Source organism: Ovis canadensis, chromosome 6 (assembly GCF_042477335.2).
Source record: "Ovis canadensis isolate MfBH-ARS-UI-01 breed Bighorn chromosome 6, ARS-UI_OviCan_v2, whole genome shotgun sequence".
Taxonomy (NCBI): domain Eukaryota; kingdom Metazoa; phylum Chordata; class Mammalia; order Artiodactyla; family Bovidae; genus Ovis; species Ovis canadensis.
The window spans coordinates 123,152,630-123,224,718 of NC_091250.1; the positions used below are offsets into that span (position 1 = coordinate 123,152,630).

General features: G+C 41.9%; 1 non-coding gene across 1 annotated transcript; it reads left to right on the top strand.

Moving 5' to 3' along the window:
- Nucleotides 1–26,570: 26,570 nt before the first annotated feature.
- Nucleotides 26,571–26,642, top strand: TRNAC-GCA (transfer RNA cysteine (anticodon GCA)). The gene has a single exon. It is a non-coding gene; the product is annotated as a tRNA-Cys (tRNA).
- Nucleotides 26,643–72,089: the final 45,447 nt, after the last annotated feature.

A 72,089-nucleotide genomic window follows, 5' to 3' on the forward strand; every position in this document is an offset into this window, starting at 1 on the left:
GGAAATGGCTACCCACTTCAGTATTCTTGCCTGGAAAATCCAATGAACAGAGAGGCCTGGTGGGTCATAGTCTATGAGGTCATGGAGTTGAACATGACTTAGTGACTAAACAAGAATAAATCCTGAACTACATAGTCTCTTAAGGAGAAGTAGTGGCACACTGAGGTAAGCCAAGAGCCTCTGAAGTCACATGACCTGGATTTGATATGAGGCTCCACTGAGTGCTTGCCTTGTGTCTTCCACCAGCATCCTTGGCTTTTCTGTGCCCTATTTCCTTAATCAGTAGAGGTCAATGTTATTAGTACCTGCTAATTGGGGCTGGGGTGTATTAAAGGAGTTGTTTCATGAAAGGCTGTTTGAACAGTGCATCAGGCATTTGCAAAACATTCCAATAATAGGTTATCCAAGATGGTGCTAGTGGTAAAGAAGTTGCCTGACAATGCAGGAGATGCAAGAGACGCAGGTTGGATCCCTGGATCAGGAAGATCCCTTGGAATAGGGAATGGCAAGCCACTCTAGTATTCTTGCCTGGAAAATTCCATGGACAAAGGAGACTGACAGGCTATAGTCCATGGGGCCACAAAGAATCGGACACAACTGAATGAATTCCCATCCATCCAACAGTAGACCATATGCACTGGGTTCTATAGTCTGACTCTATGCCTAGTGGCATCCCACCAGAGCATGACAGAGCAAACTGGATGCTCCAGCCTGGCTTTGTCAACTCTCCCCAGTTGTCCCTTCCCTCCCAGAATGACCTCCCCTACTGTCAGCTGTCCTCTTCCTGACACTAGGGATGTGTCCCAAGGCCCAGGTGTCCTTGTCTCAGTTTCCTTGTTTTGACTCTGCCTTGGATTTCCCAAGGCTGGACTGTAGAAACATCAACCACTGTATAGGCATCCATGTCCCAACAACCTACTTTATTCAATTTAAAGAGGGTTTGGATTTGCGTTGCATCTCTGAGTCTATGCGATGACCACACTAGGGATTCTAGATCTTATTGTCTGATACATTATGATGGAGGGAGAATCTTGGCCTCTAGTGCCTCAGGGTATGTAATTCTTGGCTGAGAATCTCCTGTCTTTTTCTACCAGTTTATTGATTGGGTGAGGGATTTCCTTTGGTGATATAAGTGAGTGATAATTACCATGATAATTACTTCAATGTGAATACCTATGGAGTTCTGGGTCAGTCGTTCTCAAAATGTGGTCCAAGGTCAGCAGCTTCAGCTTCACCTAAGAATGTCACGAATACAAATTTTAAGACCCCAACCAAGATCTTCTGAGTAAGATACTCTGAGAGTGGGACCAGTGGTCTCTTTTGTCACAGGTCCCCCAGGAGACTCCAGGAGATGCTGGCGTGTATCAAGAACCACTAGTCTCACCCGTGAAACCACCTTAATCTGTGATGATACCACAGATGACCAAGGAAATCCCTGCTAGGAATCTACTTCATACCTTTACCAGGTAAGAGACGTTAAAATGGTGTTTCACAAACTTCCATGATAACAAGCGTCATAAGGCATAACGTGGTAAAAATCAGTCTCAACTTTCACCTCTACTCTCTGATTCATGCCCTCTGGGGGCAGAGTTAGGGAAGCTGGGTTTTTAACCAGAGTTTCATGTTAAAATCTTAGCTGTGAAGTTTAGGAAACTATTCTTTTTTTAATTTATTTTTTTATTGAAGAATAATTGCTTTACAGAATTTTGTTGTTTTCTGTCAAACCTCAACATGAATCAGCCATAAATATATATGTTTGAACCTCCCTCCCATTTTCCTCTCCATCCTACCCCTCTAGGTTGAAACAGAGCCCCTATTTGAGTTAAGAAACTATTCTTGAAGGTGGAGGTGGGGGCTGTAGGCTGGGTGAAATTTTCCCACCTGACATGTTGGAGATGAGCATTGAGGAGTCAGGAGCTGTTAGAAGAACCAATAATTATCCATTTTTCATTCTTTTTGGCTCAATGAAGTGGAAAAATCACAGCTCCAGAGTCTACACAGGAGCCTTATGGAATGCCTCTACTGGCATCTTCATTTATCCCTGGAAGTCTCAGACAGGTGCAGTCACAGCCTCTGTGTCTCGTGTCTTCATTTCCCTGATGTCCTGAGCCTTTGCATGGTGGGAAAATGAGAAGGTCCTTGCTCCCAGGGTGTCAGCCACTCTGAGCAGCCTTCTTTCGGCTCCTTACAATCTGGGGGCATTCACTCCTGTGTGTCCTTTTGTTCTGACTGCCACTCTTTTTCAAGGAGGTCTCCAGCCTCCCTGGATAATAGTCCTGTGATGAAATAGCTTTTATCCGCTAGAAGCTTTCCATCACTCTAACGTCCAAAATCCTAATGCAGCCTGGTCTTGCCCACTGGGCTCAGGTAGAGACCTCTTTACAAACACTAAAGACTGAATTCAGAAAACTAAGATAATGGCATCCAGTCCCATCACTTCATAGCAAATAGATGGGGAAACAGTGGAAACAGTGAGAGGTTTTAATTTTGGGGGCTCCAAAATCACTGCATGTGGTGATTGCAGCCATGAAATTGAAAGACGCTTACTCCTTGGAAGGAATGTTATGGCCAACCTAGACAGCATATTGAAAAGCAGAGATGTTACTTTGAGAACAAAGGTCCATCTAGTCAAAACTATGGTTTTTCCAGTAGTCATGTATGGATGTGAGAGTTGGACTATAAAGAAAGCTGAGTGCCGAAGAATTGATGCTTTTGAACTGTGGTGTTGGAGAAGACTCTTGAGAGTCCCTTGGACTGAAAGGAGATCTAACCAGTCCATCCTAAAGATCAGTCCTGGGTGTTCATTGGAAGGACTGATGTTGAAGCTGAAACTCCAATACTTTGGCCACCTGGTGGGAAGAACTGACTCATTTGAAAAGACCCTGATGCTGGGAAAGATTGAAGGCGGGAGGAGAAGGGGATGACAGAGGATGAGAGGGTTGAATGGCATCACTGACTCAATGGACATGAGTTTGAGTAAACTCCAGGAATTGGTGATGGACAGGGAGGCCTAGTGTGCTGCGGTCCATGGGATCACAAAGAATTCGACATGACTGAGTGGCTGAGCTGAACTAAACTGTGGCAACTTGGGTGCAAAGGGTGATTATTGAAGGGTTTTCAGGGTTCATAGAAATTACAAGAGGAGGAAGAGCAGATGTAGAAACAAGTGATAGCCAGGGACAGATGACCACCAAAGACTGCAGCACAAGGTACTATAGACGTGTGTGGGCTGGCTTGCTCAGGCTGCAACAGTGATGACTATGACCTCTATTCCCACATAAGTGCATCATTCTCCCAAGATCCAAATTGATTGCTGAAATTGATTACCAACTTGCAGAGCCCAGTCCATGTGTCAGTGTCCTACTGACAGAACAAGAACTGTTTTGTTTCTCCTTGCCTAGTGAAGGATGGGTATTTCTCCCCAGGACTGCACTCAATAGGAGTTTCTCAAATACCAGACTGAGGGTGACAGGAAAAGGAGGCTGGTTGTCCCAGAAGCAGAAACAGTGTCTACTATGTGGATGCTCCTGCTTTGGACAACACAAATATTTGGGGGGAAAAAAAAGTTTAAAGGCTTTCTTGAAATCAATGGTAGCAAATGGTCTTCCCTTCTCTTTCCTTTCCTTCTTTTCCTATCCTGTTTTTCTCTCTCCTCTGACCCATTTGTGTCTTCTTGTACTGATAGCAATATTCTATTGCTCAGTATTAGACAAGTTCTAAATCCTTGGAGGTAAAGATAAGGTAAGGTGAAGTCGCTCAGTCCTGTCCGACTCTTTGCAACTCCACGGACTGTAGCCTACCAGGCTCTTCTATCCATGGGATTTTCCAGGCAAGAGTACTGGAGTTGGTTGCCGTTTCCTTCTCCAGAGCATTTTCCTGACCCAGGGATCAAACCCAGATCTCTCGCATTGTAGGCAGAAACTTTACTGTCTGAGCCACCAGGGAAGGTAAAGGTAGAAAAGTAATATTCTGAATGGTGAGAAAGGAAATTAGAAATTACGTTCATGGAAGTTGCTGAATTAAAACTAGCAAGAGTTTATTATCTTGTTTATGGATCAATTTGTGGTCCTTTTTGCCATTCCACAGCATACAAATATTCATTTTAAAAATAAGTCCTTAGCAAACACACTGTATAATACAATACTAACAGTAGAGTCTAGGTTTGCGTGTATGGGTGCTTACTGTAACATTCAAATTTGTTGTGTGTTTGAAATTTTCATTAAAAAGTTACAGATAACCAACAAGGACCTACTGTTTAGCACAGACTGTGTGTGTTCAGTTGCTCAGTTGTGTCTGACTCTTTATGACCCTATGGACTGTAGCCCACCAGGCTCCCCTGCTGGGTCAGCTGGTAAAGAACTTGCCTGCCAATGCAAAAGACGTGGGTTCAATCCCTGGGTCACTATAGAGCTGGGTCACTGAAACTAACGCAGTGTTGTAAGTCAGCTATACAAATACAATGCAAACACAAAAGTCGCTCAGTCATGTCCAACTCTTTGCAACCCCATGGACTGTAGAGTCCATGGAATTCTCCAGGCCAGAATACTGGAGAGAGTAGCCTTTCCCTTCTCCAGGGGATCTTCCCACCCTAGGGATCAAACCCAGGTCTCCCACATGGCAGGCAGATTCTTTACCAGCTGAGCCACCAGGGAAGCCCAAATCAGCTATATTTCCATTTAACCTAAAATTTTCCCTATGAATATTTCTGTTTTTTATTTAATCCAGAATAATTGTGGAGAAGGCTTATTTAGAAATACATTCGTTTCAGCTCTATTTGTAATAGCTTTCAAATTAGAAGCAATCTAAATGGGATGAATATATGATGTGCACACTTTGCGGTATACTATGCTTACAAAGCATTTAAAGTTTGTTTGTTAAAAACTGAAGTGAAAAAAGAACAGTGCATAAAATCTAATCATAATTACATGGAGTAAATTAAAGGAACAGAATCTACCAACAGAAAACAGAGGAATTGGACACACAACATTCTTCCAGGGCTTTATTTTAGGCGAGGATTATTGATGATTAAATTTAAAACACATTTTTGTTGGTCTTCTCATGCGTTTCTTTAATTCCCTTAATTTTCAGTCAGAACGTGCATATATTTCTCTATACCAAAATAAAATATGCTTCTGTTAACAATAACAAGAAAATGCCCTTCCTGGGACATGGGCTTTGTATGCTTCACTTTGCATCGGAGTCTTCTGAAATGGCCACCTTCTTGCTGAGATCACCATGAGGTCACCAAACATCCTGGGAGTCAAATCCAATAGGCATGTCCCTCTAATCTTACTAAACCCTCCAGCAAAATGTAATATGGTTCATCAGTCTTTCTTGACGCCCTTGTCTACCATTTTCTGAAACACCACTCTCTCCTGGGAACAAGCTTGCTACTCTGCACACTCTTTACACTTGCCTTCTCTGTTTTCTTCAATTGCTTTGCCTCTCCTGCTGAAGCTCTAAATCTTAGCATGCATACATGCTCAGATGCCAAGGCCTGTCTGACCCTTTGTGATGCTGTGGACGGTAGCCCACGAGGCTCCTCTGTCCATGGATTCTCCAGGCAAGAATACTGGAGTGAGTTACCAATTCCTCCTCCAGGGGATCTTCCCAACGGAGGAGACTGAACCCATGTTGCCTGTGTCTCCTGTCATGGCAGGCAGATTCTTTACCACAGAACCACCTGGGACGCCCAAATGCCAGCATTCCCTTCTATTTAAAAGCTTGTTACTAAAGGACCCCATCAACTCCCCTCTCTGTCCTGACACCTTGTTGGTTTATGGCTCCAGCTCACCTTTTCTTGTGATTGCTAGTCTAACTGTATACTTGACAGCTCCATTCAAATCTCTCTCAGATATTAGAAACTTATGTCCAAAATGGAATTCTTTATTTGTCATTCTAACATGGAAATGAAGATCAATATGCCGACTGATATAGTCATGCATGTGTGCATGCTAAGTCACTTCAGTCCTGTCTGACTCTTTGAGACCCTGTGGACAATAGCCCTCCAGGCTCCTCTGTCCGTGGGATTCTCCAAGCAAGAATACTGGGGTGGGTTGCCGTGCTCTCCTCCAGGGGATCTTCCTGACTCCGGGATCAAACCCAGGTCTCCTGCCTTGCAGGAAACTAGCACAACCTGTAAATCAACTATACTTCGATAATAAAAGAGTATACTTTAGAGTCTGTATATTAAAAACAAATTTACACAAGTGACAGGTTGTTTACAATGCATGCGCCTCACTTTTCAGCCAAGCTGAAGGGACATGGTTTAACCAAAGTCATCTCACAAGTTAAGCATATTGAATGGTGTCACATGATGGGAATTGGGAGAGCAAGTTTGTGACCCTTTATCCCTCACCATCCTCACAAACACATTGTTCCGGAGGAGGGCAGATTGCTTCCTTTTTTTTTTTCCTTTTTAAAACTTTTCTGATCATCCCCACCACTTCTCTGAGCTGCATTCTCTTCTGTAAATAAGGCACAACTGGTAACACACATGAGAGAAATGGAAGCATAGTGATTTGCATTCTCTAATTAAACTGCTGTATCAAGAGCCTGCTTTCTTAGGTTACACTGGGATGGAAACAAAAGTGTGCCTCTCATTCAGAGTTTGGAACACTATCCCTGGGATCTGGAATGAATAAAGTAGGCCAGGAAGGCTTGTGTGCCTTGCAATCTTGATGCAGCTGGTGTGCTATGGGGCTCAAGGGCAGGGCACCCGCGTCACGGTCCTTAGTGGACTGGCCTTTATCTCAGGTAAGTGGGGCCTTTCCGGTTGGCTCTCTTCCCAACAGGTGTGCAGAGAAAGATGAGAGCTTGGCCCATGGGTGAATGATTGCTTTTCATCCATGGAGTTCATTTTCATATTTGAAGTGCTACATGACCTGGTGGATGGAGCCCTGAATTGGAAATCCAGGGTCCGTGGACTTTGGAAGATCTTTGCTGCTGACACCGAGGTGAGGGCTTTAACAGCTTAATGCCTGTGTTAACTCAGTCATTATTGTGATTGCTAATTCATAATAAAAGTGCATAAAATTTACCCAGGGTTTAAGCTTAGAAAGTGCTTTTACACACAGGTTAACCCTTTTCATCTTCGGGTTCGCATCGGCAAAGAATGGCTGAGTGGCTTTCAGGGTCTGGTTTTATAGGAACTGGGAGAGCTCTTAGATGTTTTGTTCTTCCTTCCCTCCATATTCATTCTGTAAAGATACTTTAGTTAATGAAGCAGATTTGATCCTGGACAGGATGCCTTCCTGAATCAAAGAACTTGAGACCTGGCCTTTTCTTTTCCTTCTTTTCTTTTTTCAGCTGAAAAGAAAAAAAAAAAGTATAAATGAGTTAGTGAGGTCCAAAGAGGGGAAGAGAGTAGGTAAAGGTCACTCAGCCTGTAAATTACATCCTTAGAAAATGAGGCCTGAAGCCCCTGAAATATCGCCTTCTGGGACCTAAATGCGACCACATGTGTGAAAGGGGCTGGATTACTTTGCATCTGTCCCAAGAGTGAGGGAGGAGATATAGAGGCAGCTTTCGATTCTTTGGGGTCAGTAAAGTGATTGCTAAATGGTGGCTGATGAGACATAAAAAGAAAGTAAAAATAGAGACATGATTACAATTGGGGTGATAGGTTAAAATTTAAGTTAAGCACATTGAAATGGAAATAAATTAAAATAAAGTATTGATCTTTTTAAAATAACTTCCCAGGTGGTGCAAGTGGTGAAAGAATGCTTTCCTTTAGTGTATCTGACTCACTGCTACCCCATGGACTGTAGCCCACCAGGCTCCTCTGTCCATGGGTTTCTCCAGGCAGGCATACTGGAGAGGGGTGCCACGCTTTACTCCAGAGGGTCTTCTAGATGCAGGGATCCAACCCACATCTTTCGCTGTCTCCAGCATTGGCAAATGGGTTCTTTTCCAATAGCTGCTGCTGCTACTGCTACTGCTGCTAAGTCACTTCAGTCGAGTCCGATTTTGTGCGACCCCATAGATGGCAGCCCACGAGGCTCCCCTGTCCCTGGGATTCTCCAGGCAAGAACACTGGAGTAGGTTGCCATTTCCTTCTCCAATGCATGAAAGTGAAAAGTGAAAGTGAAGTCACGCAGTCGTGTCTGACTCTTAGCAACCCCATGGACTGCAGCCTACCAGGCTCCTCCGTCCATGGGATTTTCCAGGCAAGAGAACTGGAGTGGGGGTGTCATTTCCACTAGCACCACATGGTAAAGAATCCACCAGCAAGGCAGGAGATGCAGGAGACTTGAGGTTGATTCCTGGGTTGGGAAGACTCCCTGGACAAGGGTGTGGCAACTCACTCCAGGATTCTTGCCTGAAGTATCCCATGGTCAGAGGGGTCTGACGGGCTATAGTCTATAGGGTCACAAAGAGTCAAACATGATTGAAGTGACTTAACACATGCTAATCTTACAACTAAATTAGAGCTTGTGAGCCTCATGACCTTGATGACAAATATATGTTTTCGGTTTTATCCCCAGGTTGGTCTAACACTGGTGTCTTCCTATCCCCCATCAGTCAGTTGGAAAACATAGCTATGAATACCAAGAGGCCACATCTCATCTTCCAATACTAGGTAAGAGAGAACCAAGACTCCAGAGAGATCAACTGACTCCATGGGATGGAGAAAAATTAGGATGGAATTTGAGCTACAGTGAGTGCCAGAAGATAAGGAAACTTTTTAAAAATGCAAGGATCATACTGCAAGGACAAAGGAGATAGTTTTAAGAAACTCCTACTTGTCAAGTTATAACAGTTTAAGCATCAAACAAGAATATTAACTTAGCTAATTGGAATGAATTGAGTCTATAAGAAAGCTATGACATTCAAAGATGAAATAAGTTCATTAAAATGTATAAGATGATAATTATAATACAAAAGAAAGGGTGAATGAAATTTTTAAATGAGCTAAAATTGGTAAGGAACTATTGCTATAGATGACATTCTGCTTTTGCAAGTAAATATAAGTTTTACATTTTGTCTTTTTGTTTCTTTACCTAAGAAATAGAAATTACACCCAGAGGAGCACAGATCTGTGAGCACAAGCGACCACAGGCAAAAATGAGAGTAGAAAGCATGCCAGTTGGTTTCTATGAAAAGAAAGTGAAAGTGAAGTCTCTCAGTTGTATCCCACTCTTTGCGACCCCATGGGCTGTAGCCTACCAGTCTCCTCCATCCATCGGATTTTCCAGGCAAGAGTACTGGAGTGGGTTGCTATTTCCTTCTTCAGAGGATCTTCCTGACCCAGCGATTGAGCCCAGGTCTCCCAAACTGCAGGCAGATGCTTTACCATCTGAGCCACCAGGGAAGCCCTATGGTTTCCATATAATGGGTCAAATTCAAGATAGGTTAACTCAGCCTCTTATCTCCTAGAGAATGAAATGTCTGCATGACTCCATCAATTTTCCTGAGATGCAAAACATGTAGGTTGTGTTAAATTGTAAGCTGGAGTTAACTGTCTTATATTAGTTTGCTAGGACTGTTGGAACAAAATCCCACAGATTGAGTGGCTTAAATAGAAACTTACTTTCTCATAGTTCTGGAGGCTAGAAGTTCGAGATCAAGGTATCAGCAGGCTTGGTTCCTTCTCAGAGTCATGAGGGAGGAATCTGTCCTAGGCAACTTTATTTGACTTATGGTGGTGGTGAAGTCGCTCAGTCACGTCTGACTGTTTGGGACCCCATGGACTGTAGCCTACCAGGCCTCTCCGTCCATGGGATTCTCCAGGCAGGGATACTGGAGTGGGTTGCCATTTCCTTCTCCAGGGGATCTTCCTGACCCAGGGATCAAACCCTGGTCTCCCGCATTGGAGGCAGACGCTTTAACCTCTGAGCCACCAGGGAAGCCCCAATTGACTTATAGGTGGCTGTTTTGCTCTGTTTTTATATTGTCTTCCTTCTGCATACACCTATGTCCCAATTTACTTTCCTTATAAGGACATCGGTCATGTTGGATTAGAGTCTACCCATAAGACCTCAGTTTAATTAAATTATCTCTTTAAAGATGCCATATCCAATTATGGTTTCATTCTGAGATACTGGGGGTTAGGACTTCATAAAAGGAATTTGGGGAGGACATAAGTCAGCTCAATGCCTCCATGACACAGAAATAATGAAGGGAGAGAGCAGAGACAACAAGTTGCAGGAAAAGCCGTGACTGTGGACATTCTGATTGACAAAATGAAACAACCTTGATAAGAAATACCTGCTAGGGTTTCGCTTACTTTAGAAGTTCAAACTGTGGCCTTTGGTGTGACTACTAGTGAATTCACTGATAACTCAACGATCTCGGCTGATCAACCATAATCTCTTTGCTTTATGTTCAATACATCTCTGTAACCTGGAAAGATGCAGTAAAATATATTAAAGTATGTGAGTAATGGAGAAATTAGCTAAACCTGTATGATCTCTAATTTTCTGCTAGGCTGAGTATGAATATAACAATATATTTTATAAGCATTTGGATACTTTGTGAATATCACGTATTTGTGAATACGTTTCTAAGGTGTTTGAAGTATCAAAGGAATGTTATACATTAGGTTTATGCTTTTGCTGAGATAGAGAATTTGACTAAGGTTTGCAATCAACCTTTCAAGGTGTAAGAAGATTTACAGTTTACATTTTGATTTACGAATAGAGTAAGTCTGTTTGAATATTTAGAGAAAATTTACCTGGTATACTTCTAAGCATAATTACATCGAACATTAAAGAAATAGCAAGTAGTAAATTTGATTGTTTGTACACACAAAAACTCCTTCAAAGTCAACTCCCAAGAAGGTTTCCAAAGTTGGTTGGAGTTGGGAACAGGTGTGATGTGTGGCATGAACTAACGGCACTCACATTCAGCCCTCCACTTCCTACGTCCCAGGACTCTTGACTATTAGTTCCAGTATAAATGAGGGAGGCTGACTTTCACTCAAAAATTTTTTTGAGTGATATTGTATTTATATCACTAACTCTATATCATTAACATTTATATTTGTATTACTAACTTTATTTATTTATTTATATCACTAACTTTAAAGTTATATTTATATTTATCTCACTAACTTTAAATATTTATAAATATTTATATCACTAAGTTTGAAGTTAATGATATAATGATTAATAAAATTAAATTACTAACTTTATCCTTTTGCAAGATTACGATCCCTGGTGGCAAATAACAATGATTTTGCCTCATTGGAAAATGCTATGGCTGTTGTATTTCTTAAAGAGATGGGGATTGTGGAAGATATCTGTCATCAAAGAAATTTGCATCAAAAGAGTTCCTATAAACACTCACTAACCTTCACTTTCCCTACTTGTGTTCCAGATTTCCCCACCACCTTATCTTTGCCTGTTGATACCCTCTCTTCAATTTCTCAGAGATGAGCAAAGAATGGGTCTATTCTCCATGAAGAACTTTATAGTCAGGACATGTCACTGGCCAGAGTCTGCTGTTAATAAGAAAATTGATTTGATAAATTGAATTCATTAAACATGTGTGTGATTCAAGATATTACTAAAGTATCACATTATAATTTACATTTAAAAATAGGGTTATAGGGGAGGCCAGTGCTTAATTTGAAGAAATTATCTGAGTACTAGGCATGAATTTAAATCTGCTTTATTAAATAACTCCATGTCCCCATGACTGCTACATACCAGGTCCCTGATTTTAGTCACAGCATCACTGTTCATGGGAAACTTACTCTATAGAAATTAATACCAGTAGTTATCAGTTTCAGGGTACCTCTTTCAGTACAAGTTTTTATTTTGCATTCATCAATTATGAAATATTCCCTCTGCCCTGTGGTCTGTGTGTTATTTGCCACAAGGTGATAATCAGAGACTAAAAAATGTTAAGGTATTTCTGGTAGTAATATCTGTGTAGAGCTTAAATTAAAAATTTAGCCTTATTGGTATGCATATAGCAGCTTCCCTAGTAGCTTAGTTGGTAAAGAATCCACCTTTAATGTGGGAAGCCTGGGTTCAATCCCTGAGTTGGAAAGATCCTCTGAAGAAGGGAAAGGCTACCCACTCCAATATTCTGGCCTAAAGAATTCCATGGACTGTATAGTTCATGGGGTCGCAAAGAGTCAGACATGGCTGAGTGCCTTTCACTCACAGGGTGTACATCTAGTTCACTTCTGACTAAGATTCAATGTTGCTTTACTCCTTGACTTTTAGTTTCCCATTTGTGAAATATGCATAACGATGCTTGTCTGTGAGAGCTTTGTGAGGTCCAATAATATTGATAAAAAATTGATATAAAGAGAAGGCCTCCTTCCTTGGTGAGGTCCAGGGTGGTTGGGTACTTTCAACCTTCCATTGCACTCTTCCCCAGAAACTTCAGTTTTGAAGATACTTCTGTTTAAAGTTGTATTTGTATTGTATTAATATTTATGCATTCATGAATACTAGAGGTGAGGTCTTTCCTGTCTCTCAGTCTAGACGGGGCACAGTGTGGATGGATGATTATATGGGTACCCTCTTCCCCTTCAACTTGGTTTTGGATCAGAATCTAGGTTTGCCATTGTTCAGAGTAGGGTTACCAGATTAAGGATATGGACTGTCCTGTTACATTTAAATTTCAGGTAGACAATAATTCATTTTGTTTTAAGTATATCCTATTATTTGTATGTAACATTTGGGATTTTATACTTTTACAAGAACTAATTTGTTATTTATTTGAAATTCAAATGTGACTGGGCATCCTGTATTTTATCTACCAGCCTTAATCATAAATTCAGCTTTTACCAAAGTCAGGCCCTTCCCAGGCAGAGAACTGACACGTCAGCAATTAACAGGCTGATAGAATTTGGGGCAGGCACTGAGGGTGAGTCTCAAAGGTAAAGAGAAAGAAAAGGCAGGCACAAAGGATGAGGTCAGACATCCCCATGCCCCCCGGAGGACTTGGCCCTCTTACAGGAGGACACTTTCTTCCCCCACATGATACTGACCTGTTTTCCTTCTTTCATTTCTCTAAAACAAACAGTTTTGGTTTTGTGCTCACCTTACATTTGGGGAACTTCTAGATTGATCTCAATTTTTTCCTCTTATGTTGTCACACATATTCATAGTACACTGAAAGGCCTTCCCTGGTGGCTCAGTGGTAAGGAATCTGCCTGCAATGCAGGAGATGGGGGCTTTGATCCCTGGGTTGGGAAGATCCCTTGAAGAAGGGAATGGCTACCCACTCCAGTGTTCTTGCCTGGAAAATCCCATGGACAGAGGAGCCTGGCAGGTTACAGTCCATGGGGTCACAAAAGAGTCAGATACAACTTAGAGACCAAACCCTCAAAGTGTGCAAAGAAATGTTCCTATTTCTTATTTAGTCTTTCTATTCTACTGGGTTGTGGAAGATAATCTAAATTTAGATTACCTGGAAAATTAAATCTTATCCAATAATTTAGATTATTTGGAGTCCTCCCTCTTGGGGATAATGGATTTCCATGGAGTTAAATGTGCATTCTTCTGTATTATTTCCCTCTTTCCCCTGTGTGCTTAGGACATAGTGGGTATTCACTAGTATCTGCAGAAAAAATGGAAAGTACCTCATTTATCCACACCCTCATCCATAAATGATACATCAACTGTAATAATAAGCGTATTTGTAGCTGCTATGAATGGTGCATTGTTATATTATTTCTAACTTTTGAAGTGTCCTGTTACAATTCATAAATAGAGAAACCAGGGTTCAGATGAGTTAATTTTGCCTGAGGTCATACAGATTAAATGTTAATAATAGCAGAGCTGAGAATAGACCCAGTTATGTCAAACCTTAAAGTTTTCTATTCTATTCTGCTGCCTTTCAAACAACAAAAATAGTGCGTGAGTTTCACAAGGTGCTTTGATGTACTTTGGGAAATGTAACGCGAATTGAAAAGAACTCTTGATCTGGTGTCAAAATACATGGATCTAAGCCAGGGTTTCTTAACCTTGGCACTACTAACATTTTAGTCTGGACAGTTCTTTTCTGTAGGGGGTTGTATTTGTGTATGGCAGGATGTTTAATAGCATCCCTGGCCTCTGCCCACTAGATTCCAAGAGCATAATCCCTCTAATGTGACAATTCCCAGTCTCTGAATATCACTAAATGTCCCCTGGAGGCAAAATTACCCTTGGTTGAGAACTAGTGGTTTAAAGTGATAGTTAACCACTTGTGAGATTCTGGTCAGTTCATTTTATTTCTCTGAGCTCAGTTGCCTCCATGTGGGACACAAATTATATTTTTCACCTGCACCATCAACCTCATCAGGTCAGTGCGTAGCTCCAGTGAAATTAGAGGAAACTACATTGACGAAGGATCTATTATATGTGGGACATCCCACTAAGCTTCGTCTTTACTTGCTTAGTCTAGCCACAACCTGTGAATACTGGTCTTGTCTCCATTTTACATATGCAGAAAGAGACTTGAAAAGAAGTATGGTAACATGTTCAACTTTACAGATTCAGCAAATGTGAGAGAGTAGAATTAAATGCAGGTTAATCCTTTTTTTAAAAAAAAAAAAGTGTATTGAAAAACTTTGAAGCCGTTTGGTCAACTCTAACCTATGGGACATGTGGAAAATTTGACAGGTTGATTTACTTGTTTATTGGTCAATATTATTGCTTTGTAATACAGCAAACAACCACAAAATGATTTCTCTTTTGCTTAGCCAGGCAATAAGAGTGGGGAGGAAACTGGTAATATTAGTGCATGCCCCAGTCTGTAAAAGTTGAATAGACATTCCTTAATTTCCTTTGGGACTATGGAAATGAAAGTTCTTTCTTCACAGAGAGGAAACAACGCAGACATCATAAAAGAAATACTGATATAATCGCTTCTTTTAAGATGAAAAGATAACATTTTATTCACATGACAGAAGTAGGCAAGGTTCAACCCTTGAATCTATCAAATCAGTATAATTTCATGGAGGGTCAGCACTTTCAAGCTTTTAGGATTTAACTGCTTTTAATGGTTTTTGGTAATTATACTGTTATCATCATTTTACAACAAGTGTAATTGGTATACTCTTCAGGGGTTGAACAGGAAAACATGGTACTGTTTTGCCAGAGAGAGAGAGAGAGAGAGAGAGAGAGAGAGAGAGATTGATTACTAGAGGAAGGAAGAAAGGAATGAAGGAAAAAAGGAAGAAAGAGGCAGTATAAAAACCACTGGAAGAAAGTACAGGTAAGGAAGCTATAAACCGACATAGTTTTCTTTGCAGAAGGAAAAAGTGTGCAGAAAGTGATGAAAATTTGTAAATAACTGTCCTTTGGCCCCCCTGGAGATACTAATTCAGCTGCAGCCACTGCCTTGGTCTCCCGTACTTTCCCAGAGCCTTTGGGGGACAAAGTGTGGCTGTGTCCCCAAGGATCATCTCCAGGGCTGCCATTCACTCACAGGAAGAGGCTAAAATAGATCTGAGTGTGCCTTCTCAAAGGAACTTCATGCAGCTTGGGGACCTTCTCCCTTCTGTGGTTTTTGAAAGCTATGGTGGAGGCTTGATTCCCTTGTTGTTTAGTCGCTGAGTTGTGTCTCTTTTGAGGCCCCATGGATTGTAGCCTCTGTCCATGGGATTTCCTAGGCAAGAATACTGGAGTCAGTCTTCTTCTAGGGGACCTTCCTGACCCAGGGATGGAACCCTTATCTCCTGCATTGGCAGGGTGATTCTTTTCTGCTGAACCACCAGTGAAGTCCTTGATTTTGTGGAGTGAGTGCGTGAGGGAAGTTGCTCAGTCATGTCTGACTCTTTGCGATCACATGGACGATAGCCTACCAGGCTCTTCCATCCATGGAATTTTCCAGTGAAGAGTACTGGAGTGGGTTGCCATTTCCTTCTTCAGGGGATCTTCCCAACCCAGGATCGAACCCAGGTCTCCCTCATTGCAGTCAGATGCTTTACCATCTGAGCCACCAGGGAAGCTCAGGTGATTCCATTACCTAAAGCTGATTGCCTTTCTCTGCTGCTGCAAGGCAGCTTGAACATGATAAAGTCCTATTGTTTTACATTAGAAAGAAAGTTTCCCCTTCCATTATTTCATTCAAGCCTCTAATCCAGTCTTTTACTTCATCAGGATGGGGGTGAGTTATTTCTTACCTGGAAGAACATTCTGGAGCCAGAAGAGATGGTGGTGAGTTTCTGGATGGAATGTATGGCTCCTAGTGGGAGAGGTGGCTTCACCTGGCCTTTTGGAACCTCTCAAGAGTCGGAGAATCAGACCTACCAGGGACACAGAAACTTCAGTTTTCAAGATCTTTTTAAAAAATTATTGTGTTTCTTTCCCTTCTTGGTCCAGATCACTTGTGCTTTTCATTCACTGTGATTGGTTTAGCCAGATGCGGCAGTCACGTGTTCTGTAGTAGAAATCAGAATGATACCGAGGATGAGGACTTAGTTTCTGCTCCCTCACTAATTAACTTTGTGATTTTTGGTGAACAGTTTCCCTTTCTGGGCCTATATTTCTTTACAAACACTATGAAGAAGATATTGTAACTTTGCCACTGATTACTAGTCTCCAACTGATTTTTTTTTTCTTCCCCTGCTATGAGATCTATGTATTAAATGAAATGTATGTTACCTAGAACTGGTGGTGGTGGTTTAGTTGCTAAGTCATGTCCGACTCTTGCAATCCCATGCACTGTAGCCCCGCCAGGCTCCTCTGTCCATGGGATTCTCCAGGCAAGAGTACTGGAATGGATTGCCATTGAGGACTTCAATATATGGAACATGTATAGATCTTCCCTGCAGCTCAGATGATAAAGAATCTGCCTAAAATGCCTGGGTTGGATCCCTAGGTCAGGAAGATCCTCTGGAGAAGAGAATGGCAACCCATTCCAGTATTCTTGCCTGGAGAATCCCATGGACAGAGGAGCCTGGCGGGCTACAGTTTGTGGGGTAGCAAAGAGTCAGACACAACTGAGCGACTAACGCTGCTAGTGCTACTGCAGGAGCAAGCAGCTGAGTTGGCTGGTGTGGTTGGCTGAGCAAAGGGCAGAGAAATAAGTGAGCTCTGCCCTAAGGGGGCCCTTTCCCACCAAGAGCAGGCCCCCGAGGCTTCCAAATAGGTTTTTGCAGCACAATCAAAAGGAATGTGGAAATCCCTAAGCAGTATATCCACACATGTTGTACGCATACTTTAAAAGTAATCTGTACATGAAAAAAGATACGGAAAAGCCCCCTAGCAAAGCTGGAAGAATGTAGTTGTGTTACTGTGATGGTTATGGTCTTTGGATGGCGCGAAAGGACCCTTGTTTCTCACCTACAAAGGACTGTGGGCTGCTGGCTTTGCCCAACATTGACTAAGACAAAACCAGAGGTAGAGCTTCAGAAAGGTGGCTTGTTTTTCTTTGGTGAAAATAAGAGTTTGAAAAAGTATTGAGCAACTCAAGGAAAGAGAGGAGAAGGCAATGGCAACCCACTCCAGTACTCTTGCCTGGAAAATCCAATGGATGGAAGAGCCTGATGGGCTACAGTCCATGGGGTCACGAAGAGCTGAACAGGACTGAGCGACTTCACTTTCACTTTCCTGCATTGGAGAAGGAAATAGCAGCCCACTCCAGTATTCTTGCCTGGAGAATCCCAGGGACAGAGGAGCCTGGTGGGTTGCCGTCTATGGGGTCGCACAGAGTCGGACACGATTGACGTGGCTTAGCAGCACCAGAAGCAAGGAAAGAGACTGTGAGAGAAAGAGAGATCTGAATGGCTTTTCTTAGTAAAGCATTTCCTCCAATTGAAAGGAAAACACAGAAGCCAGGGTAACCAGGAACCACCCTGACGGGTTAATCATCAGCTGCCTCCCCCCAAATTCCTCTAAATGCTAGACCAGTGCCGGAAAGACTTGCTGACCCTGGTGGCGTGGAAGGATGACAGAGAAGCTTGCCTGATGGCAGAGCTCGTCTCACTATGCTCCTTGCAGGTGAGAATTTATTCACTTGCTCATGCATTCACTCATTCACTCAATTAGGAATACTGCCGTCTGTACACAAGATGTATGTGTGTATGTGTGTGTGTTAGTTGCTCAGTCGCGTCCAACTCTTTGCAACCCCATCGACTGTAGCCCACCAGGCCCCTCTGTCCATGGGCCTCTCCAGGCAAGAACACTGGAGTGGGTTGCTATTTCCTTCTCCAAAAGGAACTATAGAAAGAAAGAAAGTCGCTCAGTCGTGTCCGACTCTTTGTGACTCCATGGACTGTAGTCTACCAGGCTCTTCCATCCATGGAATTTTCCAGGCAAGATTACTAGAGTGGGTTGCCATTGTCTTCTCCAGGTACACAAGATAGAACACCTCTATTTTCAAGTTCACCAGTTAGTGAGTTCCCTACATGCTAGGCTTGAGAACAATAGAGGTGAGCCAGATTTTACAGGTTCATCCAACTCTAGGAATCTGAAGGCAGCAGGCGTGTCCTCTCTGAGAAGCCCCCAGTCTGGATGAGATGCCCGTCCAACATAGGTGCTCTTGAGGTACTTTGCCCTCAAGCCTCACCACACATACTGCAATGGGAGCTCTGGGCTCTGCTTCCCACAGCCCTGGTCCCGGAGAGCTTAGCATAACACCCGGCACCTAGTAGGTGCACAATGAATAATGGTTGGAAGGCTATAACACTACTTCTCACAGCACTTCTCACAGCTATGCCATCCAGTTACTTTTCTTCCTTTTTTCTAGTTTAATTTTTTAAATCTTTATTTATGTGTGTTTTTTTTTAATTGAAGTATAGTTGATTTAAAATGTGTTAGATTCAGGTGTACAGCCAAACGATTCAATTATACATATACATACATCTGTTCTTTTTCAGATTCTTTTCCTTTGTAGGTCATTATAAAATATCGAGTGTAGCTTCTTGTGCTATAAGTGGATACTTAGAATCTATGTATTTTATATTCAGTATTGCTTGCCTGTGCTCTGTTGCTCAGTCACGTTGGACTCTTTGCGAATAGCTGAGCAGAGTCCTCTGTGCATGGAATTCTCCAGGCAAGAATACTGGAATGGGTTGCCATTTCCTCCTCTAGGGGATCTTCCTGACCCAGGGATCAACCTCCCGTCTGCTGAGGCTGCTGCGTTGGTAGGCTTATTCTTTACCGCAGAGTGACCTGGGAAGCCCCTATACAGCAGTGTGTATATGGTAATCCTGGTTTCCTAATTCATCCCTCTCCCTCAACCAGGAGCTTGTTTACTATGTCTGTAGGACTATTTCTGTTTTGCAAATAAGGTATTTTATATTTTTAAATAGATTTCACATGTAAGGGTTATCATATGGTATTTGTCTTTTCTATCTATATTCCTTCTCTAGCCTCGCAAGGCCTGTGAGCTCTGGAAAGGCAAAGCCCCACCTCTTTCTGCCTGAACACAAATGAATGATCCCTTCTAGTGATATACAATGACCCCGGCCTGAGCTCAGATCCAGGACCCTGCCACATCTGGCAGTGAGTGTATCCTGTTTCAATTTCCTCATATCAAAATATGAAAATGATTTCCACATCTAGAGCTACTGAAAAAAATTAGAAAGAATGCCTGTGACCTGCCTAGGACACACCATAGCAAATGATGGGCACACAGTAATTACTCACTATTAATAGAAACTTCAATTTGTTTAAACTTCTAAAGCTCGTTGAGTTGGCAGAAAAACAGTCTCTCTCTCTCTCTAGAGATCTTGTAGTTACACGTCTGCCAGATTCACCAGTCTGTAACATTTTGCCACATTTGGTTTATCGTCCTCCATACATACATACAGCTATATATCCATCCACACATGTATCTGCATATACGTGGACCTATTATGTGTAAATTATAAAGTCTAAACTATTGTTTTTCTGAGCCATTTGAAAGTACATTACATATTTCCTACCCTTTTACTTATTAATATTTTGGTGTGTAATTCCTAAGAATAAGAATATTCTCTTAAGCAGCCACACTACTGTTCCATTGAGGCTTCCCTGAGAGCTCAGTTGGTAAAGAATCTGGCTGCAATGCAGGAGACCCTGGTTCGATTCCTGGGTCAGGGAGATCCACTGGAGAAGGGATACACTACCTACTCCAGTATTCTTGGGCTTCCCTTGTGGCTCAGCTGGTAAAGTATCCAGCTGCAATTCAGGACACCTGGGTTCAGTCCCTGGGTTGGGAAGATCCCCTGGAGAAGGGAAAGGCTACCCACTCCATTCTCTCCTGGCCTGGAGAATTCTATGGACTGTATGGTCCGTGGGATCACAGAGAGTTGGACACGACTGAATGACTTTCACTTTACTTTCACTGTTCCATTTAGGAAATTTAGCATTATTACAATACTTTCATTAAATCTACCTTCCAATATCGCATACTTGTGAATTCTCCCATGATGTCCTTTAAGCCCTTTCTCTTTCAGTACAGAGTCTGGTGGCCATTTGGTGGTCACGTTTATTTAGCCTCCTTTAATCTGGAAGGTTTCTCAGTCCTTAAAGAATCCAGACCAGTTATAGACTGTTCACTGTGGGTTTGCCTGATTTTTCCCTTTTGATTAGATTCAGGTGACTTGTAAGAGATGGTGTTTCCTCTTCAACACATTACATCCGGAGGCTATGGTCTCCACTTGCTCCTCACGGCCAAGGGTAATTCTGAGCACAAAGCCTAAGTGTTATCTGTTTTCACCAGCGAATGGTGACTGGTCTTCCTTTTTCAACTAAGAAGCAATCTGTGGGGAGACCCTTTGACATCATGCCAGCATTCTGCTCCTTACCACATCTTCCCCTAGATTTGGATCAGCATTGATTATCCCTGCCTACTAGATCTTCCATAAGATGGATCAGCATTGTGATTCCAGTACTCTAGCTCTCTCCTCTTTTCTAAAAATATATATATATTTATTTTTGGCTGCACCGGCTCTTCATCGCTACGCGTGGGCTTTCTCTAACTGTGGTCCATGGGCTTCTCACTGCAGTGGCTTCTCTTGATGTGGAAATTGGGCTCAGTAGTTGTGACCCATGGGCTTAGTTGCTCCACGACCTGTGGAATCTTCCCAGGGATCAGACTCATGTCTCCTGCTTTGGCAGATGGATTCTTAACCCCTGGGCCACCAGAGAAGGCCCCTCTCTCCACTTTTATCACAGGCGTTCTACAATAAGAAATAACTCTTTTTGAGTCCGCAAGGTGATGCATCTAAGGATATTTATCTTATTGTCAGAAGAGAATGGGACAAGTGTGTTAGTAAGAGAGCAAGCTGGAGATGAAGATTTATATGTTAACCCCTGAGAAGCCCTGAGAGTGTCTCGGAACAAAGAGAAATAAAGCCAAGGGATCATGGGAAATTCAGCACAGGCATCAGAAAGAAGTTGCAGTTGCAGGAGATTCAGTGGTTCAGGGAGAACCTGAGTCAGAGCTGCAGGCAAAGGGATGGGTCAGATCCCACTGAGGCCACATTCTAAATGGTTGAGGAAACTCTCTCTACCTTTAACCCTGTTTGTTCTTCCATAAAACTGTGATCATCATACTGACGTCATAGCGTTCCCCCATGTTCTAGACAGACATTGGATCTAAAGCACGCTACGTAACATCATGTAGGTGCTCATTAAATGAGCATCCCCTTCCTTCTTCTCTTCCCTATGTATTGTTAAGATGTTGCCATGGAAACACACCTCTCTGCTTACTCCAAGATCTCTTTAAAATTGTTGGGATTATCTCAAAAGTTTGGTGTTTAAAAAAAAATCTGAAATGAGAAATTCTGAAGGTAATAATATGCTATATTTCCTGCTAATAGTAAGTTAAATGCTCAAAAGCCACTTGTGAGCTTAACTAGGAAGTCTCGGAGATGCTTACATTTAAAAATTGTCTTAATTATTTTTGGTCAATTAAATATGACAAACATGATTTTGCATGATGATAATGATATCACCATTTTATTAATATCAATAAAATACAATCGTAATAATGACTGCTTTTCAAACTGAATATGTAGTATTTTTGCTACCTCCTTTTCTATTTTGTCAGTATTCTTTCCATTTTACAGATGAAGACACTGAGACTCAGAGTGTCCATGAGACCTGCCAAAAGTCTTATTGCTGGAAAGGGGCAATAAGTATACTTTTTCTCCAGAATGTATATACTTTGCATTCCAGGTTACTTCTGGACAGTGATTTCATTTCGATGTGTTGAAAAGAATATGTTTTCCATTTGCTTCTTCTAAGCTTGATTTAGGATAACTAAGTGCAATCAGTCATCTGACTAAGGCAGAGATGGTTATTTCTTAACAAATATTCTGGGCATCTCCCTTCATTTCTCACTTGCACTTGCCATTAGGTTAAGGCCAGTGATTCCTTCTGTCCAAAGAATCTGAAACAGAATGATACATTACTTCCAGGTGAAGACAGTTAACAAGCCAGTGTGCTTCTCCCCCATTTATCTTCCCCATGCTAAAGTGACCTTAGAAGGAACATGCTAAAGAGGCTGAATTGTAAGCTGAAGAAACCCTGGATCTCTGAATCACAGGATGGAGGAGCATCCCAGGCAAGCCACATCAGACTTTGTGGGTGGAAGAAATCAACTTCCATTTTTCTAAGCCCCCATGATTGTAAAGTATATTTGTTACTGCAGTGCAATCTAGCCTACCCTGACTGACACACTAGGGGATCATTTTTCGGTGGCCAGTTATCATGGAAGGCATAAGAATCTCATAATTTGGGGTCCCAAAGTGGCTAGGGGACTCCACTTACCACCATCAAAATAAAAAATGAATGACCTAAACTCTGAGTCTGAGTGAACTCTGGGAGTTGGTGATGGACAGGGAGGCCTGGCGTGCTGCAATTCATGGGGTCTCAAAGAGTCTGACACGACTGAGCAACTGAACTGAACTGAACCTCTCTCTCTCTCTCTCTCTCTCTCTCTCTCTCTCTCTATATATATATATATATATATATATATATACACACACATATAGGCAAATCTACCATGATCTTGTTCTTTAGAGCTGGAGGTGGAGGTGTAAAGAAATAGAAACTCCTTCCTTTTCTGTACTGAGATATACGTTAAGCTAAATAGAAAAAAAAAAAAAAAAACAACTTTCTCCTCCAACCCAGAAGGACAGAGAAAGAAGGATCTGTAGGAAGAGGCAGGCATATACTTGGGAGAACATTTTAAATATTGTTACCACAAAAAGCATCTGCAAACATCAGAATCTAAAAGAAAGGAATCATAACTAACGAGATGTAACCTGATTAGAGAAAATCATTTCAAAATCACTGTGGGTTTCCACTTCTACACTGGAAGGCTAAGCCTTGCCTGAATCTTATTAATAGGAGAATGATGCCAAGATAACTAGGACTGATAAGGAATAAATACAATTTGGCTTGATTCAACTGCAAACATCACATGTTTTGAGAGATTATTATAAGTGACTCTCAAATTTGGATAATTTTTTTCTAAAGTAAGTTTTGTTGGCCTATAAAAATATTTTTCAATTTCTCTAAATGAGAAATGGGAGAAAGAGGTTAATTAAAAGTCAACTGAAGACTACTTAGGCACTTAAACATGTAATTTCTTGAGCTTCAAACTTAAATAGCTCAAACTATAAAATAGCTGACTCTTATGATTCATGACTTTACTCTTTAAACATTGGTTTTTATTTCCTTGGTTTGATTTAAATCCTATCCTAAAACTTTGCAGAATCTTAGGTTTTGAATAACCAGCCACGTCCGCATTTAGATGGGTGAATGAGTCTAAGTTTGCAAGCAGAGAGATCACTAAGATGGACAGAGTGTCTTTAATACCTCAGAACGCTGATTGCAGGTCTCTACAAATCTTCTAACTTATGCTCTCTCCGCTGCCTCTCTGCCTCCCACTCTCACACCTTCCCTCTCCCTGTGTGAATTAGCCAGCTGATACCCGTCTTTCAGAATCCCACTCATTCCTCATGATCCAGTTCAAACTGCTATTGCTTTGAGATATCTTTCCTGATCATGATGGTCTTTTCTTTTCTTGATTTTCTATTACATTATCTGGGGAAACCACTGGTTGATCTATAAAGCTCGTATTGTGCTGTTAAGTGTCTTTTTGTGTTTACATGCCCTATCTCCTTATTTACCTTGTAGATTTCCTGGGCTCTGCCACTCTCTCCAGTCCCCTGTAGAACATCTGTAGTTTTGGCCTGATAGTTGATGGAATTGGCAAAGCGCTCATGTGGTGCCTGCATTCAGGATTTATGTTCAGCTCTGTCTCCAGATGGACAGGGAGGCCTGGTGTGCTGCAGTTCATGGGGTCACAAAGAGTCAGACACGACTGAGAGACCAAACTGAACTGTCTCCAGTACTAAGTTGGAAGAGCTACAGTAGTCATATACTCCAGCCTGGAAAGAAAGTCAACGTCCAAAGCCCAGGGCCTGTTGTTGTTTAGTCTCTTAGTCATGTCTGATTCTTTGTGACCCCATGGACTGTAGCCCGCCTGGCTGCTCTGTCCATGGGATTTCTCAGGCAACAATCCTGGAGTGGGTTGCTGTTTCCTTCTCCAGGGGATCTTCCTGACCCAGGGATTGAACCTGTGTCTCCCGCATTGGCTGGCAGGTTCTTTACCCCTGTGCCAGCAGGGAAGGCCAGCTGTAGACTCTTGCTGTTGAGTGAGACCGATTGCAGGGCCGGGATAATAGAGAGGAAATCCTGGCCAGAGTTTAAAAGTGTTCAGGAGACATATTTGGAGTATGCCATATTAAAAATGAAACCTTGTTTATTAATATTTAATGACAACTTTGAACATGCATTAAAGGAAGATTAAGAATTTTCTGTACTTGCTAATAGAGTCTGAGAAACTCAACTCATTATGGGCACGTCATTCATGTGACACAGCAGGTAAGCCTTGTTTTACCTTGAAGAACACCTTCCAGAACTTTTAAGACTGGGAGATCTGATGTTCTCGCCAGGCTTCAAGCCATTGTACATATTTCCCATCTGTCTACAACTATCCTTTGCTTTATCGGGATAACTTCTTTGTTAGGAGGGTTTTTGTTTCATTTTGTTTTGCATTTTAATATTTATAAGGACAACTTCACACACCTTAAATATCTTCTTTTTGGAGAAGCAAAGAGTTCTTTTTTCCCATCTTTGTTCCTCACGCTGAGTTAAGTTACTTGTTTCTATCGTATGCATCCTGTCCTTCCACTACCGTAGCAGTTTTCTACTGTGATTTCTTTATTTAATTAGCTCCTTTCTTGATAGCCTAAGCATGTGTGTGCATGAGCGCTCAATCATGTCCAACTCTTTGAGACCCTTTGGACTGTAACCCGCCAGGCTCCTCTGTCCAGGGGATTTCCAAGGCAAGAATAATGGAGTGAGTTGCCATTTCCTTCTCCAGTGGATTCTCCCAACTCGGGGATCGCATCCCTGTCTCTTGCATCTCCTGCATTGGCAGGTGAATTCTTTACCAGCTGAGCCACCAGGGAAGTCCCCTGATAGCATAAGCTCTATGAAGGCAGAAACCAAGCCAGTCTTGTTAACTGCTGAATCATTTTCCCCTTACACAGTGCCTTGATATATCAGGCACTCCAAAAATGCTTGTTGAAAAAAAAAAATAGTTTCCAAACTTCAGAGATGAAAGAGGGAAAAATTCAGGCAAACTAGAGTTGTGCCTTTCAGTTCAACCTAGCTAAAAATCCTTCACATTATTGAAGAAGAAATCGACATTTACACTAGAAATCTAACTGTGCAGTATTTATACAATGTATTTATTAGGAAGACAGTAAGCTGGAGTTCTCATTTTGTGGGTGAATTTTACATTCTTACCTACATGAGATGTGTTGTCCCAAATTTTCCTGAACAAACCGTTTTATAGATATGTCTAGATTCTGTAGCCCCTACCTGATTATTTTGTTAAACATTGTCCCCAGAATGGAGACTGCATTTATGTGCTCCCTTTATACAAGGGAGACATGACTAATACTTGTTAATGCTTATATTAGTAGCACAAACACAGCTGTTGAGTACTTATTATGTATTAGTTACTGTTCTAAAGTATTTATATCAATCATTGGAGACCACAACCCCTGTATGAGGTCAGCATTATTATTATCTTAATTCATTGATTTATACACCAGACACAGATTGGGTTCTTGCCACATACAATGTATTGAAATGAAAGTGAAAGCCGCTCAGTTGTGTCTGACTCTCTGCAACCCCATGGACTATACAGTTCATGGAATTCTCCAAGCCAGAATATTGGAGTGGGTAGCCTTTCCCTTCTCCAGGGGATCTTCAAAACCCAGGGATTGAACCCAGGTCTCCCACATTACAGGCGGATTCTTTACCAGCTGAGCCACAAGGGAAGCCCAATGCATTGAGATAGGCATTAGGAAATATGATAGGGATTAAAATAAGTGTAACATTTTGGCCCATTGGAATTTACATCCTAGCAGAGCATAAGAGAGCAGTAAGACAAACATCAATTAAGCTAAATGTTAAGAGTGTTACAAACAAGTGTAGCAAGGGAGGGAAAAGGGAGTTCTGGGTTATGCAATTTTTCAGAGAGAGTTCAGCGTTTACTGATAAGGGACATATAAGCAGAAATGGGGAGAAGGGAAGAGAAGGAGCCATTCAGATATCTGGGGGAAATAGCATGAAGAAAATCTCAGGCTAGGGATATGTTTGGCTTCCCTGGTGGCTCAGAGGGTAAAGCATCTGCCTGCAATGCAGGAGACCCAGGTTCGATCCCTGGGTTGGGAAGATCCCCTGGAGAAGGAAATGGCAACCCACTCCAGTATTATTGCCTGGAGAATCCCATGGACAGAGGAGCCTGGTGGGCTACAGTTCACGGGGTTGCAAAGAGTCGTACATGATTGAGCAACTTCACTTTCACTTTCACTTTCACTTTCAGGGACATGTTGGAATATTTGGGATCAGGAGTAAATTTCATGTAGTTAGAGTACAGGAGCTTCCCCATTGGCTCAGCAAGTAAAGAGTCCACGTGCAATGCAAGAGACACAGGAGATGCATGTTTGATCCCTGGATCGGGAAGATCCCCTGGAGAAGGAAATGGTAATGCACTCCAGTATTCTTGCCTGGAAAATCCCATGGACAGAGGAGCCTTGTGGGCTACAGTCAAATAAATGGGTTCAAAGAGTTGGACATGACTGAGCAACTAAACACATCATGCATAAATACATAGAGAACAAGAAATGAGTGAACAAGGGGAACACTGTGAAGGAGGGAACAATTAACATGGGTCTTACAGATTATTTTGTGAAAGGCTCATTCTGAATGGCAGGGGATATTATTGGGGGCTTTGAGATGAAAATGACATGAGCTGGTTTGCATTTTAAAAGGGTATTCTGGTTTCAGTAGTAAAGAATTCACCTGCCAATGCATGAGACTCAAGAGACTCAGGTTCAATCTCTGGGTAGGGAAATGCCCCTGAAGTAGGAAATGGCAACCCACTCCAGTATTCTTGCCTGGAGAATTCCATGGACAGAGGAGCCTGGTGAGCTACAGTCCATGGGATCACAAAGAATCTGACGCGACTGAGTGACTGAGCACAGCAGAGCACCCAGCAGAGAATAGATTGGATGGGTCAAGGGCAGGGATAGGAAGCCCAAGTAGGGGACCGTGGCAGTAATCCAGAGAGGTGGACAGTGGCTGAGACAGGGTTGTACTGGTGCAGGGGATGAGAACTGCTTGGGTTCAGTGGTTTGTTTTTTGGTTGCTGTTCTTTTGGTTTATTTATTTTTTGAAGGGTAAAGCCCATGGGATTTGCTAATGAATGGGATATGGACTATGAGAGAATAAGAGAAATCAAAGATGACTCTAAAGCATTTGTGCAACTGTAAATGTTGAGTTGCTATTTACCAAGATGGGAAAGAAAGAAGAAAGGCCAGCTTTAGGATAAAAGATGGTGGGTTTAAACTTGGACAGTTTTGTCTTAGGTTCCTGTTGGAGAGCCAGTAGAGATGTTAAAGAGGGATTGGATATATCTGGAGTTCAGGAGACAGTTTGGGGCCGAGTCACAAATTTGAGAGACTTCAACATAGGAATGGCATTCAGTTCAGTTCAGTTCAGTCGCTCAGTCATGTCCGACTCTTTGTGACCCCATGAATCGCAGCATTCCAGGCCTCCCTGTCCATCACCATCTCCCAGAGTTCACTCAGACTCACGTCCATCGAGTCCGTGATGCCATCCAGCCATCTCATCCTCGGTTGTCCACTTCTCCTCCTGCCCCCAATCTCTCCCAGCATCAGAGTCTTTTCCAATGAGTCAACTCTTCGCATGAGGTGGCCAAAGTACTGGAGCTTCAGCTTTAGCATCATTCCTTCCAAAGAAATCCCAGGATTGATCTCCTTCAGAATGGACTGGTTGGATCTCCTTGCAGTCCAAGGGACCCTCAAGAGTCTTCTCCAACACCACAGTTCAAACGCATCAATTCTTCGGCGCTCAGCCTTCTTCACAGTCCAACTCTCACATCCATACATGACTACCAGAAAAACTGTAGCCTTGATTAGATGGATCTTAGTCAGCAAAGTAATGTCTCTGCTTTTGAATATACTATCTAGGTTGGTCATAACTTTTCTTCCAAGGAGTAAGTGTCTTTTAATTTCATGGCTGCAGTCACCATCTGCAGTGATTTTGGAGCCCCCCAAAATAAAGTCTGACACTGTTTCTACTGTTTCCCCATCTCTTTCCCATGAAGTGATGGGACCAGATGCCATGATCTTTGTTTTCTGAATGTTGAGCTTTAAGCCAACTTTTTCACTCTCCTCTTTCACTTTCATCAAGAGGCTTTTTAGCTCCTCTTCACTTTCTGCCATAAGGGTGGTGTCATCTGCATATCTGAGGTTATTGATATTTCTCCCGGCAATCTTGATTCCAGCTTGTGTTTCTTCCAGTCCAGCGTTTCTCATGATGTACTCTGCATAGAAGTTAAATAAGCAGGGTGACAATATACAGCCTTGATGTACTCCTTTTCCTATTTGGAACCAGTCTGTTGTTCCATGTCCGGTTCTAACTGTTGCTTCCTGACCTGCATACAGATTTCTCAAGAGGCAGGTCAGGTGGTCTGGTATTCCCATCTCTTTCAGAATTTTCCACAGTTTATCACTGTGTGATCCACACAGTCAAAGGCTTTGTCATAGTCAATAAAGCAGAAATAGATGTTTTCTGGAAGTCTCTTGCTTTTTCCATGATCCAGCGGATGTTGGCAATTTGATCTCTGGTTCCTCTGCCCTTTCTAAAACCAGCTTGAACATCAGGGAGTTCACGGTTCACGTATTGCTGAAGCCTGGCTTGGAGAATTTTGAGCATTACTTTACTAGCATGTGAGATGAGTGCAATTGTGCGGTAGTCTGAGCATTCTTTGGCATTGCCTTTCTTTGGAATTGGAATGAAAACTGACCTTTTCCAGTCCTGTGGCCACTGCTGAGTTTTCCAAATTTACTGGCATATTGAGCGCAGCACTTTCATAGCATCATCTTTCAGGATTTGAAACAGATCAGTTGGAATTCCATCACCTCCACTAGCTTTGTTCCTAGTGATGCTTTCTAAGGCCCACTTGACTTCACATACCAAGATGTCTGGCTCTAGATTAGTGATCACATCACCATGATTATCTGGGTTGTGAAGATCTTTTTTGTACAGTTCTTCCGTGTATTCTTGCCACCTCTTCTTAATATCTTCTGCTTCTGTTAGGTCCAGACCATTTCTGTCCTTTATTGAGCCCATCTTTGCATGAAATGTTCCCTTGGTATCTCTAATTTTTTTGAAGAGATATCTAGTCTTTCCCATTCTGTTGTTTTCCTCTATTTCTTTGCATCAGTCGCTGAAGAAGGCTTTCTATCTCTTCTTGCTATTCTTTGGAACTCTGCATTCAGATGCTTATATCTTTCCTTTTCTCCGTTACTTTTCGCCTCTCTTCTTTTCACAGCTATTTGTAAGGCCTCCCCAGACAGCCATTTTGCTTTTTTGCATTTCTTTTCCATGGGGATGGTCTTGATCCCTGTCTCCTGTACAATGTCATGAACTTCATTCCATAGTTCATCAGGCACTCTATCTATCAGATCTAGACCCTTAAATCTATTTCTCACTTCCAGTGTATAATCATAAGGGATTTGATTTAGGTCATACCTGAATGGTCTAGCGGTTTTCCCTACTTTCTTCAATTTAAGTCTGAATTTGGCAATAAGGAGTTCATGATCTGAGCCACAGTCAGCTCCTGGTCTTGTTTTTGTTGATTGTATAGAGCCTCCCTAAAAAATGAAGTGGGCTTATCTGGGAAATAAGAAGGAGGAGTGATTCAAGAACTGAGACCTGGAGCAGTCAGTATTTGGGTGTTGTGTCCATTCAGGGAAATAGATGCTTGGGCAGGATAAGGGGCTCCTTAGCCATTTCGCCAGTGAAAGATAAAGAGGGAAGATGTGGGAGAGGGTGGGGAAAGCCTTCAGGCCACAGAGCAGCCCTGACACCTGTGAATGGGCAGAGTCCGGAGGAAGCAGAATCATTAATAGGCAGAGTGAGACTCTGACTATGATGCAGTTTTGACAATGTCTTGGCAGTTCCAAGGAGGAGATCCACAATGAAGCTTGCCCTTTAACAAAGCCCCAGGTTGGACACATGGTGTGTGTATCCATGTTCTGTCATTGACTAGGGCCATTGAAGGGCATAGGGCTTCCTTCACAGCTCAGTTGGTGAAGAATCTGCCTGTAGTGCAGGAGACCCTGGTTTGATCCCTGGGTTGGGAAGATCCATTGGAGAAGGGAAAGGCTACCCACTCTAGCATTCTGGCCTGGAGAATTCCATGGACTATACAATCCATGGTGTTGCAAAAGAGTTGGACATGACTGAGTGACTTTCACTTTCATTTTCTTCATTGAAGGGCGTGGCTTCAGCTTGAATTCTGCAGTGGAAACCAGTGGTGGTGCTGCTGAAGGTGGACTAGCTAGTGACACTGCTGTTTGCTTTTTATCAAGTTCTTTCTTCAAGATCTGGGCAGCATACCTCCGTGGTGGCCACAGTTATGAATTCACCCATGAGAACTCTGAAGCCCAGAAAGACGAGGTAACTAGCCCAACATCACACAGCAAGTAAGTGGCAGCCTGTCTGCAGATCTGATTTTTAACCAAAATGCAGGGCTGATTCCCTCCAGTGAGCATATATGTGAGTGTCAAATAATGAATTGGGTTTTATTTGCCATTGTACAAAGAACAACAATCATTGGTTTGAGGCAGCCTCAAGGGAAGAGGAGGACCTACTCAAAGTCTCCTTTTTTTCTTTGGTGCTGAAATTTTCTTGGAATGTTTTCTCCATCTTCCTCCCCACCCAGTTCCCCACAGTCAGGCATATAAACCCTGCCTGTTTGATCCCTGTGCCAAGTTTGTGAAATATTCATAGATAACTAAAAAAAAAACTGCTTCCTCCTTCATGAAGCTTTCTTGGGTTCTTAAGCAAAAGCAACATTTAACGCTTCTAAAGTTTTGTAATACTTTAATCTGATTGTCATTCATGACTTCATGCCTGCAGTGATAAACATGTTCTTCCCATCTCTTCATCATCAGCTCTTGGTCCTCGGGTGCCCTTGAGGGATCAAGGTACAAGGCATGACCCATTGTAGGTCAACAACTGCTACTGTACAGTCACAAGACTTCTTCAGTCTGTCCTGCTTTCTGAATGAACTCTCTGTGCCTTTTTCAGAAGCTGACATTTCTATTAGGTGGTGCAGTGGTTAAGAATCCACCTCACTATGCAGGAGATGCAGAAAACACGGGTTCAATCTCTGGGTCAGGAAGATCCCCTGGAGAAGGAAATGGCAACCCACTCCAGTATTCTTGCCTGGAAAATCCCATGGACAAAGGAGCCTGGTAGGCTATTGTACATGAGGTTGCAAATAGTCAGACATGCCTGAGCCATTTCTCTTGAAATTACTGCCTTTTCTCCAAAGTTCAGCCAAAGAGCTCCCTTCTTCAGAAAACTTCCTCTACCATCTCCTAGGAGTCTCATCTAGATATCTCTACTCTGTGTTCCCACTCACACCATATTAGCATCTTTCAAAGACTCTTGACAGTGACCTCAAGTTAGAAATATATTTTACATCATGACTTGGTGCACAAGCCGACACATAGACAGCTTCCCACGCAATTGAAATGCAATTGTCTCAACAAAATTCTTGCATCTTTACTGCTGTGCAATGCCCACTGATATATTCTGGTCCATTTTATTTCTTTTTTAAAAAAAATGCTGTCTGCAGCCTACTAAATTGATTTAATGACCTGCCAATGGGTCTCAACACACAGCGTGAAAAACACTGCCCTCTATGGACCTTCATTAATACACTCTGCTCACAATACTGACATCATTAGTATATTTGTCTGTTTCCCCCGGCAGGCAGTAAACTCTGAGGGTAGGGATCATATCTTATTCTTATTTTCTCTTCTATTTTAGCACAAGTAAATGTCTGAGGAATGAATAAGTGAGTGCAGGCAGGCTCTAAAGTCTTGACAACCGCCTACTCCGAGTTTGAAAATGTAACAGAGTTTCCAGGATGCTGAAATGTTTACCTTAGACTTAGTAGAAACTTCTCTCTTGCCCCATCGATGTTTGCCTCCATTATGTCCTGGGTGCCAGTGGTGCAGTTAGCCCAGTAGGCTTACTATTCTGGAAAGTTCTCTTTTTCCTCTTTATTTGTGTTGTCAGAACAGGAGCTGCCATGAACATACAGAGCTACTTCTCTGGCCTTAGTTGATGGTCCAAGGGAGGACAGCTAACATGAGGTGAGCTTCTTTCTTTCCTTTTTTAAAAACATTTTTTTAATTGATATATAGATGCTTTACAATGTTGTGTTAGTTTCTGCTCTACAGCAAGGTGAGTCAGCTGTGCCTGTACATGTGTGCCCTCTTTTTTGGATTTCCTCCCCATTTAGGTCTTCACAGAGCACTGAGTAGAGTTTTCTGCTGTAGAGTAGGTTCTCACCAGTTATCTATTTTATGCATAGTATCTACAGTGTATATATGTCAGCCCCAATTTCCTAATTCATCCCATTCCTCCCTTTCCTCCTTGGTATCCGTATGTTTGTTCCTTCTATTTTGTAAATACAATGATCTGTACCAATATTTTTTCAGATTCTATATATATGTGTTAATATAAGGTATTTGCTTTTTTCTTTCTAACTTAACTTCATTCTGCATGACAGACTCTAGGTCTATCTATGTCTCTACAAAATACCCAACTTCGTTTCTTTTTATTGCTAAGTAGTATACCATTGGGGCTTCTCTGATGGCTCATTTTGGTAAAGAATCTGCCTCCAGTCTGGGAGACCTGGGTTTGATCCCTGGGTTGGGAAGATCCTCTGGAGAAGAGAATCGGCTACCCACTCCAGTATTCTTGCCTAGAGAATTCTGTGGACAGAGGAGGCTGGTGGGCTACAGCCTATGGGGTCACAAAGGATTGGACATGACTGAGCAACTAGCACTTTCAATTTCACTTTCAGGGTTCCATTGTATATATGCAAGTTCCTTAAAAAACTAAAGATAGAACTACTCCGTGACTCACCAATCCCACTACTGGGCATGTACCCAGAGAAAACCACAATTCAGAAAGATACACGCACCCCAACGCTCATCACAGTCGGTTTGCAATAGCCAGGACATGGAAGTAACCTAAATGTCTATTCACAGAGGAAAGGATTAAGAAGATGGAATGATAAAGAAGAGGAGGTAAGCTAATTTCTAAATCTGTGACCAGAATGAATTTAAGTCAGTCCCTTTCAGAAAGTGAGTGATGTTTCCTACTACATGGAGTAAGTCCACCTCTAGCAAGATATTGAGGGTCACATGGGACTATAGGTACAAACCAAGATAGGGATAAAAAGAGAATGTCTTCTGGCAGCCTTCTGTGCTCCTGGTTTCAGTTTCCTTAAAAACCAATAGGTCCTGCATTTATCCCCTCACCTTATTTAGCCCCTTTGTTCAAATGCTCCAATATTTGGTCCATACCAAATTCTTGTTTTACTTTTGCCAATTGATGCTGGTTTCTGTCACTGGGAAACAAAATTCTAAAATTACACGAGTGACTTGTCAAGAAGTCCCAGACAAGCATCTGATCAGGTGCACAGTGACTGGTGGGTATTAATAAGGCCCTGTTCTAGGCACCACCATCACCTTAACTCCTCCAGGATGTGAGTCCTGGAATATTTTGCATGAGAGGGCAAAGAGTCTTCAGTTCAAACCAAGAGAAGCATCTAGGTTGTGCGAGAAAGGGCAGAAGGGGAGATTTTTCTTCCTACATATACATTACATTCCCAGTACAGTACATTCTGGTGTTTTGTTCCTCAATGTTTTCATCTATAGAATCAGCACAGTTCTAAATTTGGTTGTGAAGATTAAATAAGGTTGTGAACAGGCAGGAAGTAACACAGATTTTGACCTACAGTAAATCATTCCATATAGGTCTTTGGACTCCTTGTTTTCTTATAAAAGGCATTGATGTAGTCTTCTCATTTTAAATCATGGCTTCTTAACATATATATGTGGAATCTAGAAAAATGGTACAGATGAACCTATTTCCAGGGCAGGAATAGAAATGCACCAAAGAGAATGGACATGTAGATGCAGGAGATGAAGGGGATGGTGAAATGAATTGGGAGCCTGGGATTGACACATGTACGCTACCATGCATAAGTTAGGTAGCTAGTGGGAACCCACTATAAAGAGTAGGACACGCAGCTAGGTGCTCTGTGATGACTTAGATGTGTGGGATGGGGCTAGGGTGGGAGGGAGGTCCAAGAGGGAGGGGATATATTTATACATATAGGTGATTCACTTCATTGCACAGCAGAAACTAACACGATATTGAAAGTCATTATATTCTAATTTTTAAAGCCTTGTTGTCTTTGATAAAGCAGAGATGTCCTATCCCAGTGGTTCTTTTTATTTAGCTTTCTAGTCTCTTCTCATTTGCTGAATTGCTTTATCTCCTCATGATTTGAATGTTTGTTCTGAGTCATAAATAGTGATAATGACTCCACATTAGATAAAGACGTTCTTATTTTTTTAGAGCAGTCCTAGAAAGACTTGTAAATGGTCAGCATAGCATGGGTCTTGATGACAGACACTTCCCTGGATAGAGCATCTACCCCCATTGACCAGGACAAAATTGTTTGTCCCTCTTTGCTAGAAAGATCTTGAAGTAGCTTGTCTTGCAGAGCCTGATACTGAACTGTCAGGGAAAATTGAGTTTCTGAACCTGCCATGTTGTGTAGTGGCCAGAAGCCCTCTGTGGGGAACAGCCTGTGTGTGTTAGCCAGTTTTGAGTTCTGACCTGTGTGCATTTGTCTGGGAAACTCAAGATTCTACCTTTGAGTCCTGGGGGAACCTCTGCCACCTAAGCCTGTCAGATGGAGGTCACTTTGGGCTGGGTTACTGCTCTGCGCTCTGGACATGGCTGGCATAAAGCTCTGTCTGCACCTTGGCCCAGGAAGTTATCGGGTGGGAAATAAGGTGATGGGGATAGTTCCATGTCTTTCTTCAGTGTGTATTGAGTTCCTACACTGGAGGAAGCAGCGCATAGAGGGTAAATCCAAATTAAGACAAAATGCAAAAGATGTTACATATAATCTAGACCCAATGGGGGTGGGCAGCTGGGGTAGACTGGGGAGTGAAGATGTGCCAAAATCACTTGTGAGACTCTGATCACATTGCCCAAGACCCTCCACCTTGAATCCTGACATTTAAAGACACTATCAGAATAAACTTGGCTGAGGGGCATTTTTCTGTGATTACATCATTGACAATTAAAAAAAAAAAGTCTCCCAGATGATTTCAGTATACTGCTGCCACTCTCGGAAAAGTAATTTTTCCCTGTCCATTTCCTCACTCACTAATAGCCTCCTCTACTATCCTGGCTGTGGACTCAGTACATTGTTCTTATAGTCACATAAGAACTTTCAGGTGGCACAGGGGTAAAAACCTCCCTGCCAGTGCAGGAGACACAGAGATGAGGATTCATGAGGGTTCGTGATCCGTGGGTTGGGGAGATCTCCTGGAGGGGGCAATGGTAACTCACTCCAGTGTTCTTGCCTGGAGAATCCCATGGACAGAGGAGCCTGGTGGGCTACAGTCCATGGGGCCACAAAGAGTTGGACCTGATGAGCACAGGCATAATAGTACGTAAGAGAGAAAACTGGGTGATGCTGGATTTGGCCCTGGAATTGAGTGTTTCTGGCCTCTTGTCAACTTTCTTTTGACTATTATCCCAACATTTCCAAACTCAGAACTGCTTGCTCCCCACACCCCAAAATCTCTGTGCACCAGAGGCTGTGATTCCCTTGCAGTTGATGCCACTTATATGGAGTGACAGAGGCATAAACTCAGAAGATGACTCTGAGATTACTTTGTTCATTCAGTTCCCACTTATCTGTAGACGGAAACGGCAACTCACTCCAGTGTTCTTACCTGGGAAATCCCATGGACAGAGGAGCCTGGCGGGCTACAGTCCATATGGTCGAAAAAGAGTCAGACATGACTGAACGACTGAGCACACACAGAACACACACAATCTGCAGATCGTGAATCAGGACCCAAAGAAGGAAAGCGGGATCTTTAAGATGAACAAACCTGTTAGGGAAAGAAGAAGGCCTAGCACTTAAGTTGCCAGAACTGACTTCGTTTTTTGATTGTCTGATCATGGTTATAACTACTATTAGGTCATGTGATTTCGTCCAGTGATCAACACTAATAGGAATATAACCTGTCAACTGACTGCACAGATCGCCTTTGCTGTTATCTCAACATCATGCATGTCCAGGATGAACAAAGAAAAATACCTTGTTAAAGGATCCAACTTAGAAGTATAGAAGATGAAGTAAATATACTATAGAAAGCTACTCAAGGATATAGTCAACAATGGTAGTGTTTTTTATGCAGACTTTAAAAAAAAGAATAACAACAACAAAAGGCTACAGCAACAAAGCCAACATTGATATGCAGACATGAATTTTACCCCAATATTCATTCTATTCTGATGGCAGAATCTCTGTTTTCCTTCTTGAGAATTATTCCTCCTCCATTTTCCTGCATGTGATCTGAATACACAGGGAAGTGAAGATCGAGACCCAAGACTGGCATCTTTGTTCTCTTGGTGTGGCTGTAACAAATGATCGTAAACATAGAGGTTTACCATTCTGGAGGTCAGAGGTCAAATGGTTCTCTTGGGGCTAACCTCATGGTCTCAGCAGGCAGGCTGTTTCCTTTCAGAGGCCCCAGGAAGAGAATATGTTCCCTGTCTCTTTCAGATTGCACAGCCTGCTGGCCTTTCTTGGCTTGTGGTTATTTTATTTTAATTTCTGATTCCGTTGTCATGCTGCCTGACCTCTGACCCTTCTGCATCCCTCCTATAAGAATGCTTGTGATTCCACTGGGGCACGCAGATCATCCAGGGTAATCTTTTTCTCTCGCAATCCTTAATCAAACGACATCTGAAAAGTTCCTTTTGCCTTGTAAGGTATCCAATTCACAAGTTCCTCAGATCAGTGAACATTTTGGGGGGGCTACTAATTGGCCTCCCATAATTAGTCATTCAGAGCATCAAATTTCCTAAGCAATTGTCATTGCTTTGAGTGAGCAAGTGACCCAGGTTGAGCCAGTTGGAAGGACTACTGGGAGTAGTGCATGTGATAACAGGAAGAGGCTCTCTCTGCTGGCATTAGGGTTGTGGGAGATTGGACCAACACCACTCTGCTGCGGTGTCCTGCCACCTGGTGGGCATGGCTTGTCTCTGAGTAGGAACCACCCCACTGATTGGTTCTGTCCAGGTCTACATTCAGACTTGACATTTTGGAAATAAATGTGCTTCCATATGCAGAAGTCAATTGAATTTTTTGTTGTTGTCATTATTTGTAATAAAAAAGTCCTCCTAGTTATAAACAATAATAATTTTATTGAGTTCTTACTTTTTACCCAGGATTCTCCTAAGAGTTTTACATGGGTCATCTCACTTTACCCTCACAGGGCCCTGTAATAAGTTGGTGGCTTTCATTATCCTCACTTTGCATGTAAAAGTTTGAGGTTTACAGACTTTGAGTCCCTAGCTCAGGGACACAGAGCAGGTAAAGGGAATGTCCTGGATATCACAGTTTGTTTTCAGGGATTTAGTTAAGTTCAGTTGCTCAGTCCTGTTTGACTGTGCAACCCATGGACTCCAATATGCCAGGCTTCCCTGTCCATCATAAACTTCTGGAGTTTACTCAAACTCATGTCGTTCGAATCAGTGAGACCATCCAACCATTTCATCCTCTGTCATCCCCTTCTCTTTCTGCCTAAGCAGTCAGTTCTTGGCATCAGGTGGCCAAAGGATTGGAGTTTCAACTTCAGCATCAGTCCTTGCAATTAATATCCATGGCTGATTTACTTTAGGATTGACTGGTTGAGTCTCCTTTCAGTCCAAGGACTGTCAAGAGTCTTCTCTAACACCACAGTTCAAAAGCATCAATTCTTCAGTGCTCAGCTTTCTTTATGGTCCAACTCTCAAACCGATACATGACTACTGGAAAAAACATACCTTTGACTAGATGAACTTTTGTTGCCAAAGTAATGTCTCTGCATTTTAATATACTGTCTAGGTTAGTCATAGTTTTTCTTCCAAGGAGCAAGTGTCTTTTAATTTCATGGCTGCAGTCATTATCTGCAGTGATTTTGGAGCATCCCTAAAATAAAATCTGTCACTGTTTCCATTGTTTCTGCATCTATTTACCATGAAGTGATGGAACCAGATGCCAGGATCTTAGTGTTTTGAATGTTGAGTTTTAAGCCAAATTTTTCACCCTCCTCTTTCACATTCATCCAGAGGCTCTTTAGTTCTTTACTTTCTGCCATGAGGTTGGTGTCATCTGCATATCTGAGGTTATTGATATTTCTGCATCCAATCTTGATTCCAGCTTGTGCTTCATCCAGCCTGGCATTTCCCATGATATACTCTGCATATAAGTTAAATAAGCAGGGTGACAATATACAGCCTTGATGTACTCCTTTTCCTATTTGGAACCAGTCTGTTGTTCCATGTCCAGTTCTAACTGTTGCTTCTTGACCTGCATACAGATTTCTCAGGAGGCAGGTCAGGTGGTCTGGTACTCCCATCTCTTTCAGAATTTTCCACAGTTTATTGTGATCCACACAGTCAAAGGCTTTGGCATAGTCAAAAAATAAGAAGTAGATGTTTTTCCGCAACTCTCTTGCATTTTTGATGATCCAGCAGATGTTGGCAATTTGATCTCTGGTTCCACCGTCTTTTCTAAATCCAACTTGAACATCTCGAAGTTCACACTTCATGTACTGTTGAAGTTCGGCTTGGAGAAATTTGAGCATTACTTTGCTAGCGTGTGAGATGAGTGCAATTGTGCGATAGTTTGAACACTCTTTGGCATTGCCTTTCTTTGGGATTGGAATGAAAACTGATCTTTTCCAATCCTGCAGCCACCACTGAGTTTTCCAAATTTGCTGGCATATTGAGTGCAGCACTTTGACAGCATCATCTTTCAGGATTTGAAATAGCTCAACTGGAATTCCATCACCTCCACTAGCTTTGCTTGTAATGATGCTTCCTAAGGCTCACTTGACTTCCCATTCTAGGATGTCAGGCTCTTGGTGAGTGATGAGTGAGTGATGAGTGATGAGTGGTTATCTGGGCCATGAAGGTCTTTTTTGTATAGTGCTTCTGTGTATTCTTGCCACCTCTTTTTGATATCTTTTGCTTCTGTTAGGTCCATACCATTTCTGTCCTTAATTTTGCCCATCTTTGCATGAAATGTTCCCTCAGTACCTCTAATTTTCATGAAGAGATCTCTAGTCTTTCCCATTCTATTATTTTCCTTTATTTCTTTGTATTGATCATCAAGGAAGGCTTTCTTATCTCTCCTTGCTATTCTTTGGAACTCTGTGTTCAAATGTATCTTTGGGTATCTTTCCTTTTCTCCTTTGCCTTTAGTTTCTTTTCTTTTCTCAGCAATTTGTAAGGCCTCCTCAGACAACCATTTTGCCTTTTCACATCTCTTTTTCTTGGGAATGGTCTTGATCCCTGCCTCCTATACACTGCCATGAGCCCCTGTCCATAGTTCTTCTGGCACTCAGTCTATCAGATCTTATCCCTTGAATCTATTTATCACTTCTACTGTATAATTGTAAGGGATTTGATTTAGGTCATACCTGAACGGTCTAGAGGTTTTCCCTACATTCTTCAATTTCAGTCTGAATTTGGCAATAAGGAGCTCATGATCTGAGCCACAGTCAGCCCCTAATCTTGTTTTTGCTGACTATATAGAGCTTCTCCATCTTTGGCTGCAAAGAATATAATCAATCTGATTTCGATATTGACCATCTGGTGATGTCCATGTGTAGAATCTTCTCTTGTGTTGTTGGAAGAGAATGTTTCAGAGATTTAACCACTCTGCTAAAAATAAGCTTTGTGATATTGAAGGAAAAGCCTGGGTAAAATGGTAGGGTATCTATAATAAAACTGTAAGAATGTAAGCAAACTCTGCTAACAACCATTACAGGAAGAGGCAGTATCTCTTGGGAGCACTAAGAGACATTTTTAGGGGAGGAGTATATTCTATTTTTTTGTATAATTGGAGTTATCATTTTTAAAATGGAAAACAGTGTTTATTTAGCCAGAGAGAAACTCTTTCCTTGCCAAACTGTGCTCGAGTGTCAAGTTTGTGATCCTAAGTATAGCAGACAAGGTTTTGAAGTTTAGTATAACAGTGTGCTAATTGCTGCATTTATACTCATTCTTCCTGGGAGTTGGGCTGGAAATGTACAAGTGTGCATCACCCATCGTGCTGGTGACACGAATAGGAAATTTACATTTTTTTTCTGGCAGAGAACTGGAGTAACATGTCTCGGATAGATAGAATAATGGCAGAGTTTTGAAATGACCTTGTTTTCCAGCTACATAAAACTTAAAGGTACATATATATGTGCGTTCATGTACAAACATATACAGAAGTCTACCCATAGTTTTACCATAAATGCTTTTTCAGCTTGCCTTGTAGATAGTAACTTGGTTCATGAATTCCTCTTTGACTTTTCTTTCTCAGTGTCACTAGCTTGAGGTGACATGAAGTTGACATTTGGAAGGCAGGTACTGTGGACCAGGCATCAGTCAGTTCAGTCACTCAGTCGTGTCTGACTCTTTGCAACTCCATGAATCACAACACGCCAAGCCTCTCTCTCCATCACCAACCCCCGGAGTTCACTCAAACTCACGTCCATCGAGTTGGTGATGCCATCCAGCCATCTCATCCTGGTTGGCCCCTTCTCCTCCTGCCCCCAATTCCTCCCAGCATCAGCGTCTTTTTCAATGAGTCAACTCTTCGCATGAGGTGGCCAAAGTACTGGAGTTTCAGCTTTAGCATCAGTCCTTCCAATGTACACTCAGGACTGATCTCCTTTAGGATGAACTGGTTGGACCAGGTATACTGTCAAGTAATTTAATCACATCATCTCATTTAATTCTCATGAAAACTCTATGATATGGGCAACTTTTATTTTTTAGATGATGAACCTGCAGCTGTGAGGTTATGCAATTTGCTCCAGGCCACCGGGAATGTAAGGGTGAGAGCTGAGACTCGAAGTGTCACAGAACACAGATTTGTGTGACCATACATGGTGAAGGCAAACAATTCTGAAACGTTGGCATATAGAGCAGAAAAAGGTTTACTGCTGGGCCGTACAAGGAGACAGGTGGCGTGTGCGTCTGCGTGTGTGTGCGTGCATGCACACACTCAGTTGCCTAGTTATGTCTGACTCTCTGTGGCCTCATGGACGGCAGCCTGCTAGGCTCCTCTGTCCATCAAATTTTCCAGGAAAGAATACTGGAACATATTTGTATGTGTAAGGAAAGAGGTTGTTCATGACCACCCGCCAAACTTTGAACTCCCTAAAGGCTTTCAGTAAAATATCTTTAAAGACAAAGTGGGGAGGGGCAAGATTGGTTGTTGCAAACTTCTTGATGCAAGAATCTTTTGTTGGGGTAGGTCAGGTCACAATGTTTCCGTAAACTTCCAACAAAACCAGTGCCATTCTCCATTCTGAAACTTTTTCAGTTCAGTTCATTTGTTCAGTCATGTCTGACTCTTTGAAACCCCATGGACTATAACATGCCAGGCTTCCCCATTCATCACCAACTCCCAGAGCTTTCTCAAACTCATGTCCATTGAGTCAGTGATGCCACCCAACCATCTCATCCTCTGTTGTCCCCTTCTCCTCCTGCCATCAGTCTTTCCCAGCATCAGGGTCTTTTCTAAGGAGTCAGCTCTTCACATCAGGTGGCCAAAGATTGGAGTTTCAATTTCAGCATCAGTCCTTCAATGAATTTTCCTTTAGGTTGGACTGGTTGGATCTCCTTGCAGTCTAAGGGACTCTCAAGAATCTTCTCCAACACCACAGTTCAAAAGCATCAGTTCTTCAACACTCAGCTTTCTTTATAGTCCAACTCCCACATCCATACATGATTACTGGAAAAACCATAGCTTTGACTAGATGGACCTTTGCTGGCAAAGTAATGTCTCTGCTTTTTAATATGTTGTCTAGGTTGGTCATAGTTTTTCTTCCAAGCAAGCATCTTTTAATTTTGTGGCTGCAGTTACCATCTGCAGTGATTTTGGAGCCTCCCCTAAAATAAAGTCTGTCACTGTTTCCATTGTTTCCCCACCTATTTGCCATGAAGTGATGGGACCAGATGCCATGATCTTAGTTTTCTGAATGTTGAGTTTTTATATATAAATGGAAAAGTGCTGTACTCTTACAGGTAAGAGCTTTGAGAATAAGCTATCCTATATATTTCAGGCTGGAGGCAACTTTTTTTTTTAATTTTTATTTTTAATTGGAGGATAATTGCTTTGCAATGTTGTGTTGGTTTCCGCCATAGGACAAAGAGAACCATCTGTAAGTGTACATGTATCTGCTCCCTTTAGAGTCTTCCACCCACCCCACCCTCCCCATCTCACACCTCTAGGTCATCACAGAGCACCAGGCTGAGCGCCCTGTGTTACACAGCAGCTTCCCACTAGCTGTCCATTTTATGCATATAATGTATATATTTCAGTGCTACTCTCTCAGTTTGTCTGACCCTCTCTTTCCTCCAGTGTGTCCACAAGTCCACCCTCTGTGTCTGTATCTCTATTACTGCCCTGCAAATAGGTTCATCAGTTGACCTCTCTCACATTCCCTCTCTCTTTCCTCTCCTTAACCCTTCCTATCCTTCCCTGTTTTTCTAGTCCCCCGGTCCTGGATGCAGGAATCTGGTCTAAGGGCCCTCAGCCTGAGCTGAGGATTGGAGACTGATCACCTCCTCTTGGCATATAACTTGAATTCTGGTCTGGTTCTGGTCTGGTCTGACTTCTGGTAGGGCTGAGTTCCAGTCCTCCCTTCTCTGGAGGCCCAGGGAAAAGTTCCACAACACCTGGGTATCTGTAGGTAGCAGGAGACATCTGTAAGGCCACCCCTTTTGCCCCCCTCTCCCGCCTCCTCCCCCTTCTTCTTTCAACCTGGCTTCCTTTCCTCCCTTGAAATCTTTGATGTTAGTACTTGGAGCTGAAGTTCTATGTCTCTATATGAGGTATTCTTGTATTTAAGGGCTTCTCTGGTGGTGCAGAGGTTAAAACGTCTGCCTGTAATGTGGGAGACCTGGGTTCGATCCCTGGGTTGGGAATATCCCCTGGAGAAGGAAATGGCAACCCACTCCAGTACTCTTCCCTGGAGAATCCCATGGACGGAGGAACTTGGTGGGCTACAGTCCGCGGGTCACAAAGAGTCGAAAACGACTGAGTGACTTCACTTTCACTTTCACTACCATTTTCCTAGATTCCATACTGTTGTTCATTGTTCAGTTGCCAAGTCATGTCTTTATGACCCCATGGACTGCAGCATACCAGGGTTCCATATATATGTATATATATATTATATATATATGTTATTAGATGGTACTTGTTTTTCTCTTTCTATCTTATTTCACTCTGTGTAACAGGCTCTAGGTTCACCCACCAACATTCTTCACTGGAAGCAAAAGCAATACAAAGATCAAAGTAAAAGACACCGATCTACTATGGAGTCAGATTAGTTCTTCCCTATTACAGAACTTGGGTCTTTTTGATCTCAAAGATCATATTCCTTTCATTACACATTTCTGTGGAAATCCTGCAGCTTTGCACTAAGCATCACATGACTTAGTATTCAAATGTGAGCCATCTTCAATCATTCTTGCGTTGTTTTATTTATATTTATTACAACCACACAGCCTGTATTTTACACAGCATCTACCACTGAGAAGTGAGACTTAGGTGACCATGTGCGCTTTAGAATTAGAATCAAATTTGTTCCTGGCCATACTAAAGCCTGATTAGTTGATGCTGGGCAAGTTGTGTAACTTTGCTAGACTTTGGTTTCATCATCTGAAATTAGGGAAAATAATTGCATCCTCACAAGATTGCTGAGTACATTAGTAAAGACATGCATTCAAAGTTTATGACATTAGAAGCTGGATAATTGTTTATTTTTCTTTATCCTTTCAGAGTGTTGGAACAGCTCATGAATATGGCCTAATATATTAGCTAAATTAAACTTAAACCCTTCTTTCCTATTTGCTGATTCCATCCCTCTTTGTCTCTCTCTCTCTCTCTCTCTCTCTCTCTCTCTCTCACACACACACACACACACACACACACACACACACACACACACAAACCCCCAAAGCATACCAGAACCAGGATTAACTGGCCTTCTGATAAAAATACTCCATCTTTCAGGGGTTCCCTGGTAGCTCAGCTGGTAAAGAATCTGCCTGCAATGCAAGAGACCCTGCTTCTATGCCTGGGTCAGGAAGTTTTCCCTGGAGAATGGATAGGCTACCCATTGTAATATTAAGGGCTTCCCTGGTGGCTCAGATGGTAAAGAATCCACCTGCAATGCAGAAGACCTGGGTTCGATCCCTGGGTTGGTAAGATCCCCTGCAGGAAGGCATGGCAATCCACTCCAGTATTCTTGCCTGGAGAATCCCCATGGACAGAGGAGCCTGGCGGGCTACAGTCCATGGGATCACAAAGAGTTGGACATGACTGAGCAACTAAGTGGTACGCTCTTTCACAAAAAATGTGTTCCAGAACCAGGAATAACTGGGCTTCTGATGAAAATACTCTTTTAGGCAAAGACAGAATTCATGCACTGGATCAGAGTCGTGTGGCAGTTTCATTTTTATAGTCTGGTGAGTGGCATATTTTGCTTCTCTTATTTGCTTTTATCTTGAGGTCACAGAAATGATGCCATACATTATCACAAGTGCCCACCCCCATCTCCCAAACATCTGTGCTCAGAGCATATGTCTGCTGAGACAAGTGGCTTCATCTTGCTGCTATCTGGCCTCTCACGTGCTGGCTGCTTTGAAGCATGGTACATTTATTTTGACCAGCTCTGCCAAATACTGACAAGTTTAAGGGGGAATTAGGAAGAGAAAATCTTTGTTTTCCATCTGGAAAGAACTCCAACATGTTTATTAGCCATCATCATCCCCCTTAAATCATCAAGGTTTAAGTATGTTCAAGAGTCCCTGGGCCTGAGGTTAAGTTATTACCACTGGTTTATCTTGAGCAAATTTTGTCTTGTAGACACACACCCATGTGGTTTGAATTTCTTCCATCATAGCCTTAAAATATGAGAATGTAATTAGTGAGTCTTGAAGTTGAATGAATTTATGAGCATGCAAACTCTTGAGATAAGCCAAGTGCCTGTGGCAACATACCACCCTAACGGGAGGCTTCTCAGGGATTTCCTGAAAAAGGATTTCCTTCCATAGCCCAGCAGGATAGTTGTTAGAGGTTCTCCTTAGAACATTATCTGGGTAAGAAGTTTGACCCCTAGGAGCTGACCTCTATATGTCCTTCTTTCTCTGCCCCAACATCAGGTCCTGTGGGTTATCTGTCACTCAGGCGTCCAGTCTCCTTCCTCTCTCAGCTCTTTCTCACTCTTTAACCTGTTTACCCTGCAGCCAACTATTTGTTTTCCAAACATAAATCTTATTACATAACAATCTACTCCTGATCATACCCCCATAATACAGCATGCCTGCCAGTATTAGATGCTCAGTAACTAATCATCCCAGGCATCTCTGCTGGCTCAGTCATAAAGAATCCACCTGCCAATGCAGTAGACACAGGTTCGATCCCTGGGCTGGGAAGATCCCCCAGAGAAGGAAATGGCCAGCCATTCCAGTATTCTGTGAGAAATCCCATGGACAGAGGGGCCTGGCAGGCTACAGTCCATGGGGTTGCTGAGGAGTCAAACATTGTTTAGTGACTAAACAGCAACAGCACCACAACTCATCAGCGCACGACTGATGAATGGCTGAATAAGTGGACTATGAACTATGGCCTTTTAGGTAAGTCTCACCTTCCTTTTCCTTACTTAAGATAATGCTCAATACTATTCAAGGCAATCAAAGGAACATAACATGTGATTTAGGTTCTTGTGAACAGTACCATAGACTGGCAAGGCTGCTTGATTCAGTAAGAATTTTATTTTCCAGTAGAATAGATCTCTTTGAAAGAAGTTAATAAAGGAAAAGAACCTTCCTCTAATGTTAAGAAAATCTTCATTGTGGTTTTGATTTGCATTTCTCTAATAATGAGTGATGTTGAGCATCTTTTCATGTGTTTGTTAGCCATCCGTATGTCTTCTTTGGAGAAATGTCTATTTAGTTCTTTGGCCCATTTTTTGATTGGGTCGTTTATTTTTCTGGAGTTGAGCTGCAGAAGTTGCTTGTATATTTTTGAGATTAGTTGTTTGTCAGTTGCTTCATTTGCTATTATTTTCTCCCATTCAGATGGCTGTCTTTTCACCTTGCTTATATTTTCCTTTGTTGTGCAGAAGCTTTTAATTTTAATTAGATCCCATTTGTTTATTTTTGCTTTTATTTCCAGAATTCTGGGAGGTGGATCATAGAGGATCCTGCTGTGCGATCCAAAAATCTGCAAGCAATAAATGCTGGAGAGGGTGTGGAGAAAAGGGAACCCTCCTACACTGTTGGTGGGAATGCAAACTAGTACAGCCACTATGGAGAACAGTGTGGAGATTCCTTAAAAAATTGCAAATAGAACTACTTTATGACCCAGCAATCCCACTTCTGGGCATACACACCGAGGAAACCAGAATTGAAAGAGACACATGTACCCCAATGTTCATCGCAGCACTGTTTATAATAGCCAGGACATGGAAACAACCTAGATGTCCATCAGCAGATGAATGGATAAGAAAGCTGTGGTACATATACACAATGGAGTATTACTCAGCCGTTAAAAAGAATTCATTTGAATCAGTTCTGATGAGATGGATGAAACTGGAGCCGATTATACAGAGTGAAGTAAGCCAGAAAGAAAAACACCAATACAGTATACTAACACATATATATGGAATTTAGGAAGATGGCAATGATGACCCTGTATGCAAGACAGGGAAAGAGACACAGATGTGTATAATGGACTTTTGGACTCAGAGGGAGAGGGAGAGGGTGGGATGATTTGGGAGAATGACATTCTAACATGTATACTATCATGTGAATTGAATCGCCAGTCTATGTCTGACGCAGGATGCAGCATGCTTGGGGCTGGTGCATGGGGATGACCCATAAAGATGTTCTGGGGAGGGAGGTGGGAGGGGGGTTCATGTTTGGGAATGCATGTAAGAATTAAAGATTTTAAAATTTAAAAAATAAAAAACTAAAAATTTAAAAAAAAAAAAAAAGAAAAAGAAAATCTTCATTCTTGTGAGCCAATATGATACCTTGAGACTCAGCTAGAGATGTTTGAAAAGAGAGCATATGTACTCACAGTATTAGTGCCAGTTGGCAATGATTGAAGTCAGTAAATGAAAATCATGTTAAGACAAGTTCTAAAACTCTGTTACACTAAGAGGCAAGTTCTGTGTGCTGGTGGAGCAGGGAGGAGGGGCAGGGAAGATGATATACGAGGTTAACTGATAAACTTGGCACTCCTTTGTATAACAATTTAACTTGAGTGGTGGTGGAAGTAGGGAAACATGTAATGTTTATGCTTCCCAAAGTTTATGTCATATCCACCAAAACCTTGTTTTAATTTTGCACAGTTTCATATTTAATTTATTTTATATGCCTCGTTTATGTTTTGATAATAAAAGAAAAAAAATTAATTCCCACACATCAGATCAATTTTCTACAGCAGTTTATTCAAATTAGATTTTTGTTGTACAAACATGTAATTCTGCTGTTTCATTTTCTATCTCAGTGAGTTTTTTTGAGTCACTTTGGGCATTTGTTTTATGTGATTTTAGCACTAAACTCTTTAAATCAATGCATCTTCAGTCTTGCCTTGTTTTCTCATATTGTGTATTAAATTTGTGAGGAGGGGTGCTTGGAATCCTCGTGAAAGATCTCAAAGCCTACTGTCTGTTTCAAAATTCTAGGGCTGCTTCAAATAAAGATTATGACTCCATGACACCATTTTGTTTTCTAGAAGTTTCCAGTAGCTTTCCTTTTCTTTTTAAACTTTTTTTTCTTGAAAACTCTGCCCTTGTCATATGATCATTCTCTCTCAGTCTCTGCAGTGCAGAGGGTGCCTCAACCTCACCACCAAATTCTAGAATTTTCTCCGTGGTGTCTTGTCCATGAATAATTGTTGGCTGTTCTTGTTGGGTGCGTGTGTGGTGGGGGGAAGCAAAGTTGGGAATAAACTGTCACCATCTTGGTGATGTCACTCTTGCCAATCTTCATTTTCAAGCATTATTCTTATTCTGTTTAATTATTTTTTTTCTCATAGCATCCTTCTTTCCATGACCTGGTTGAATCTAAACTGTATGTTCTCTAAAATGGCTTCACAGCACCCTGTTCTTTGGGCTTACATTTATTGCTGTCTTGATTTAAATTTACTATCTTTATTTTTTAAGCCACGTCTTTCTCTTAGTATTTATTTTCAATTTTGCCGGAGTATATTCTCAAGTAACTTCCTAGGAGTGAATGTTTGGAGAATATATTTCATACATTCTTGTCTGTCCTGACAATTGGCCTTCAAATACAATTCTGAATTTGAAAATTATTTCTCCCTTATTACTTTGGAATCCTCTCTCTATTGTTTTGTGGCATCCTGTGTTCTTAATGTATCTGAAGATACTCTGTCCTTTCTTTCTAAGTCTGTCGGCCATGCCCCATGGGCATGTGGGAACTTAGTTCCCTGATCTGGGATGGAACCCATGCCCACTGCATTTGCAGCCCAAAGTCTTAGCCCTTGGATTACCAGGGAAGTCCCCTGTCCTTCACTTCTTTGTAGATAACCTATTTTTCTCTCTGTGATTGTTTAAACTTTGTTTACTCTTCAGTGTACTGAAATTTCTTCTTTTTTTCTTAATTTTATTTTATTGCAAGAAGAACCAACATAAGACCCAGCCTATTAACAAAGTTCTGAATGTGTAATACATCGCTGTTGACTATAGTTGCAATGTTTTAGAGCATATTTCTAAAGCTTATTCATCTCATTTGACTGATACTTTACGCCTGCTGATGACTGCCTCTCCGTTTACCCCTGCCCCCAGTCCTGGGTAACCACCACTGCACACTCTGATTCTATGAACTTGAACAGTTTAGAACCCTGCTGCAAGTGGAATAGTGCACTGTTTGCTTTTCTGTGACGGGCTCTTTTAAATGAAGCACAATGTTCTCATGATTCAGTCATACTATTGAATATTGCAAAGTATCCTTCCTTGTAAAGGCTGAGTAATGTTCCATTGTGTGTATAAACCACAGTTTCTTTATCTATTATCTATAAATGTGTCTTCAGGTTGTATCGCCTATGGTAAGTAGCGCTGCAGTGATCACGGGAGCGCTGATATCTCTTCAAGATCCTTATCTCTATTCTTTTGGATAAACATCGAATGAGTGACTGTGGGATCATATGATAGTTCTATTTTCATTTTTTTGAAGAACTTCCATACTATTTTCCATAGAGGCTGCACCATTTTGCATTTCCATCAACTGTTTAAAAGGGTTGCAGTTTCTCCACATTTCACCAATACTTGCTGCCTTTTTATTTTTTATTTATTTTTGGTAATAGCCATTCTGACAGGTATGAGGTGATATCTCATGGTGGTTTTTATTTGCAATTAGCAACATTGACCATTTTTTTTTCCATTTACCTACTGACCATTTGTATATCTTCTTTGGATAAATGTTCATTTAAGTCCTTATTTTAAACTCAAGTTAAATGTTTGTTTGTTTTTCACCACTGAGTTGTTCCTTATATATTTTGGAGTTTAATTTGTTATGAGTATGTGATATGGTCCAATTGTTGGTAATCCCTTAAAGTTCATATTTTGAAATCCTAATCCTCAATATGATGATATGAGGAAGTGAGATTTGGGGAGGTACTAAGTTATGACGGTGGGCCCTGCATGAATGAAATTAGTGCTCTTATTAGTTCTAGAGTTTGTATTGTTGTTTTCAATGGAGTCTTCATGGTTTTCCATATATAAGATCAAATGTGGAGGTGAAGTCGCTCAGTCGTGTCCGACTCTTTGCGACCCCGTGGACTGTAGCCTATCAGGCTCCTCCTTCCAGGGGATTCTCCAGGCAAGAATACTGGAGTGGGTTGCCATTTCCTTCTCCAGGGGATCTTCCCAACCCAGGAATCGAACCTGGGTCTCCCGCATTGCAGGCAGACACTTTAACCTCTGAGCCACCCTTGTAAATGGGAACAATTCTACTTTTTTTTCTAATTTATATGCTTTTTATTTCTTCTTCTTGTCTAAACACTCTAAGACGTACAGTTAAGTGTTGAATAGAAGTGGTGAGAGTCAGCAGGCATCCTTGCTTCATTCCTGTTCTTAGAAGAAAGACTTTCAATCTTCTGCTGTTGACTATGACGTTACCTTGTCATGTATGGCCTATATTATGTTGAAGTAATGCCCTTTTATTTCTAGCTTGTTGATCGTGTTTATTATGAAAGGTTAAATTGTGTCAAGCAAAATTTTGATAAACGTTTTCTGCATCTATAGGCACAATAATGTGTTTTTTGCCTTTTGTTTTGTTTAATGTACTGTGTCACATTAATTAACTTTTTTAATGTTAAACTATCCTTGCACCCCAGTGATAAATTTCACTTAGTCATGGTGTATAATTTTTTAAATGTGCTGTTGGTTTCAGCGTGCTGGTATTTTGTTGAGAAATTCTGTATCTGTGTTCATTATGGATGTTGGCCTGTAGTCTTCTTTTCTAACTGTATGTTTGTTTGGTTTTGGTACCAAAATATTACTGGGCCCATAAAACAATTTTAGAAATGCTTCATCCTCTTCAGTTTTTTGGAAGAATTTGAAAAGGATTGACAGTAATTCTTCTTTATATATTTGGTAGAATTCTCCTGCGAAGTCATCAGATCCTGAGCTTTTTGTTGTTGTTGGGAGGTTTTGATTACTGATTCAATTTCATATGAGTGATATGTTTGCTCACACTTTCTATTTCTTCATGATTTTGTTTCACCAAGATATGTTTCTAGGGATTTATCCATTTCTTATAGGTGGTACCGTGTGTTGGCTTATAATTGTTCATAGTAGTTTCCTGTGATCCATTTTATTTCTGTGGTATTAGATATAATGTCTCCTCTTTCATTTCTGATTTTATATATTTGAGTATTTTCCTATGTTTCTTAGTTAAACTACTGAATTATCAATGCTGTTCATCTTTTTTGAAAACCAACTCTTACTTTTGTTGATTATTTTTCTATTCTTTATTTATTTTTGCTCTAATATTTGCTATTTCTTTCCTTCCGCTAACTATAGGTTTCATCTTTCTCTCACTTTCTTAGATGGAAATTTAGGTAGTTTATTTCAGATCTTTCTTCTTTATTAATAGAGCTATTTATTGCTGTGAACTTTTCTCAACCCACTTCAGTATTCTCACCTGGAAAATTCTATGGATAGAGGAGCATGGCAGGCTACAATCCAGGGAGTTGCAAAGAGTCGGACATGACTGAGCAACTGAGTGCATGCACACGCATGCGCGCGCACACACACACACACACACACACACACACACATTTCTCTTAACACTGTTTTTACTGTATCCCCTAAGGTTTTGGTAAGTTGTGTTTTCATTTTCCTTGGTCTCGAAGTATGTTCTGTTTCTTATTGTATTTCTTCCTTGACTCAGTGGTCATTCAAGAGTGTGCTGTTTAATTTGCACACATTTATGAATGTTTCAGTTTTCCTTCTGCTATTGCTATGTTGTTGTTCAGTTGCTGCTGCTGCTGCTAAGTCACGTCAGTCGTGTCCAACTCTGTGCCACCCCATAGACGGCAGCCCACCAGGCTCTGCAGCCCCTGGGATTCTCCAGGCAAGAACACTGGAGTGGGTTGCCATTTCCTTCTGCAATGCATGAAAGTAAAAAGTCAAAGTGAAGTCGTTCAGTCGTGTTGGACTCTTTGCGACCCCATGGACTGAAGCCCACCAGGTTCCTCCGTCCATGGGATTTTCCAGGCAAGAGTACTGGAGTGGGGTGCCATCGCCTTCTCCAGTTCAGTTGCTAAGTTGTGTCCTATTTTTACATCTTTGCGACTCCAGGACTGCAGCACACCAGGCTTCCCTGTCCTTCACTATCTCCCAGTGTTTGCTCAAACTCATGTCCACTGAATTGGTGGTGTCATCCCACCATCTCATCCTCTGTAGTCCCCTTCTCCTCCTGCCCTCAATCCTTTCCAGCATAAGGGTCTTTTCCAATGAATTGGCTCTTCTCTTCCAGTGGCCAAAGTATTACAGATTCAGCATCCTTTATTAATTTTTATTTTCAGTCCATTGTGGTCAGAAAAAAATACTTGGTGTGATTTCAATCTTAAATGTTCTAAGACTTGTTTTGTGATCTAACATATTATGTATCTTGGCAAAATACCTCGTAATTTGATGCTGTGTCAGAGGCAGGTCCAGAGGTGAGAAGGTAACCTGAATCTCTCCCTACTGGCTTCTGTGAGCCTGGCTTCACATTCTCCTGGGTTGTAAGAGTCTTTCATCTAATTTCTGAATTTCTCACAAAGATAATTTGCCCATGAATTATTGCTGAATTGGTGTTTGTACAGGCAAGGAGATTCCAAAGCTTCTGACTCTATCATCTTGCTGGCATCATTCCTGAAATTTCTTAATGACATATGCAATGTGGGTCTTAACAAATTATCTCCTTTTTATTCAGTAAACCTTTTATCTTTTTCTTTAATCCAGGTTTATTAAAGGCAAATTCACAAGCAATTTTACCCATTTTTTGAAGTTCATTTTGACAAGTTTTCATAAAACATATCATTATAAATTTACCACTCTATCAAGAAACAGAACCTTTCCAGAACTTCAAGCTTCTTCTTAACCCCCAATGCTCCATCTCCCATCCCTGGAAAACATTCATCTTATCTCTGTCTTTATTGTTTTGCCTTTTTCAGAATGTCATACAGATGCAATCAAACACTATGTAGGCTTTCATGTCTCACTTCTTGAATTTATTAAAATACTTTTCAGACTTATTCATGTTGTTGAATATATCAGTAATGTGTTCCTTTTGGTTTCCATAGTATTCCATTATTTGGATGTACCATAATTCGTTTATCCAATCACCAGTTGATGAATTGATCACTTGGGTTGCTTTTTTAAATATCATATTAATAAAGCTACCACTTCTTTACAGAGTTTTGTGTGGTCATTTGTTTTCACTTCTCTGTGTGAATAATTGAAAGCCACATATCTTGGGTCACAGCATAATTCCATGTTTAAGTTTATATGATCTCGCCAATTTGTTTTCTGAAGTTGGATGCAGCTTTCTGTTTTCCTGCCAGCAGTGAATGAGAATACTTTTTGTTCCTCATTGTTCCCGTCACTTAGTATTTTCCCTTCTAATTTTATTTATTTTCTAATCTTAGACATTTTGATATATGTGTAGTTGTATCTTTGATTTGGACTTTCCTTTGGAGTATTCATACTTAGGTTCAAGAAACTTTTCTTGTACTATTTATTTATTTGATGATATCCCTCTGCCTGTCTCCCCAATCAATGCCATTACTCCTTCTGAGAATTCATTTGATTCCAGTGCTGGGCCTATTGACTTATTTCTCATCTTTTCTCTCAAATTCATCTTTATCTTTTTAGCTCTAGGATATATGTCATTTATTTGACATTATCTTCAACCTATGTATATGTTTTTCCTTTAATTTTATCATCAGTTCAGTTCAGTCACTCAGTCGTGTCCGACTCTTTGCAACCCCATGGATTGCAGCATGCCAGGCTTCCTTGTCCATTACCAGCTCTTGGAGTTTACCCAAACTCATGTCCTTCGAGTCAGTGATGCCATCCAACCATCTCATCCTCTGTCATCCCCTTCTCCTCCCACTTCAATCTTTCCCAACATCGGGGTCTTTTCAAATGAGTCAGTTTTTCGCATCAGGTGGCCAAAGTATTGGAGCTTCAGCTTCAGCATCAGTCCTTCCAGTGATACATACATATATGTGTGTGTGTGTGCGCGCACACGTGTGTGCGTGTGTGTGTGTGTAAACTCCAAAGAAACTCTTCCTTGTTGTTTCATGGTTTGCTTCTCATGGCAAATTATTCTTTTTTGATAGCAGTGTGCCCTTAGTTTTCTGTAGGTACTAGTTAGAATCTGCTTCCTGGTCTTCATTCCTCAACTAGTTCATCTTAGTCTTTCTCTATCACAGTTTCTTCACATTTCAGGTTTTTCTGGGTTGTCTAGTCATATTTAGGAATTAGACAAAAAGATTTATCTGGAAGCTCTGTAGACAAGTGGGTAAAGCATGCAGACCAAGAGTTTTTCCTTCTATTTGCCTCCTTACCTTCTCATTGCTGCAAAGAAAGAAAAAGCCAGCCTCCCAGCTACTGAATTACTGTGGAGAGGAAAAGGATGTAGTTAATATTTGTTCAGAATAAACTCTGTGCCTGAATAATTTCAAATTATAACAATAAAAACTATTGATGGTTATATCACGATTATAATCTGCCTGGCTCTCTCTCTCCTAAGAACTTTTCATATATATATTTTTAATTTTAATTCTACACTATCCCTGTCATGAATGCCTATTACTATTATACCTCTTTAAAAAGATGAGGAACAGAGAGGTTAACTAATATGTCCAAGTTTGCACAGCTAATAAGTGGCAAAGCTGTGCTTGAAACACAGAAGTTGAATCCAGTGTATGCTCCTGAACAGTATGCTGTACTGACTCTCTAACACTGACTTTCTCCCAGAATCCTTTCAACAAATCTGTGAGGTGGGTATTATCAATGTCACTCTGCAAAAGAGTGTTGAAACCCAGATAGTGGCCTTTCATTTAAAGATGAAAAACCTCATTCCACAGATGTCAGGCATAGAAACTGACTGCAAAGCTCAGATTTGTCCAAATGGTGATCACTTTAAACACTTACAAGTGAAGATTGCTTGACAATTAAATCAATGTTATTTCAACCGGGGTAACATTTGAACTCCATGTCTCAGTTTAAATGGTAAAAACCACACACACACAAAGACTCTGTGTTACTAATGATCTGTACAGACTGTCTCTTTTACTTTGGAACCAACAACTAAGATCTTAAATATCAATGTTGTTTCTCAATAACACAATGGATCAATAACCTTCATTCGGTGCTCTTCTTAATTACTGCGTGGGGGTTTCTACAGAAACATTCTGAAATGCTTGTTGCGTGTTAATCTCCACACATAGTTCTTGTTCCTCACAATGGAGCAATCAGACCCTGATTAATGTTAGCATTAAATTAACTGCTGTCTAATCGGTTGACAAAATGCTGGTTTGACTCTAGTTTCTGGGGTCTGTTTGTTTCAGATGCTTCTGATTGGTGTTTACTATGGGGAAGAATGAAGAAATAACACATACATTATTCATTGATGTGAATAGGATTTGGGGGATATTTCCTCTGACTTTGACAGAATGACAGAGCCGTAACTCAAGGCCTAAATGTAAACCATCATGCTCCTCATCCTCTTATTTTCTGAGGCCTTGAGAATTTAAACCAAAAAGTAAACCATCCCTTTAGAATTCCACATCATGAAAAATGATACCACCAGCCACCAGATTGCTCAAGGGGGATACACGGAAATGAGTCTGCTCCTCTTCCTTATAGTCTAGATTCCTTCAAATCCCGAGACCATTCTTTCTGCTCCAGTTAAAGTGTCATTTACCATCTTTTCTTCATCTATTTCCATGCCTTTTGCATTTATCCATCCAGGCTTCCATTTTATGTCCCCATCACCATTCCTCCAAACTGGACAGAGGGGTAATCCTGACACAGTGTCTGATCATCCACCTCCTGTTCAAAATCATCAGTGGGTCTCTGATGTGCCCACTAGCTCTTCAGAGCCCCAGGGTTCAGTAAGGATGTCTCAGGATCCAGGTATGCCCGAGAGAAAAGCCCTCCAGTTCTATTTTTAGCTGCCTTCTGTCAAAGGATTTTCAATAGTATTTTATTTGAAAAGTTAAAAAGCCTGTCAGTTCTGTTCTGTTCAGTTCAGCCGCTCAGTGTCCGACTCTTTGCAGCCCCATGGACTGCAGCACTCCAGGCCTCCCTATCCATCACCAAATCCTGGAGTTTACTCAGACTCATGTCCATTGAGTTGATGATGCCATCCAACCATCTCATCCTCTGTCGTCCCCTTCTCCTACCCTCAATCTTGCATCAAGGTCTTTTCAAATGAGTCAGTTTTTTCACATTAGGTGGCCAAAGTATTGGAGTTTCAATACTTCAATACTTTCAAAAGTATTGGAATTTCAGAAAGCCTGTCACAGAAAATATTTGCACAGTTGCACAGGAGGAGCCTCGCATGACATCCCACAACAGGTATGCACAACATACATGTACAACATACATCCTGCCACATGAATCCCCTCCTCCTCTATTTCATATTATGTCATATAATATCATGGAAGGTGATCACTGAGGCAGCCCCTACCTTCCAGGCAATCCATGTTATGCTCCCGATTCCAGGACATCTTTTAAACATTTGGAGTTATTCTAATTAACTTTCATTTCACTAGAAAATCCATGTCTTCTTACATCGGTTGCATGCATTGGCACATTCTGTGTCCTCTGCCTGGAATCTGTCCCCTCTGCTGGTTTGCCTGAAGGATTCTATTGAGTCTTCAGGCCTCAGCTCAAGAGCTGCTTGAAGGTGAAGGTGAAGTCTTTCTGATTCTCTAGTCTAATGCTGTCCAATAGAAAAGAGTACGATGATGGGTGTGTTCTATTCTCTGCACTATCCATTTTGGTAGACATTGCCTATGTGTGTCTATCAAGCTCTTGAAAGGAACTGAATCCCTGACTTTACACACAAAGTCATTTTAATCATTTAAATAACCGTACATGAGTAGTGACTACTTCTTTGGAGGAGAGGCTCTACATAAACCTACTTTGAGACTTACTTCTATTACAGAACTAATAGAAACTGCATCATAACTGTTTACATGAACATTTACTCGGCTGAGCCACCAGCATCTGTGGGACACTACTGCGTGTTTACCTCTACAAACCTTTGTTGTTAGCACCATAGTAGGGATTCTTCATATGTTGAGGAACTAGACATAAGGGATCAGTGTTACCAAGTAGAAAATGCAGCATACAATGTGAAAATTACAAGGGCTTTAAATCAGACACTCCTTACAAGGAGTTCAGGATCTTTTAGCTAATTGGTGAATGATTCAGACATGCTGCTCCTCCTGGGTCTAACTTTCTCATCTATTTATTGAAAATAATGTGCAATTTCTCTTCATTGGATTTGTTGGGAGAATTAAAGGAGCTATGGTAGATGAACTAAATACAAGTTAATTAGGTAACATTGATCCTCTTTTGAGATTATCCACTATGTGTTTAACTACTTACATATTTTGTCCTGAAGCATATTTACATCATCTGAAATTCAAGATTCTAATGATAGAAATGTTTGAAAAATCCATTCCAAGAAACAGCAGATTCTAATATATACAAACAGCCAAAAAAAAAAAAACAAACAAACTTTTCAAAGGACTACAGCTTGTGCATTGAGGGCTCAAGTCCGCACAGGTGTGTTCCCAACTTCAATGAACCCAAATCTGCCTCTACGTGGGTAAAAGTATTTGCAGAAGCTTGCCAAGTGACAGGTGGTGAGTTGGACCAGCATGACTAATGGTGGAAGAAAAGAGAAAGGCAGAGGGAGAGAGGCTGCTGGGGGAAACAGTGATTTATTATTCACTGGGAAAAATGCAATGTCAAGAAGTATAGGGTCTTGGCTGACATCAGTGCTCTGCATCAACTGAAACAGTTTTATTTGGGTGAGCTGCAGCCAGAAACAACTGTCCACGTTTGCCATCACTTTGTATGCCTGACACAAAATGAAGAGAAGGCTTCAATAAGCAGAAGGGAAGGAGGCTAGAGAAAGGCGTCAGTCTTGGCATGTGTATATGTAGAGAGACAGCAACTCTGAACACACGGCAGTGGTGGAGATAAACACACACATAAGTACATGCATGGAAATAACCTCATCTCCAAATCAAAAGCATTAATCCATCACAGCACACTCTAGGGGCAGTCTACTGATTCTTATTTTCCTACACCTCCAATCTGGATTTTAATTTAAGCAGATTCAGGATTAGAAAATCTTCTGTCATTAATTGAATCAAGGCATTAACAGTAAAGCAACTTTGGTAACTGATAACTACCATTTGCTGACTGAGCTTGGAAGTTGATGGACTCATCTGTAAAATATACCAAACTACAAAATTACATGTTCGTATCTCAGGAGGCTTTTCTTTCTTTCCATCTTTTGACATTTCCATTTTCTGATCTCTTCTATGCATCAAATGTTCATCATGAAAAAACTGGAATTCATTTTTAAATTATTTTAATTCCCCATTTGAGGTATTTTACTCACTATGCATGCAACTAAAACAGAACATTTAAAAGCATAATAGTCATTGAAATTGAAGTCAGTTCGACCTAAAAATTAATACAAGCATCAATTATCTTTAATATCAGAAGCTCTGCAAAGTGCTGAGAAGCATAATCTGTGAATAAGATTCCCTTTCCATCTGCAGTAGGCAGAATTTCTACATAAGGCTACCAGAATCCATGCCGTCTCTAATTTTGTCCCTGAGAATGTGAGATATCACATCTATGATTGTGTTATAAGGCAAAGTTCACCATGAAAGTTTGAAAGTGAAGTTGCTCAGTCATGTCCAACTCTGCAACCCCATGAACTGTAGCCTACCAGGCTCCTCTGTCCTTGGGACCTCCAGGCAAGAATACTGGAGTGGGTTGCCATTTCCTTCTCCAGGGAAACTTCCCAACCCAGGGATTGAACCCAGGTCTCCCGCATTGTGGGCAGACGCTTTAACCTCTGAGCCATCACAGAAGCCCAAAGTTCACCATAAAAAGGGATAATATCTAGGTAGGCCTGATCTAATCACACAAGTCCTTAAAGGCATAAAGGGTTTTGGCTAGTGGTAGAAGACAAAGGTTGAAACCACAGAGTTTCAGATCATAAGAAGACGTTGAATTGATGCACCATTGCTGGCTTTGAAGATGGAGAGGTCCATGTAAGGGGGCATGAGGACAGCTTCTAGAAGCAGAGTTGCCTTGAGGGGACAGCCAGCAGGGAAACAGGGAACCTAGTCCTACAACCACAAGGAACTGGGTTCTACCAACCTGAATAGTTGGAAAAGGATTCTCCTCAAAGCCTCCAAGGAAGAGCCAGGCTGGTTGACATCCTGATTTCAGTCTTTTGAGATCCTAAATGGAAAACCTAATTGAGATTTTCTTGATTACCAACCTACAGACCAGCCTGGTAATAAGGAAGTATTATATCCCTGATGCCTCAGCAGTCAAAAATTCACCTGTCAATGCAGGAGATTTAAGTTTGATCCCTGGATCAGGAAGATCCTCTTGAAAAAGAAATGGCAACACACTCCAATATTCTTGCCTGGGAAGTCCCATGGACAGAGGAGCCTGGCAGGCTACAGTCCATGGGGTTGCAAAAGAATTGGACATGACTTAGCAACTAAGCAACAACAACATTTCAAGCCATTAAACTTATGCCATTTTTACACAGAAGTAGCTAATTACTACAGTATCCTTGCATAACACAGTTATTTTAGCAAGAAAGAAAAATGTCTGAGTAATAATTATAGGACAGTGCAATATGTGTTGATATAGAGAAAATCTAAAATGTGCATCTAGATGACATTTGATTTGGGATATGAAGAATACATAGATTGGCAGGTTAACATAAAACAGAAATACTATCCAGGCAGAGGATATAGCATCTGCAAATAATATCACAGACTGACTCCTTGAGAAGACACTTGGAGATGGAGATTAGCATTCAGGAATCATTTTTTCCAGGAGTGTCTTGAGATCTACAGCTGTGGAAGGGAGAAAGAGGTACAGCCTTGGAAAGGAGACAGAGGAAGCAGGAATCTGCAGAGGAAGAAACTGAGCTGATTCAAACCCAACAAAGTCTTCAGACATCCCCAGGGGGAGATGGCTCATCAGAGATGTCCTGACTTGTGAGAAGGGAGCTGGGCCGCTATACCCTTTTGTTGATTAGCAGTGCCCACATGCAGCTGCCTTGTGGAAGGAGGTGTGACCTTGTGTAAGGCAGTTTTCTCTAGCTGAGACCATTCCCAGTGGAGGTGGTCAGTTGCACGTGTTCAGCACCTTCTAGCTGGCAGGAGTGGAGGCTGCACTCTCCTTATAGAATGAACAGAAGCTGCCCCCATGTAGCTTCAAGATTTTTCAGGAAGCCACATTTGTATAAGAAAATACACTAGGGACTTTCCTAGTGGCCCAGTAGTTAAGAATCTGCCTGCACACACAGGCTTGATCCCTGATCTGGGAAGATCGCATAGGCTGGGGAGCAACTAAGTCCATGCAGCACAACTACTGAGCCCAGCACTCTAGATCTCATGCTCTGCAACAAGGGCAGCCATCTCAGTGAGAAGTCTGTGCACTGCGACTAGAGAGTAGCCCTGCTCACTGCAACTAGAGAAAACCCACACACAGAAACAAGGAAACAGCACAGTTAAAAATTAGAAATAAATAAAAAGAATATAAGAGAAAATACACTAACAATTAATTATTGATGGGTTGCATCTTTTGAAGGAAAAATATGTTATGTAAGCATGGAATCTAAATTCTTCAAGAGACGGGAATACCAGACCACCTTACCTGCCTCCTGAGGAATCTGTATGCAGGTCAAGAAGCAACAGTTAGAACCAGACGTGGAACAATGGACTGGTTCCAAATTAGGGAAAAAGTACATCAAGGCTGTATACTGTCATCCTGCTTATTTAACTTGTATGTAGATTATATCATGTGAAATGATGGGCTGGATTAAGCACAAACTGGAATCAACATTGCCAGGAGAAATATTGAGAACCTCAGATATGCAGATGACTGGATATGACTGAGGAAGTCAGCTTCCCCAGTGGCTCAACTGGTAAAGAACCTGCCTGCCAAAGCAGGAGGTGTAAGAGACATGGGCTCAATCCCTAGGTTGGGACTATCCCCTGGAAAAGGAAATGGCAACCCACTCCAGTATTCTTGCCTGGAAAATTCCATGGACAAAGGAACCTAGTGGGCTACAGTCCGTGGGGTCACAAAGCATTGGACACAACTGAATAACTGCACACATGCATAATACCACCACCCTTATGGCAGAAAGTGAAGAGGAAATCAAGCACCTCTTGATGAAGGCTAAAGAGGAGAGTGGAAAAACTGGCTTAAAACTCAACATTCAAAAAAACTAACATCATGGCATCCGGTCCTATCACTCCATGGTAAATAGATGGGGACACAATGCAAATAGTGAGAGACTTTATTTTCTTGGGCTCCAAAATCACTGCAGATGGTGACTGAGGCCATGAAACTAAAAGACTCTTGCTTCTTGGGAGAAAAGCTATGAACAACCTAGACAGCATATTAAAAAGCAGAGACATTACTTTGCAACAAAGGTCCGTCTAGTCAAAGCTATGTTTTTTTCCAGTAGTCATGTATGGATGTGAGAGTTGGACTATAAAGAAAACTGAGCGCTGATGAATTGATGCTTTTGAACTGTGGTGTTGGAGAAGACTCTTGAGAGTCCCTTGAACTGCAAGGAGGTTAAACCAGTCAATCCTAAAGGAAATCAGTCATGAATATTCATTGGAAGGACTGATGCTGAAGCTGAAACTCCAATCCTTTGGCCACCTGATTGGAAGAACTGACTTCTTGGAAGAGACCCTGATGCTGGGAAAGATTGACAGTAGGACTGACTCAATGGACATGAGTTTGAGTAAGCTCTGGGAGTTGGTGATGGACAGGGAAGCCTGGCATGCTACAGTCCATGGGGTTGCAAAGAGTCAGACACAATTGAACAACTGAACTGAACTGAAGCATGTAATCATTCAGCTAAGTAGATTGGGCTATAGTTTCAGTGGTCTTTATTACTAATGCAGGGATTTTAGGATGGGGACAAATTTAATGATTGTGATCAAGGGAAGAGGAAAAATCAGTAGGTGATGTCAGGGTGGCAATGGGAGGGGGCATGTGTAACCATGAATCCACCATGTCTAATGTCTGGGGAAAGGAAGGTCATTTGAGCAGGCAGCAAGAGCCCTGTGTTTGCCCCATGGAGCCCAGCACATACAGTCTGCTCTGACTCCCTGAGTGGCGTGCACAGCACCACTCGACACTGTTTGTCTGAGGACAGCCATGCAATCCTACTGGGCTGCTCCTGCCAGGGACCTGGCTTCCTGTGGATCTTCCATTATGGGAGAGGCAATGAGATGCTCAGACAGAAACTGCAGTTCTCAGGGTTGGAGGGGCACCACTTGCCAAGGCTTTGGGATCAGAGAGGGAATGTCATAAAATGACAGCATTTATTAGCTCAAAATTGTATTTAATGAAAGCCTGTTAAGGCAAAGGTACTATTCTGGGCTCAGGGACTCAGGTGGTCCCCAAGAGAGAGAAGGTGTTTGCTCTCTGTAGTAAGTTATATTATGCTCCTCCCTCAAAAGAGGATGTCCAAGTTCTAATTCCTGGTACCATGAAGATGAAGTTATTTATAGATCACATCTTTGCAGATGTAATTCAGCTCAAAATCTTGGAATGAGATCCTGGATTTAGGGTGGGTTGTAAATTCAGTGACTACTGTACCTACAAGAAAAAGGAGAGGGGCGCTTGAGACACAGACACAGAGAAGAAGGTCATTTGAGGCAGAGATTGGTGTGGCTGGGGACCCCCAAGGACTGTCTGGAGCCACCAGATGCTAGAGAGAGGCTGGGGACAGAAAATCCCTCAGAATCTCCAGAAGAACCAACACTGTTGCTTGGTTCCAACAGTGCTGGAGAAGTTCAGACTGCTCTCAGAACTGGGAGAAAATATGCTTCTGTTGTTTGAAGTCATTCTGTGTTACTTTGTTATAGCAGCCCTAGGAATGTAATACACCCTGTAAGCTCACATTACTGGAGGCAACAAAAGTACAGGCCAATAAATGTCAACACAGGTACAGAACTTTGATACTTTGTATTTACAAGTTAGTCCAAGGAATGTGGAAGAGGACCAGGTGGAAGGGAAGCATACTTAGAATGAGATACTCAGGAAAGTGTCACCTCAAAGGAGGTGACATCCGAGCAGGCAGTTGCAAAGTGAAAGTAGCAGTTCTGGAAAGTCATTCTAGGAGGATATCAAAGTGTGGAAATACATCCTGAGTGTGAGAGGGCTGATGAGTTCAAGGGGCAGAAAGGAGGGGCCAGAGACTATGAGGAGTGGAGACAGGTGCCAAGCACTCAAAGGCCATGGTACAGAGTTTGCATTTTATGCTTAAGAACAAAGGGAGTAGTCCTTTTAAGAGAGGGACAGTAGAAAGTCTCCAGAATAGGTTTGGGAAAAGTCCAGACAACACAGAATCAGCAGTGGTAGAGCTAACAGGAATCACAGAGACGTGGCAGTTTCATGTTCTCAGATGTGCTCATGACTAGGGAAGGTTTCCATCTGCCTGGGATGTCATGTTTTTCCAGTCACTTCCTCCAGTCCCTGAATAACCACCATGCCTCATGCCAGGACACTAATTAAACTGCGTTCGGTGAAAGTGGAGGCTTCCCCGGTGGCTCAGTGGTAAAGAATTCACCTGCCAATGCAGGAGACGCAAGAGACCTAATCCCTGGGTCAGGAAGAGCCCCTGGGGAAGGAAATTGCAACCCACTCCAGTATGCTTGCCTGGGAAATCCCAGGCAAGCTATGGTCCATGGGGTCGCAAAGGAGTCGGACATGACTTAGCAATTCAACAGCAACAGCCACAATGAAAGTGAAGACAAATAGAGCAATGATGGCCAAAACAATCACAGTGAGAAAGTGAACATTCAGCACCCTTAATTTTGGACAATTTAGGACAGAATCCTGGGGCTTAAGTATTTACAAACACATTGTACAGTGATTAGATGACTTCGTGCTTTTCCTATGAGGTCAATAACAATCTTACAATTTCTTTGGTGAGGAGTAGAGTCGGAGAGAGAATTAGGAAAGATCTGATGTGATCTTCCATGGGGACAACAATAACTAGGCAGAGGAAGAAAGCCATGAATGTTTTTGTTTTGAAACTAGTGCATGCTAGGCATTTGCTGGAAATTTTACATAGAATAAGCTGCTTACCTTGTATAATCTTAGGAACTTGGCATTATTAATCATACTCTTCAGCCAAAGAGTCTGACACTCAGAAGGGTTAGGTGATTTGTCCCAAGACACCCAGAATGGAGACAGTGAACTGAGGCCAGGACCCCAGAGTACATGTCCTTCCCTGACACCAAGCGTTATTTCCGTCCCTGCCAAGGGGAAGATCTTGTCTCAGTGAATCCCGAATCAGACACCCCCACATATGACTCAGTTTCTTCCCGTTAAGTGAGGAGGTCGAGCTAGACAACTGAAGTGAGTTTGCCCTGCCTGCCCTGATACATTTTGTGCATTCGGTATGCAAAGTCAAGCATGTTCATTGCCTCGCTACGTGCTCTTGGGGTTGTAATTCTTATCTTTATTGCTACCCCTGCCAGGAGGAGTAAATCATTATGGGGGTATTTTCCTTGGCTTTTTCTCTCTTTCAAAGTTAATCGAGTTCCTTCCACGTAATTTTTTTACAGAGTAAATTTCCAACTACTTTTAACTACAAATTAGTCATCACATTGGGCTTTTCGGGGTTGTATTAAGTCATTTGTCATAGATGCTGCCGATAATAGTTAGCTTAGGCTAAACGTTTCCTTGTTCAGGGTGTTTATCACATCCTGTACTTGCCATGCCTGTGAAAATAAAAGGTAGCGAGGAGGGTGTGAACCTGTTTCATAGGAGGCACAAGATAATAAATGTGAAAGAGCTGGGAACACTGCAAACACTTCTGTACTTGGGAAGTGGTTATTATTGGCATTGAATCACTTTGGCATGCTGTATCTCTGGATGATGAAAGGGGCCAGGAGGCATGCACACGGTTCATGGATACAAAGGGGGCTGTGTAGGAAGAAGATGGGCTTTCATGCCTGGAAAGCAAGCTAACCTTTGGCCTTGGGCAGATCACTTGCACTCCCCACTGTCAAGCTCCTCACTTGCAGAGTGTGAATTGGAACCTCTACCTCATAGGGCTGCTGTGAAATTTAAATGGAATTGTGTTTGTGAAGTGCTAGTCTGATGCCTGGTCCCTGGCATTCTGTGGGTTTTGTCTTCCTCTTCTCACCCAAGGCACCTGCCTAGAAAGGAATCTCAGAAGTCATAGCTGGATTCATCTCCAGCGGTCATGTCACACCTCACATTATAAGCATAAGGCCGTGGCAACCCACTCCAGCACTCTTGCCTGGAAAATTCCATGGACAGAGGAGCCTGGTAGGCTACAGTCCATGGGGTTGCAAAGAGTCGGACACGACTGAACGACTTCACTTTCAGTTTTTCTTTCAAGCATCTATTTAATGAGTGTGTGGGTCCATGTATGGAAAATATTCAATGAATGAAAAAATACATGAACACCCGGGTGTTTATAAAGAACTCTGTCTTGACACTGGGACTAAAGGGGATTGGACATTTCGTTTATCCCTTCAGTGCGTTTTTCTCTTTGAATGATAATTACTTCATTCTATCATGGGCTACCCAGGTGGTGCTAGTGGTACAGAATTTGCCTGCCAATGCAGGAGATTCAAGAGACATGGGTTCGATCCCTGGGTTGGGAATATTCTCTGGAGAAGGAAATAGCAACCCATTCCAGTATTCTTGCCTGGAAAATCCCATGGACGGAGGGAATTTGGCAGGCAGCAGTCCACAAGGTCACAAAGAGTCAGACATGACTGAGCACACACCCACACATACACACACACCCACCCACACACACACACACACAGACGCACAAGCACACACACACACACACACCACTCCGTCAAGTTGGGTCTGTTATTCCCATTTTAGAGATGAGAGAGAAAAGAGCCTCAGAGAGTAGGAATTTTAGGAAAAAAGTTGGTAATAAACTGCCTCAGATTCCCTGACAAAGAACAAATCCTCAGTAACGGCTTTTTGAAACATGAAACTGAAAGTCGTTCAGTTGTGTCTGGCTCTTTGCGACCCCATGGACTGCAGCCTGCCAGGCTCCTCTGTCCATGCTATCTCTCAGGCAAGAATACTGGAGTGGGTAGCCCTTCCCTTCTCCAGGGGAAAGAGGCACTTAATTGGTTATATAATCTACATTAGAAAAATATGTTTAATTTTCTGATTGTTTTGTTTGCTATTATTTTTATTACCACAATTATTATAATCATCCTTGTCACCAGTGTAGCACTCAAATTCTTATTTAAGCAAATGAATTTGGATTTCTCCAGCACCTGACTTCTTGTAGAACGGATCCCACTCAGATTCCTTGAACCAGAGGCAAGTGATCACGCCCCACCTGAGTTTCTCCATGACTATCTGGTCCCTCACTTTGTCTAGACTCCAGGGAAAGTCAGAGGGGGGACAGAGCGCATGCGATGATTGTCTCTAACAGGGAGGGACCATGAGTCCCAGAGTAAAAATCCTACTGGGCACATGGTAACCACGTAAGGCTAGGACTGTCCCCAGTCCTTGTGAGTTGGAGAGCTCAAGGCCTAGGCTTTGTAGTCAGGAAGAGCTGGATTCAATCCCAGACTCCTTGAACTTGAGACACTGGGCAAATATCATAAGCTCCCCAAGGCTAAATTAATAATGAGGATATAACTCACAACTTGGATCAATGATGAGGATTGAGTTAAATCACACACGTAGAGAACTCACCAGAGAAGGCAATGGCACCCCACTCCAGTACTCTTGCCTGGAAAATCCCAGGGACAGAGGAGCCTGATAGGCTTAAGTCTATGGGGTCGCTGAGTCAGAACGACTGAGCGACTTCACTTTCACTTTTCACTTTCACGCATTGGAGAAGGAAATGGCAACCCACTCCAGTGTTCTTGCCTGGAGAATCCCAGGGACAGGGGTCCTGGTGGGTTGCCGTCTATGGGGTCGCACGGAGTCGGACACGACTGACCTGACTTAGCAGCAGCTTAGCAGCAGAGAACTCACTGAAGTGTCAGACTCACGGCTCATCCCGAGTTGTTGCTGTTGTTGTTATTCAGTTACTAAGTCGTGTTTGACTTTGGGACCCCATGTACTGTAGGCAAGCCGGGCTCCTCTGTCCTCCACTAGCTCCCTAAGTTTGCTCAAGCTCATCTCCATTGAGTCGGTGATGCCATCCAACCATCTCATTCTCTTTTGCCCTCCCTCTCCTTATGCCTTCATTTTTTTCCCAGCATCAGTTCAGTTCAGTTCAGTTCAGTCACTCAGCCATATCTGACTCTTTGTGACCCCATGGACTCCAGCATGCCAGGCTTCCCTGTCCATCACCAGCTCCTGGAGCTTGCTCAAACTCATGTCCATCGAGTCACTGATGCCATCCAATCATCTCATCTTCTGTCGTCCCCTTCTCCTCTTGCCCTCAGTCTTTCCCAGCATCAGGGTCTATTCTAATGAGTCAGTTCTTTGCATCAGTTGGCCAAAGTATTGGAGCTTCAGTTTCAGCATCAGTCCCTCCAATGAATATTCAGGATTGACTTCCTTTAGGAAAGTACAGTTGATTTACAATATTGTGTTAGTTTCAGGTGTAAGCAAAGTGGTTCAGTTGTATTCTTTTCAGATTCTTTTCCTTTATAGGTTATTACAAAGTACTGAGTATAATTCTCTGTGCCATAGAGTAGGTCCTGGTTGCTTATCTGTTTTATATATAGCAGTACATCGATGTTAACCCCAAACTTCTGTTGGTGAATTTAATGTATGAGAGGAAGAATTAAAGCAAGGGAAGAGAAAAACAAGTGACCCAAAATGTCAGTTATTTAAACCAAAGAAGATATGTAAATCAAAGGCACTTGGCGGTAGGGCAGGGGCACTGGATCTTTATCTAGTCCTGTGACCTGCAGTCTGATTTTGTGTGTTTTTTAGATAGCCTTCTTTGAAATGGATACTTAAGTATACGCCTCAACAGCCAAAGCGGAAGTCAAGGCTTACATTACAAGGGGTCATGGAACTTGTCCAAAGTTACACAGAGGCAGAACTCACATCAGAGACAGGGTCTGCAGAGTTTCTCACATTCTCTGTCCATCATCATAAGATGCTCTTTAATGCTTTCTTTATCGCTAGCCACTGACACAGCACTTGGGATGTAGCAGGGGCTTGTGAAATAGATGATTCCTTGATCATAGAGCTGACAGTACACTTTATTAAGGGGTCCCACTTTATCCCGACTTTCCAGGTAGCACAGTGGTAAAGAATCCACCTGCCAGTGTGGGAGTCACAAGAGATTCGAATTTGACCTCTGGGTCTGGAAGATCACCTGGAGAAGGAAATGGCAACCCACTCCAGTATTCTTGCCTGGAAAGTTCCTGAACAAAGGAGCCTGGCGTTCACAGTCCATGGGATTGTAAAGAGTCAGACACGGCCGATCACAAGCAGAAGTCCACTTTGCTCATTCAGTAACAATTGCTCAGACTCTGTTTCCCAGGTCCCGAGCTGTAGCCATGGGATAAACTGATGGTGAATATAGAAAGGTTTCCTTGCCTTCATGCAGCTTACGCTCTATTCTCAGATCTGTACGATACAGATTGTTTCAGAGGCATTGTTTCTCTGTAGTTTCTCTATTCCATCTCTGAGAAATAAAAAATGAGATTGTTCTTATTTGACATTTTTTTGATTTAATAAATACACATTTTTGTTTACTATTTTTCTCTTCACCACTTTTATTCCAAGAACAATTTTCATCCCAATTCTCTGGCCTTTTCAGTGTCACTAAGCAGAGATAATTCTTAAGCATGCAACAAGATGACACACGTGGTTGCTCTCTTTTGGTGAATACATAACAATGTAAAATTTTATTTTTGAATGTAACATCTTTTTTGTGCAACACATTTTTTATATAATGGTTTAAAGAAAAGAATAGCTGTGACATGTAAACAAGAAACTTTATCTTATTTCAAATGGTTTGTAGAAATAGTAAGTCTCTTTTGAAAAGCCACAGAACTCCCTACTGCTGCTGCTGCTGCTGCTGCTGCTAAGTCGCTTCAGTCGTGTCCGACTCTGTGTGACCCCATAGACAGAAGCCCACTAGGCTCCTCTGTCCCTGGGATTCTCCAGGCAAGAATGCTGGAGTGGGTTGCCATTTCCTTCTCCAATGCAGGAAAGTGAAAAGCGAAAGTAAAGTCACTCAGTCGTGTCCGACTCTTAGGGACCCCATGGACTGCAGCCTACCAGGCTCCTCGGTCCATGGGATTTTCCAGGCAAGAGTACTGGAATGGGTTGCCTTTGCCTTCTCCAACAGAGCTCCCTAATTATCATGAGATCTGATTTCTTAAGCTCACCATACAGGGTAGCTGCTTGAAGGTATAAGGCAGTTTACATGTAGTAGGCTGAACCTGCATATTCAGAAAGAAATCAATTGGTCAACAGGTATATAGTACCTACTATGGGCTAGACATTATTCTAGGTATTGGTGGAAATGAAAGAGACCTAGTCCTTGCCTTTAAGGAACTTACATTCTAGAGAAAAAAGCAGAAAAAGAACATGTAAACAAAAATGTAATGAAGATAATGTTAGGTCCTGGTAAGAGCTATTAAAAAGGGGAAATTGATGTGGTGGCTCAGAAAGTAAAGAATCTGCCTGCAATGCAAGAGACCTGGGTTCAATACCTTGGTTGGGAATATTCCCCTGAGGAAGGAAATGGCAACCCACTCCAGTTTTCTTGCCTGAAAAATCCCATGGATGGAGGAGCCTGGTGGGCTACAGTCCATGGGGGTCACAAAGAGTCAGACACGACTAAGTGACTAACACACACACACACACACACACTCACAAGAGTAGCTGAGGAAAGGACTTCCCTGGTGGCTCCCTGGGAAAGAATCCACCTACCAATGCAGGAGACACTGCTCCAATCCCTGATTCTGGAAGATCCCACATGCCACAGAGAAATGAACCCTGTTCAGCTCAAATACTGAGCCTGTGCTCTAGAGATCAGGGGTCAGACCGCTGAGCCCACATGCTGCATGGCTAGAGCCTTTGCTTTGCAAAAAGAGAAGCCACCTCAATAAGAAGCCTGCACACTGCAGCTAGAGAGTATGCCCCTTGCTCTTTCCAACTGGAGAAAAGTCTGCACACAGCAACAAAGATGCAGCATAGGCATAAATAAACAAATAAAATTACCTTAAAGAAAGAGTAGCTGAGAGTCTGCTGCAGCTGGAGGAGGGAAGCTCTGAGATGACTTTTGTGCTGAAACACAATGATGAGAAGATCATCATGGGAAGATCTCAGGGGGAATATTCCAAACAGAAGGAAAGGCAAATACGGTGTTAAGTCAATTGCGTCCTGTCTGACTCTTTGTGACCCCATGGACTGTAACTCACCAGGCTTCTCTGTCCATAGGAGCCCAAGAGAATAAAGTCTTTCACTATTTCCATGTTTTCCCCATCTATTTGTCATGCAGTGATGGGATCAAATGCCATGATCTTCATTTTTGGAATGTTGAGTTTTAAGCTAGCTTTTTCACTCTCCTCTTTCACTTTCATCAAGAGGCTCTTTAATTCCTCTTCACTCTCTGCCTTTAGGATGGTGTCATCTGCATATCTGAGGTTATTGATATTTCTCCTGGCAATCTTGATTCCAACTTGTGCTTCATCCAGCCTGAAATTTTGCATGATATACTCTGCATATAAGTTAAATAAACAGTGTGACAATATACAGCCTTGACGTACTCCTTTTCGAATTTGGAAGCAGTCCATTATTCCATGTCTGGTTCTAACTGTTGCTTCTTGACCTGCATACAGGTTTCTCAGCATACAAGGAAGGTCATGTGGTATTCCAGACCACCATATCTGTTTAAGAATTTTCAACAGTTTGTTGTGATCCACATGGTCAAAGGCTTTAGCATAGTCATTTAAGCAGAAGTAGATTTTTTTTCTGGAATTCTCTTGCTTTTTCTATGATCCAGTGGATGTTGGCAATTTGATCTCTGGTTCCTCTGCCTTTTCTAAATCCAGTTTTTACATCTGGAAGTTCTTGGTTAAACTGTTGAAATTTATCTAGAAGAATTTTGAGCATTACCTTGCTAGCACGTGAAATGAGTGCAATTATATGGTAGTTTGAACATTGTTTGGCATTGGAATGAAAGCTGATCTTTTCCAATCCTGTGGTCACTGCTGAGTTTTTCAAATTTGCTGGCATACTGAGTGCAGCATGTTAACAGCATCACCTTTTAGGATTTGAAATCACTTAGCTGGAATTCTGTCACTTCCACTAGCTTTGTTTGTAGTAATGCTTCCTAAGGCTCAGTTGACTTCACACTCCAGGATGTCTGGCTCTAGGTGAGTGATCACACCATCATGGTTATCTGGGTCATTAAGACCTTCTTTGTACAGTTTTGTATAGTTTTGAGCTGTTCTAGGAACACTAAGGGAGAAGGCAATGGCACCCTACTCCAGTACTCTTGCCTGGAAAATCCCATGGACAGGGGAGATTGGTGGGCTGCAGTCCATGGGGTCTCAAAGAGTCGGACACGACTGAATGCCTTCACTTTCACTTTTCACTTTCCTGCATTGGAGAAGGAAATGGCAACCCA